The sequence below is a fragment of the Aristolochia californica genome, unplaced genomic scaffold, assembly GCF_029961685.1.
Source record: "Aristolochia californica isolate CCGP_79_NKW_82.1479 unplaced genomic scaffold, dmAriCali1.0.hap1 SCAF_13, whole genome shotgun sequence".
Classification (NCBI taxonomy): domain Eukaryota; kingdom Viridiplantae; phylum Streptophyta; class Magnoliopsida; order Piperales; family Aristolochiaceae; genus Aristolochia; species Aristolochia californica.
Genome location: NW_027181804.1, coordinates 8,788,610 through 8,860,698, shown reverse-complemented (window position 1 = coordinate 8,860,698; position 72,089 = coordinate 8,788,610). Strand labels below are relative to the sequence as shown.

The 72,089-nt window shown below is 36.7% G+C and overlaps 4 protein-coding genes and 3 pseudogenes across 5 annotated transcripts; 2 read left to right on the top strand and 5 right to left on the bottom strand.

The window, feature by feature from the left end:
• Positions 1-9,706: 9,706 nt before the first annotated feature.
• On the bottom strand, positions 9,707-14,773 carry LOC137948095 (hsp70-Hsp90 organizing protein 3-like). Its single transcript, XM_068794041.1, has 6 exons — positions 13,747-14,773; positions 12,261-12,549; positions 10,757-10,842; positions 10,411-10,634; positions 10,140-10,266; positions 9,707-10,045 (listed from the first exon to the last, which is right to left on the bottom strand). The coding sequence occupies exons 1-6, from the start codon at positions 14,635-14,637 to the stop codon at positions 9,932-9,934; spliced, it is 1,731 nt and encodes a 576-aa protein (XP_068650142.1). The 5' UTR covers positions 14,638-14,773; the 3' UTR covers positions 9,707-9,931.
• A 7,119-nt stretch (positions 14,774-21,892) lies between these two features.
• LOC137948253 (tubulin-folding cofactor D-like) lies at positions 21,893-29,922 on the top strand. Its single transcript, XM_068794265.1, has 17 exons — positions 21,893-22,241; positions 22,475-23,022; positions 23,963-24,065; positions 24,224-24,400; positions 24,599-24,763; positions 25,163-25,279; positions 25,375-25,479; positions 25,787-25,957; positions 26,060-26,275; positions 26,573-26,771; positions 26,996-27,201; positions 27,370-27,591; positions 27,698-28,204; positions 28,293-28,562; positions 28,834-28,878; positions 29,090-29,275; positions 29,422-29,922. Exons 1-17 carry the CDS (start codon positions 22,068-22,070, stop codon positions 29,701-29,703), a joined length of 3,693 nt encoding a protein of 1,230 aa, XP_068650366.1. The 5' UTR covers positions 21,893-22,067; the 3' UTR covers positions 29,704-29,922.
• Positions 29,923-30,203: 281 nt separating this feature from the next.
• LOC137948025 (methionine aminopeptidase 1A-like) lies at positions 30,204-38,511 on the bottom strand. 2 transcript variants are annotated; one of them, XM_068793929.1, is made up of 17 exons: positions 38,376-38,511; positions 38,090-38,193; positions 37,568-37,618; positions 36,890-37,075; positions 36,562-36,637; positions 36,322-36,369; positions 36,166-36,210; positions 35,351-35,450; positions 32,873-32,924; positions 32,321-32,381; positions 32,004-32,067; positions 31,815-31,913; positions 31,575-31,648; positions 31,382-31,451; positions 31,013-31,078; positions 30,811-30,899; positions 30,204-30,578 (listed from the first exon to the last, which is right to left on the bottom strand). In XM_068793929.1, exons 2-17 carry the CDS (start codon positions 38,161-38,163, stop codon positions 30,501-30,503), a joined length of 1,233 nt encoding a protein of 410 aa, XP_068650030.1. In that variant the 5' UTR covers positions 38,164-38,193; positions 38,376-38,511; the 3' UTR covers positions 30,204-30,500. The 2 variants fall into 2 exon arrangements, with proteins under 2 accessions (XP_068650030.1, XP_068650031.1); XM_068793930.1 differs by having other exon boundaries at positions 32,004-32,065; positions 32,340-32,381; positions 38,376-38,510.
• Positions 38,512-45,547: 7,036 nt separating this feature from the next.
• LOC137947614 (nucleosome assembly protein 1;2-like) lies at positions 45,548-46,666 on the bottom strand (annotated as a pseudogene).
• Positions 46,667-49,721: 3,055 nt separating this feature from the next.
• LOC137947613 (shaggy-related protein kinase gamma-like) lies at positions 49,722-50,468 on the bottom strand (annotated as a pseudogene).
• A 110-nt stretch (positions 50,469-50,578) lies between these two features.
• LOC137947612 (vacuolar-processing enzyme-like) lies at positions 50,579-63,573 on the top strand (annotated as a pseudogene).
• LOC137947588 (plasmodesmata-located protein 8-like) lies at positions 63,239-65,205 on the bottom strand. The gene is given in 4 exon segments (XM_068793397.1): positions 63,239-63,762; positions 63,879-63,986; positions 64,438-65,019; positions 65,022-65,205. Coding segments are annotated over 4 exon segments (879 nt in total). The 3' UTR covers positions 63,239-63,757.
• Between the last annotated feature and the right edge of the window lie 6,884 nt (positions 65,206-72,089).

Sequence of the window (72,089 nt, the reverse complement as noted above, 5' to 3'; positions counted from 1 at the left end):
CTGTAAGTGGATTCTACTTGTTTCCTCTATTACAAATAGAGGTTTATTGTACTCAAATTTTAACAAGTCAATGAATTATTTCTCTTTTCCACAAATTTAACAAAAAATAAGTGCAAGTATATGATATAATTCATGAGGATTAGGTGGATGAATTGAGAATATAGAATAAAAATTACATACATAAAATAAAAAAAGCATAAGTATAAGAAATTCACAAAGAAATAATGATTTGTTGTTCTCAATGTTTACCTAATGGTAGTCACCACCCAAATAACCCTTGCTCAGAAGAGTTTCACTAATATACATTATTAGATGAAATTTACATGTTAAAAAGATTTCAACTCTCTCTAAGCCAAATGTAATACCCAATTACACATGACTTTATCCCAAGAGATCCTCTACAACTAAATTCTAGCTCTAGCAAGCTCTTCCCTTCTCGATTAAGGTTCAAGAACACCTCAATAGTAAAAAAGTAAAAATACACATAGTAAAAGAGAAACTTACACCTTTCTTATAGGAGAGAACAATCTTCTTCTAGAGTGATCCAAGCTTCCAATCCTTTGGGTACAAGAGATAATGTAGTTGAGCTTGATTTAGCTAGGAATGCCAAGAGATTTGAGAGAAGGTGAAGGATTTTGGACTAAATTACCCTTTTTTCTCTCAAAAAGGGTATATTTAGAATCTCAAATGTAAAACCCTTTTGTATATATGTGGGATTGCTAATAAAGGCTCAATTATTGCTCCCCAATGAGTTTGGAGGTATTTTTATAAGAATCTCAACCAAACTAGGCCTTTTGTTTTACAATTTTTAAAAAGCTACAAAAAGGTATTAATTAATTAATGAAAATATATGATCGATCAACTATGTATAACGACTACATTTTAAGTTCCCTAAGCTTGTTGATTGATCAGAGCATCAATTAATGAGTTATCAACCTTTTAAAAACATCATTGATCGATCATGCCTCGTCGTTTAATCAAACATGCTTTATAGAACTAGCCAAACAATATTTTGTATGATTGATCATGTATATATCGATGATCGATCATTTTTTATAAGTTATGTCATTGTATCATGGATGACCTATCAAGCCTATACAGGTTGATCCATCATGCTTTATGTCAGTGTACCTATTTGAAATTTAAACATGATATAGGCTAAACTAAGGGAGATAAAAATTATAAATCTTTCGTATGCATCAATAAAACATGGTTTTTAAATATTTCATGCCCTCAAGCTTCAATGCTCTTAATTTTTTATTTTGAGTTCTGGTTTGGCCTTTTTCTAAAAAATATTCTTATTTCCATTTATTCTTTGTAAATATCTAGTGATGAAACTCACCTTATATGAGCTTTCTTCACTACCGTCATTCTCTGCTCTAGGTTGCTCTTTTTCTACTTCTAGAGGTTCCATCCCATAAGTAAGCAAAATTCCAAGAAGCTCTTCCAAGCTCATTGTCCTTAAGTTAGCATTCTCATGAATGGCGGCCTTCTTCATGTCCTATGACTTTGTAAGTACCTTGAAAAGCTTGTCATTTTGTCTATAGAGTGAAATCTCCTCTCCTAAGATATTCAATTTAATTATAATACGAGTGAACCTAGAATTCATTTGAGCTATTGATTTGCCCAATTTCATCTTTAATTCATCGTATTGGGCAATCAACAAACTAATCCAAGAGTCCTTAACTCTAGTAGTCCCTTCATGTGTGACCTCCAATTTGTCCCAAATTTCATGTGCGGTCTTACATGCGGAGACCAGATTGAACTCATTTGGTCATAAGGCACACAACAATAGGTTGATGGCCTTGGATTTTATTTTGAGTTGCTCCTTATCTTCCCTAGTCAACTCAATGAAGTCTTTTGGAACTAGAACATCATTTTCCAACTTTTGAGTTTCAAAAGGTCTATTCTTAGTCACATGCCATATATCCCAATCCATGGATCAGATGAAGAATTTTATTTTTACTTTCTAATATTGTTAGAAGATGGGTTCAAGCCCACGGACCAAGGAGAAAGCCTATAAGCCCACAAGAGATGAGAATAGAAGGAGAAGTATGAAGGATGAGCACAATGGAGATTGTTTGATTTATTGATTATCAAAGAGCACTTGGTTCAACTTATTATTGGCAGTCTATTACTCAGCTTGACTCATTCACTCACTATCAAAGCTACTATATGTTATCTACTATCTGCTACCGACTTGACTCTGGCTTGATTATTACTTTGGATTATTACCTTGAATTATCCTCAGATTATTACTTGATGCATAGCTTCCTTATTCAAGGATGGACTTGCTGCAAATTATCTTATGTGTCTTTATTGCTCTTAAGGACTTTTATTACCTACTGGTTATCTGTTGCTATATAACTACTGATTTGGTATGTGATATTTGGGCCCAGGCCCATTTCAGTTGTTGATATTGTGTCTCTCTGATTGAGACATTACTATTGATGGACTTCTTAGTTGTTGATTGTTGTTAGCATTGGTTATTCTGATGAAAAAGAAAGCATATGGAGGCCCAGAATATTATCTTCCAGTAATTACCCTTTACCCCTTATTTGGGATTTTTACTCCTACCATTTGAGAGTTGGTGGCCTGTGTTGGGACACCGTGATGGAGAAGTTTATTACTAAACTTCTGAGCAATGTCTATAGACCCACTACCTATAAAAGATAGGAGTGTGCCCACATCCAGCGTGAGTCAAGTCTATTATTCACCCAAGAGGTTTTTTTTAGTTACCCTAAGAAAGTGGGTAGACTTTGTGCCCCACAGTGGGGCTACTTTTTCTCCTATGAAATTGAGTGAAAAGTATTTTTTACTATGACCATTTGACTGGAATATGGACCAATGTCTTACGGCTAAGAGTGATTTTACTTTCTCTTATATTATGCCAAATGGGTCTGTTGGAAAAAAAAAGACCACCGGCTTGAGGGGGAGTGTTTGAAGATATGGTGGACTATCATTTTATATAGAAAGATCATTTACACCACTTGCAGCAAGTTGAGTGTTCATGATGTTCTCTCACCCCCAGCTTGAGGGAGAGTGTTGGAAGATGGGTTCAAGCCCACAAACCAAGGAGAATGCCCACATGCCCACAAGTGATGACATGATGGTAAATACAAAGTCATCTCATAAAGATAGCATTGATGTAGTTAGTTTAATTTCCAGGTGTATAATTATAATATTATAGTTTTATTAATCTATAAATAGAGCTTAAGGGAGGGTTAGGATACAAGTCCATTACCCTAATCTTCCTCTTCTTTTCTACAAATTCGTCACTTTTCCTCTTCTCCTCCTTAACCTTCTCTCCACAACTCTTCTTCTCCTTCTCACCCCTTAATCCTCTTCTATTGTGATTATACATCATGGAATACTAAGTTTCAACAAATATTTATAATTAACATCATTGTATAATAGGGGACAATTAGCAGATTGTCCTTTGAGAATGAGCAATTTGTCTTGAGATGCCATCTTAATCGAATTTCAAAATCAAGTAGATTTTGACTCAAATCAAGTTTTGGCCTACTCTAATACCAATTTTTGGCCCAAGTGGCTTCTCGAGAGGGGGCTGAACTGAGAATTATAATTATAAAGATATTAAGGCATGGAATATAAAATCATGCAAGCATGCAAATTAAAGTATAGAAAATTCACCCACCGCAATAGTTGACACCAAATATTTTGTTATTGATGTTCCCTTATTGGTATTCATCGGCCAAGAACCCATGCTTGAAAATTTCTACTAATCATGTTCTATTAGTTTGAATTTACATAAAAGAGATTTCAACTCTCTTTAAGTTACGTGTAGCTTAAATACATGATTTACAAATCAATTTTCCCAAGAGATTGGCTAGATTCTAACTCTACCTAGGCCCTTTCTATCTAGATTCAATCAAGTTCTAGATAAACCTATCTCAAAACTAAAAAAAAAAAAACGTAAAACTTACACCCTTATCAATTGGAGAGTAACCTTCTCCTTTAAGAGATCCAAGACTCCAGCCTTTGTAGTGCAATGAAAGAAGTTGGAGATATGCAATGGAGCTGGTATGAGAAGAGAGAAAGTATTTTCCAAAGTTCGACTCACGCTTTCTCCAAAATACACTTTAGGAAGATGTGCAAGGGATTGAGAATAAATGTTTGTGGATATACCAATAAAGGTTCACTTACTTTTCAATGGGAGGTTTGGTAGGGTATTTAGAAGTTCCCCTAGCCAAAGTAGTCATTTTTTCCCATTTCCAAAAAATGAGTTTAAATTATTCAATTAGTGTAAACTGGATGATCGATTAATCGTGTGTAATGGCTATTTTTTTGTCAAAATGTGACTTATTGATCGATAGTATGATCCATCAATATCTTCTAGTTGGGTCTGACATTTTAAGTCGATCGACTAACGCACATAGTATAACCGTCCAATTAGAATTCCCTCTGACAATACATTACAAGTATGATCGATCAATGACTTTGTTATGATTGATCATGCTTTATGTCCCTGATTGGCAAAGTTCTATATGATCGACCAGTCTCAAAAATTGATCCATCAATCAACAAGAATTTATTTTGCCTAGACAATATTGATCAATCAATCCAAATAAGATAATCGATCATGCTTTATAGGACAAATTGGCCATGCTTTGGATGATCGATCAATCGACCTTGGTTGATCAAACATGCTTTATATTTTTGGTTTGTGTACTTCTAGTTGATCAATTATTTGCAGATTATAATCGATCATTCCAGTGTCAATTCAAATTATAGAACTTTAAAGCATGAGAATGAATGATCTTAAGTGATTCTATCATGTATGAAATGTGCAAACGAGGACATGTTTGAATGCAAAATATGTCTTAAAGCACCAAGTTTGCATTGTACCTTAAGTTTTGGAATGAGTGGACAACTCTCTTTACATAGACTAAGTTTTTGATATTTTTCGGTGATTCCTAAAACTCTTGTTTTCATTTTTTCTTCATCTTTTGAGGGTACTTCTTCAAGAATTCTTTACTTTCCATGAGGTTTGAGCTTGAGGTCTTTGAAAAGCTTACACCGATTCAATGCTTTAAACATTGAAATTGATGTCACTCGAAGGAAAAGTATTTGTTTTACTAGATTTACTATTGTTAGCTCTATTAAGTTTTGTTATCATCAAAATCAAGAAGGCAGTCAACACTCAATCGACATATCTAACTCAAATGTTTAGGAAAAATATCAATAGCATGTGAGAATTGCTTGACATAGCTCACGAAGCAAAAGTTATACCCAGGCTTACAGGGTGAAGAACCCATTTGGACAACTTCATATGCTTTTGTGCTTTAGTTAACTTCCCTAATATTATAATAACAAACTATCATACAATCAAGTAAGGAACAGGATCCACACCTCCATTGGTGAAATCAAGAGCATAAAGCTCTTGAACCCTTTTGCGGTTGACCATCATCACAAGGGTGTGCAAATCATTATAGATGAACAAGTTTGGGATCTAAGCCATGGGAAGCGGCAAAGCTGATGGCGGAGACAAATCAGGAAGAGAATCGTGATTGACAACACTATGACTTTCATGTATAGTAGAGAGGTTGCGACGGGCAATCAAGCATCTTACAAGAGAAATTCAGCGCTCCTAGTGCTTGTTAGGAGGATTGGGAGGATTGAGAAGCATCAATGAGGAGAGGGCAAGTAGTAGCAATTTGGATTTTGAACCTTTTGAATAGATGTTTTTGAGATAAAGATATAATTTCACTTGCAATAATTTTTTTAAATGGATCTACTAGAAGCATAATGAGAAGTTCCAAACATTCAGAGTTCTATAGCGCTTCGGAGGAAGGATTCAGCAAATTAAATAAGTGTGTTGGAAAATATGAATATGTTGGAATGTCATTGATATAATTAGTTTATGATTTTTGTCACTTCACTCTTACTAGGGTGAAGGGTATACTTGTAATATTGGTACTTTTAGCATCTATAAATAAAGCTTGAATGGGAGGGTTAAAAAAATTCCATGATCCTAATTCTCCAGCCTCTTTCTCCTTCTCCAAATTCGTCACCATTCTTCTTATCCTCCTAAACCTCTTCTCCACAACTCTTCTTCTTCTCACCCCTTAATCCTCTTCTAATTTAATTATACATCATGGAATCATAAGTTTTAGCATGGTATCAGAGCGAGCAAATATTTGAGATGGAGAATGAGAAGGAGAAGAAAGGGAGGAAGAAGAAGAAAAAAAAGAAAAAGAAAAAAGGAGAGTTTCTTATGTTTTTTAAGTCTTCTTTCTCTATTCGTATATTTTGTTAAATGTTTCACTCTCTTACCATATGTTTTATATAGAAATTATATACCGCTGGAAAATTATTTGAGTCTATTTTCTAACTAAAAATAGTCGTTGAAATCAAATTTTTCTAGAAAGAGAAATTGACATCTGAAGTAACAAAGGTCAAGCAGCAAAAAAGTTTCGTGAAGCAACAAAAAGCATCAACTTTTGAGTCGTTTTATGCCATCAAGAACGAGACTTTATATGAGAATTATCTATCAAAACAAATATTTTTAAATCAATTTTTTTCCCTATACAACCAATTCTCAATCTGAATTTTTTAGATGGAGATATCATCACAAAAGAGTCAATGATCAAGCTGGCCAAAGAAGAAAGAGTACTCAGTTCTTGATTACAAAGTCCAAAATCTATCAAATTATTTATCTTAAAATAAGTATATTTTATGGAGAAACGTTATTAAAGGTATTTACGTCCAGTTTCATAAGAATAAAATTTCATATCAATCATATATATATTTAAGAAGATATTCGCATTGGAAGAATCAAATGTCATGTTGGTATCTTGTTGCATGCAAAGATCCAAATTTAAGTCAAATGTTTTGCTTAACTTTTTGAGTTGTTGTTATTGATCAACAATATCAAGAAAGTATCTCATGAACTACCCTTAGAAAGTTTTTGTTTATTAACTAACAATATCTAGAAAGAATCTTTAGAATATTATCTTATTTTCAAAAACGTTCCTTGATTTATTTGTCAAAGAGAAGAAGTGTTTTTATTCTGAATTATGGTAACTTCCCAAAAAAAGTAGTTACTTGATTCAATGCTGCAAATTACAAAAGCATCTATGTAAGGAAATTCAGGATCATATTCAAAACATGTGTTTCTTCTCTAGTTTTGAGATATCCTTGTAGCATATTAATAGCATGTTGGAGCAGGACTCAGTGCACTTATCCCCTTATAAAGTGAAAAGCCTCGCTCACCCTATCACTCAGTGAATCCTTTCAAGCTATATATGGTATAGCCTCAAGCTTTGCCTTCAATTTTTTATCTTGCCTTTCATAATTGGTTTCATTCTATAATTACATCTCCAACCGTGGACTAAATTCAGAAATAGGACACTTATGTCATTGGTTGCTAACTAATTGGTTTAATATGGCTAGCTCTTGGTTTGGTGTCTAAATTAATCACAAATGCAATAAGCATGGAAGCAACATACATTATTGTTTTATTCACTCTTCTCTATTTTTTAGAAGATATTGCAGCTGCTCTCGAAACCAGCATCACTCGGTTTAGTTATTCCTTTTTAGAAGATTAATAACACTTGGTCCAACTTATTGGCAGCTTATTACTTGGTTCCAACTTATTATTTGGTGCACATCTTCCTTATTCAAGGATGGACTTGTTGCAAATTATCTCATGTGCCCTTATTATTCTTAAGGACTTTTACTATTTACCGATTATCCATTGTTATATAACAACATATTTGGTATGTGTTATTTGGGCATTGGCTCAGATGTTATTATATCTCTTTGACTGAACATTATTATTGAAGAAGAACTCCTCAGTTACTTGTCTTGGGTTCATTATTTGTTGACAATTGTCAGCATTAGTTTATGTGATGAAGAATTTGAATTACTTCGACTTCTTCATCTTATCTTCCTATTGATTCCCCATTACCCTTTTATTATTTGGCAATCTTTCCCCTACCATCCTTTATTTGACTCTCATTTACCCCTTTTGGCCTTTTTTTGCTATGGTTGGTCCTTTTTATATATAAGTGTTTTTAAGTCCATTGAGACTTTTTATTGGTACCCTTTGGTTTTTTATCATCATCTTGTAAATGACATGCATTACCCACTATAGTGATTATTACCATTATATTTGTTTAAAATCATTTGAAGTTGGTTTCGACTTATGTTTTATCTCTCATTTTTACCCTTTGAGAGTCTATACTCAATTTCGTACTTATCCTTGGGACACGATGATGGAGGAGATTCTTACTACATCTATATTATTTGTTTCAAGCTGGGATTACTAGGGATGGCATGAATTGAGCCAGTTCGCAAGCGGCTCGAGTTCGGCTCAGTACGAGTTTTAGATCCAGATCAGGCTCATTAACTTAAACGAGCCAAGCTCGAGTAAACCATGGTTCAGTTTGAAAACTCGCGAGCCAACTCGTTAACTTAACGAGAGAGCCTGAGCACGGAGGAGGGAGCGGAAGATTGATTTCACATTCGTCAGCAGGGACAAAGAAGGTCGAAAGTGAGTGGAGAAAGCAGAGATGGACACTCAAAACCCCGATACCCTCCGTTACATCGAGAAGAAGATGCAAGACAAGGGTATCCAACGCATGGAGCGTCACCCTGCTGACGGCCTTAGCCTCATTCACAACCCCAAGTTTGGCCACAGCGGCAAGTATACTCGTTTCAAACATGTTTAAAAGAAAGAATGATGGAGGCCGCTAGCTAAGGTGAGAGAGAAGTATAAAATCGTTCATGACCCAATCGATACAACATGTTTGTCTCAACAGCCGTCACACCAAAGAAAACGGTAAAAATAACAACAAAAAATTTTGAAATGAAATCGTGCCTGACAAATTTAGTTTTGAGTGCACCTTTTTCAATATGAAGGATGAACTCAAATTTAAAATATTTTCTTTACAAAAAGCAAAAACCCATCACTGTTCAAGAAAGTGGAAGAGAGAACAAGCCCATGTTATTTATTTAGTAATTCTTTCCTATCCCATTAAGAAGCCAGCTCCTGTCATATGGAGGGACGTCCCTTTGCCCTTCCCTCTTTGAATCGGTTTAGTCTGTGTAGGAAGCCATTAGAGGAATGCTCCAAGATAAGAGAATTCCCATGAGGAAGAAGTGTTCTGCTTTAATGGATGGAAAATGTTGCAGGTTGCTTTGAGGTGGGTTCACCAGCAAGGTGACGCACCGTTGTGAAGAGCTTCAACAAGAAACGGATGGAAGAGAATCTGGAAATCTTCTACTGGGAGCTAACGGAGGACGCATTGACGAAGTTCGGTCAGAGCACACAGGCAAGAGGTTTCAGCGGAGACGTTTTCTTTTCTCCTCCGTAGCCTTTTAAAACACTGTGTCAACTAGATAATTATATTACTTTAGAGATTCAGAAAGTCTCGAATGTCAGGAGACCCAGAAGGCCAGTGGCAGAGTAGCACTCCAATGGTTTGTTCCTGATTTTGAATGCTCAAATGCATAGTAGTTGGCATACGAGTATCAGTCAAGTCTATTGCATATAGAAAACAGAGGAAGATGGGAATTCCTCTTGGCTACCAGAGCTCCTCCCATTTGTATGTATCCTTCGGACGCGATTTCTGTTGCCCGGCAACCAGTAAACTCAGGTTTCGATTATGAGGGAAGTTAACCGAACCACATAGATTTCAAATTATCTAAGTATTAGAATTTGATATCTTGGCAAATAGGATTTTCAGGTATTTTGGAAAATATCCCAAGAAATAAAACCTTCCGTTAATCTTTCCCACAAGGACGGCTTCAGGATACAATTGAAAAGGTCAATCATTAAATAAACTAAAATCCCACTGATAATAAGTGTCGTTCTGCATTGCATTCCAAAATTTCAAATCTGAGGAACGAGTACTGTCTAAATACACTCACTTGTATTTAATGGAGTTTGAACTGGTTGCTTCTCCTATCTAAGCTGGACTATCCCTGCACTCACCAACTTCTGAATCTTGTGCATCACCTGAGGATTCTTCAGATGTTCCTGAGCAGACGCGGGGCTCTCCTGGAAATCTACTAATACCTGCCGCATCAAAAAATTTCAACTCAGGATCAACTCTAGGAGCCAACATTAAGAAAAAAAAAATCTGTGTCACCCCACGCACACACTACAACACCTGTCTCATAATAGGATCTGAGAGAATATTCTGGATTTCTGGATCCTGCATGGCCTTCGCCTGCCTTTCTTTCAGCTCCTCCGGACTGAACTCTCCCCTGTTGCTTTTGTTTATCTGCTCAATACACCTGCAATAGAAATTTGAAAAAGAGACATCAGGCCAGAGCCAACCACTGCTAGACTGAAAATTATGAAGAAAAAGGATTTCATCTCTCTACCAACCACTATTCCAATAAACAAGATGAAGGAAAAGGATTAAACATCCACCATACCTTCTCACACCATCGGTGAGTTCTTGGTTGTGCGGATCATGCTTTAGACCCTCCTGGTATGTCTCCAGAGCCTTGTCATATTCCTTCATGAAAAACTGGACTGCACCTTTCCTTGTGTACCCCTTGGAGAATGTTGGATCCAATTCGATGCACTTCTCTGCATCTTTCAATCCTTCGGGTAAAGCACCTAACTTTGTGTAGCAAGCTGCCCGGTTACTATACACCTGTCATTAGCTCCTCCATTAGATAATCCAACAACGTACTTGCATTGTACATAAAGAGCACATGGATGTTGGTGGTCTTCTCTACACTGCATATTCACAGACACGTCAAATAGATATTTTACCTTTGGGTCTGTCGGATTCCTTCTCAAAGCTTCCGTATAATGCTTCACTGCTTCTGGATACTTCTGCTGCTTGAAATACTCGTTGCCTGCATGTCAATAAAAATTTTACATCAACCATAGTAAACCTAGTACAACTCCACCTTTAACAAACCGTTTCCCTACGGGCCCGATCAGGTGTAGTGACTAATTGCAGCAACAAAAAAAAAAAAAAAAAAAAAAAAACAGCCACACCACTGTAGCCTACATGAGAATAAACAAATAAATGAGTAATACAGCATAAATATTTTGATCCAAATTTGATCAGCAGACCAAAGGCCTAGCCATTGACTATGATCCCCCGTTAGCTCTTGTTCCTGTTCTTTTTAGTTTTTAATAAAATCATCAATCTTTCAAAAAACAAAGAAAAAAAAGACACATCCACAAATAACCAAGTAGATTCCAACGCCAGCTATAGAGAACCTTTACAAATAGAGCAAAGAATGCACTATTCCCATCAGTAGAATGTAGTCCATGTTCGTTAAATCTCCAAATCTGTAGACCTCTCTCAGGAGGGTTAACTCAGTAAACCAGAAATGGCACACATGTGATGTCTATAAATGCTCACAAGAAATTGTTGCAGTGCTACAAGTTGGATCAATAACCGCTCAGCAAGTTTGTTATGTATAGGACATCACTCATGTAGTCAGTTACGCTGCAAGTAACATCAGCAGTAGCTGATCAAGCTCATACATCGACATTACTGCAAAATCTGTCAGCTGATCAAGGTCATACATCGACATTACTGCAAAATCTGTCTTATCGTCACACAAGGAATGCCCATAATTTAGAACTCTGGAAGGGAGCAGACCACTGGACCTTGGACATACAAACAAAGTGCATTGAGTTCAAAGAAACCTGCACTTGTGTATGTGTAGGTATAAAAGAGAAGATATTTAATTTAATGAATTTTACATCAAATTTATGTGAGCAACCTAATTATCCAAATTTTTGGCATGGAAAAAGAGTTGCCTAGCTAGTTTGATATTATCGAATTGTTCCACTCAGTAATAGATCTACTAACTTCCGCTATTCATTCAAAAGCAATTATGATTCTGTACTTTTTTAACTTATTTGGATAGATAATTTGAGCCCAAATTCCCAAATTTTAGAAAGATCATTAACTTCACCAATAATCAAAGACTGTCCCAACTATGAGAATTAAATGTCAGACATGTACTTGCAAGAAAATTTCTTACTAGCACATCCATTTTATATAAGTATGTGTAAGTAATACGTGTGTGTGTGCGTGTGCCCACAAATATATAATGGGAACTGACAATGCAGAGCTCACACAATTACTACACAATCAGAGATAAAATAAAATAAAAAAGACCCAAGTTAAATATTACATGGTATAAAGGGAAAATTAGAGGGTTGAAACCACATAAAATTGCTGAAATGGGTAAAGTTATTGATCAAGATAACAGGCAATGTGCATAGAAAATGGACTATGAAAAATATTTACCTTTCTCCCGCTCCTCATCAGCTAATTTTGGGTCAAAGTACTCCTGCTGTTCTAACTCCTTCTTCATTCTCTCTGCTTCATTGAGCTTCTTCAGTGTGTCAGGGTTACGGTGCTCAGTAAGGGCTTTCTGGAAAGTTTCAATAGCAGGCTCAAAGTCCTTGGAGCATTTGGCAAGTTTGACCAAGGCCGTTCCTTTCCTTGTCAAAGCTCTAGCAACCATCTTATAGTCGGATCGAAGCTCTCTACCCCTTTCAACAGCTTTATCACAATCTTTGATGCATTCATCATACTGAAAGAGAAAAATAAATATCATTAGTCCCAGAAGAAACAGTGACAGAAGACACTAGAAGACATTATCCAAGGATAACTTTGAATAGAACTAAACAAGAAAAATCACATATTGCACAATCCTCTATCTCATAATTTCCTGACAAGAATACAGCCACTCACAAAAGAAGAGCCTCAACAACTTTACACAAGAAAATACATTTATGCTTAACTTCATTTTGTCAAAGCACTTAACTGGATCGTAACAAATATTCCTAATTGTTATAATTTTTTTATGCCTACATTTTAGTCATTGCGCTCCCTTGAGATAAAAATTCTTGTCCACAATCAGTGTTAAAGGTCATTTCTAACATATACAGTGTTATGGAATACTATGGTAGACTAGTAGAGTAAAAATATAAGTTGACATAAAAAACATCTTTTATTGTATCTGTTACTCAATTGTGTACTTTCTTCTCCATCATTCTTCTTTCCCCCTTCCCCTTCAGCCTTTTCTCAATCATCCTTTCTCGTTATTTCCTTCCTATTCAATTATCCATACCCATATTTGTTATTTATCCTCCTCCCACCTATTTGTTCAACTCCTCCACTCCTCCATTGGTTTATGGGTGTAATAGAATGACTGCTAGCTCATGGTCGGCCAGTAGCGAGGGATGAGTAATAATAGGGCAGTTATACAAGAGCCAAAAACCTGGAGAAGGGAAAGAAAGAAAGAAGGGAACTTGCAAGAAACAGAAAATAGGAGAATACTAGATTTTCTGTAGAACGTAGCAAAACAGGCAAGTGCTACGTCAAGAAGCCTTTTTTGCATAAAATTGTTTGGACTTATTCGCACATGAGGTTTTAGTAGTGCATTCAATATATTGTTGTTCCATATTCTACTCTCTTTGGCCTATCCCAGTTAGTAACTACTCTTAAGTAGTATGATTGACTGTGCATCACTCTTAGTTTCAGAGAATCATCCGCTTCGAATCAAACAGAAACTTTCCAAGCAAACTGCGAATAGTAGCAGACCAACACAAACAGCCTCAATCCAGAAAATCATGCAACGGCGTTTGTGGAGATTACTGACAAATATCTAAAAGCAAAGTGTGACTATGATCACCAGAAACATCAATAGGAATCTCCCAGGGAAAGAATAAGTTTTTCCTTTCACTAAAAGCTTCCAATTCCATGTTTAAGAAAAAAAAAAATTTACCTTTCCCATTTCCATGTAAACTGCCGCCCTGTTAGTGAGAAAAGAGATATCCTCATCGTCCAACTCCAACGCCTTCGTGTAATGCTTAATTGCTGTCTCAAAGTCCTTCTTTTTATATGCAGCGTTTCCGACTTCCTTCTCTTTCTGAGCAGCAGCCTTCCTCTCTCTGGCATCCTTCTCCTCGGATACCTCCATAGGCTCCGGCTCAGGTTCAGGCTCCTTCGGCTTCTCCGACTCCTTTTCCGGCTTCCGCGCCTCAGGCGGCAGCACTTCCGACATCGGCACATCTCTTTCCATTTCTTCAGGTGTCGCAGTCTTCATCTTAACATTCAGTAGAAGCCCCAATACCTGCATCATCCTCTGGTCCTGCAAGTACTTGTTCAAATTGTTAGGGTTCCGCTGCACATCCTGCATCATCATCAGAAAATCCGGTTGCTGCAAGTAAGCCCGAGTTGCGGGATCGGCTGTAAGCTTGGCCCACACATCCGGCCCTTGGAAAATACTACCAAACGAATTAGAACGAGGGGCGCTGGCCCGGGAGGCAGCAGACTGCGCATCGGCGAGGCCGGATTTAAGCGCCTCGTTGTTGGGGTCGATGTCGAGACCCTTCTTGTAAGAAGAGACAGCCTCTTCGTAGTTACCAAGGCCGAGGTGAGCAGCGCCGAGACGGCTGTACCCTTTGGACCAGTCAGGATTCAGTTGCACAGTCTTTTGAGCATCCGTTAGAGCTTCGGAGTACTTGAGCAATGACGCATACGCAGCAGAGCGATTGGAGTAGAGGACGTGATTGGTGGGCGCCAGATCGATGGCCTCAGAGAAGAATCGCACGGCGTCGTCGAACTTGCCGGCGGAAAATGCCGCGTTACCTTTGGCTTTCGCCTCATCAGCCATTGACGTTCCGGCAAATCAACGATCTATATTCCCAACTCACCCGAAAGAATCGAGATCGAGACGAAGGTAGGGGAGACGACGTGAAGCGTGAAGAATGCGCGAGGTTTTAGAAGCGTTGAGAGTAGGGAAGAAGGCGATGCCTACTAGAGACTTCCACCAGAGTCGGGTTCTGGAAACTTCCAAGATCCGTGGGGTTTGAATCAGCGGAGGGGCCCTGTAGGTCGGTACCGCCTGATGCCGCTACAGAAAATTGCTACCATAAGAAGATAAGAACACAATTAATTTTTTTGCAATATTCTGATTTAAGAAGTCCTACTTCATTAGAATAAAAAATGAAGCCAATCTTCTGAATTTTCAATTTAAGAATATCATGATAGAAGAAAATTAATTTAACTAATTTTCTTTGAATAAAAATTTTAAAACTAATATAATGAATTTTAGGGTTATTATTGTGCTATATTAATAGATTGAGTTAGATACAGATATCTATAAGCATAGGTTAAATTCACGGGTGGCATCGGGCTCGATTCCCGAGCAGCTCGAACTTGGCTTAGTCCCGGCTCGGTTCGATTCAATTTATCTCGATCTCGAATTGAATTTGAGATTGAGATCGGACTCATTTAAGTTAACTCGTTACTTAACGAGGGCCTAAGGGTTCAAAGTTAGAAAAAGTCGGGATTCGATAGCGGCAAGTTGGGGCACGAGTTCGGGACTTTGAGGAATCACGGAAATGAGGATTTGGGGCTCAGGAAGATTAGAAAGAAAAAAAATTGGACTGCAATCTGCAGGTATGTTTTGGTTTTTTATTCGATTTAAACTTTTTTTTCTTCGATATTTCTATCTGATCTTTTTCCTCTCCAATTTTTTTCTTCTCCAATCTTCGTCCATCGATCTTTGTAACTGAGTGTCACCGACGGAAGTGACAGAACAAAGGTAAGATCTTTATCTGCTAGTATTGTTTTGTTTTCGTCACTAACAAAAGTGACGGAATAGTCAAACAGAGATAAGCCCAATTTTATGTAGAAATATTGGTTTCTAAATACCTACTATTAAATTTATGATTTATTATTCAATTAATCACTTGAAAGATTAAGATTTCTTTGAGGTTTTATTCTCCAATTGGGCATTTTTAGAGCGGTTGCTTTGTCCAATATTTGGTGTAGTTGTCTTATCTGCGTTGTTGTTATTCAATTGGAATCACCCTCCATATTGTCACATGAGCAATTGGAAGTTACCATTTCATTGCACTGAAAAAAACCAAGAAAAAAAGTCATTAATTTGTCATAATTGTAGAAAACAATTGGGCTTGTAAAGTTTCCTTAAACTTATGATCATTTGGAAGACTTTTAATTTCGTTCTGCAGATTATTTTCTTAAAACTGGTTTATCTCTTGTCAATTCCGAATTTACCTTCCTTTTACTGCAGGTCTTTGGTTAATCTGTGGTAAATTTTGATTGAGATTCAAACCTTGAATGCATAGTAATTTGCACAATGAGACCCACTAAAAGCTAGTTTGATTTCACTGATATATTCCATGCAGTTATCTTTATTTGTTTTTGCCATGCCCTGGTTTGGAGAAGCCAAGCTTGTACACTCGAAAGTTCTCAACCAAAGCAATCACCGGTATAGAGTAATTTTTTGAACTATATCATCCTCTTTCCTTTTGGAACTCCAGTTTAGAATTAGATCATGTCTGCTTTAAGTATATAACTAATGTAATTATTTTTGTAGAGTAGACATTTACATCAATCTAAGGGTCCAATATTAGCAGAGCATTTTCCCTTTCCCTATTTGTGCTGATCGGCTTGTCCAAAATTTTATTTGAGTCATAATATTCTGGGAGAATGGGTGCTTACAAATCTTTATTTGTTGATTGAGATATGAGTGTATTATTTTTCATAAACTAGACATTGATCTCATACTTAAGCTTAAAGACTAAGATTATCACTTGGATATGCTCAATTTTATGTAGAAGTCATGCCCAAATTTATGTATAATATTATATATAATTTATTTGACATATATTTTATACAAAGTTTTAAATGTAGGTTGGAGCTCAAACTCAATTATAATTATTGGGCTCGAGCTCAATTACAATTTTAGGTTTGAGGTTGGGCTCGGCTCGAGCTCGAGTTCGAAATATTTAAATCAAACCCAACTCGAACATAGACAAGTTCAAGCTCGGTTGGATTTTCAATGACATCCCTACCCATAGGTATTAGCGGGATCATTCGGTTTAACCTAAGTTGAAATGGGAATGCAACTGAAGTTTTTCCCATATTTTAAGTAAGAGAGAGCTATTTTAAGTGAAAAAACATAAGAATTAGGTAGTGGAAATTTATTTGCCTTATTACCTAGTCCTAACTATTTTCTTAGACCTACCTTTCGAGTCTAAAAATAAAGAAATAAAGAAATATATGAAAAAGTATAAGACAACACCCCATTGTGGTAAGACCATTAGTTTCATTCATAAGAATAGATTGGTCGAACTAGTTCAACCTTAAACATGACATATATATTCATGGTTGATCCAATACGAAAAGTCATTTAGTGCTAAATATGCAAAATGAGACGGTTGCTATAGTTGTTGATCAAACGTCTGAGATAGTCGTTGATTGCATGGCTAAGATAGTCGTTGATCATGATCAGATGGTTGAGATAGCACCAAATGACTTTTTCTATTGGATCAGTCATATATATATGGTTGATCCAATACGAAAAACTATTTGGCGCGAAGGCTGAAATAACCGTTGATTGGACGACTGAGAAGTTTGTTCAACCACTAGTTGAATCTAATCTAACTAAGTTTGACCAAAATTAGTCATGTTTCCGGTTTATGATTGTTTTAGCTTTAACAACATTTGTTTAAAACCAACATATTTGTTTTTAGGTGAGTTAATATATAATTCTAAATCTAGTTGATCATATAATTATCCAAATACTCACAAAGCTCTTATCCATGCTCTACCACTTTATCTCCACTCACACTATTTTAACAATTTATTTTGTTTTCCTACCATAAAACTAAATAATGCATTATCAAAGTTGATACAAGAACATGTTACAAGTGGAAACAATTAAATGATTATTTTCTTATATTTTTAAAATAGCATAAATACCTATATGTGTTATTTTTAATATTCAAAATAGCATTTACATATTTCTATGATTATTCAAATAAAAATTAATGAGAATAAGGAGTATATCCTCGTTATGCAAGTAAAATGGAGGGAGTTATCTATTCCTCTTGCTTGGAGAGGTCCCCCCCTACGTGGGAAAGGAGTGACAGCTCTCTTTGTATTTACTAGATTTATAAAGATAAATCCAGATTTGGAGGGGTTTAATTGGTTTATTGAATTTTATAGCTAATTTTATCTTTTACCTCAAATGAAGCAACCCAATATACAAATAAGATAATAGATGATTGCAACAAACAAGCAATCACAATGACACTAGATTTATAGTAGTTCATAACCCTATTTTGGATTTCTAATATGCTCTGAAAGTGTTTGTAACTCAAAGTTAATTCACGATGTTCAACAATCAAATAACATTTATAACAATATACCTCGAAGGTTTGAATTATAACACCTACCTACATTTTAAGATTTACGATCAACAACTAGGTGCACTCACCTAGACCCATTCAAAGATTTTTCAACTTCCAATTCACTTAGAGATTTACAATGTAAAGATTATTTGCTAATAATATCTCTAATTAGGTTGATTTTACAATAATGCAAATATAAATGAATACACCAAGTCCTAGGTGATTTTACTAAAGTAATAGAAATTCGATCTTAATGAATTTAAAATTTTATTTGTCTAAGGAGATGTGGATGTAAGCATAAAAATTTGATCACTACAAATTAGAACCCAGATTTATGGTCTAGATTGTGCACATTAATCAACAATCAATATTGAAAAGTGGTCGGTCAAGAGGGGGATGAATTGAAGATTACAAATTAAAATTTAACTTAAGGTGTGAAAATATAAAACATGTAACCATGCAAATTCAAAAATAAAACATTCACACACTATGTTAATCCCGGCCGCCGTGGTCATCCTAATAGCTGTGTGTGTTAATCCCGACCGACGACTGTGTGTGTTAATCCCGGCCGCCGTGGTCGTCGGCTCATGGGGGTGGTGTACTGTTATGGTCTTGGGGTTAAGTACCTATGCCTTTCGCTCCTAATAGACCGGTCTTTTGGATAATATTGACTAGGTGTTTATCATTTGGTATCAGAGCAGGCGCCACGTCCCGAGTTCGACTCCCGCGCGGGGCATCCGTGCGTGTTAATCCCGGATGTCCGCATAGTTGTGTGTGTTAATCCCGGCCACCGTGGTCATCCCGATAGTTGTGTGTGTTAATCTCGACCTCTAGGGGTGGCATCAAGCCGAGCCGAGCCCGAACCTGCCTATGTTCGAGCCGAGCTTTGAGTCGAACCTCGTCTCGAGCCCAAAAATTTTAACCGAGTTCGAGCAGAGCTCGAGTTTCAACATACATTTAAAACTTTTCAAAAAATATATATAAAATAAATTGTATATAAAATTATGCATATATTTTACATAAAATTGGGCATAACCTCTACATAAAATTGGGCATAACCTATATATATAATACATATATAAGATCGGGCATGACCTCTACTTTAAATTGAGCATAATCTATGTATATAATACTTATATAAAATTCGGCATGACCTCTACTTAAAATTGGACATAATATATATACGTAATACCTGCATAAATACTCCATTAAATTGTCTATACATTCCATAAAAAACTCCATGAAATTGTTTATATACTCCATACACTCCATAAAACAGTTTAAAGACTCCATAAAATTGTCTATACATTCCATAAACACTCCATGAAATTGTTTATACACTTCATACACTCCATAAAATAGTCTAAACACTCCATACATTGCATAACATTATGAATAAACTCCATACAATAATCAAACACAACAAAATTAAATGAAATATCACTATCAATTTACAATCACCCAAATAAAAACTATAAATCCTTTAAGTAAAATCCTATTACTATTAGAGACTTACTAGAAAATTACAAGAAATATTTTAAATTTTTCTTAGGAAAGTTAAATGGACCTCTTATTGCCTTTTCTAATGAAATAAATAAAAAATAATAGTTAATCTAATATATTACTATACTTATTGATAAATTTTTAATAAAATACTTATTCAAAAATTTTCTATACGGTTTTCTAGCCAATTTTGGAAAGAAAATCTTACTTAGAAAATTATATGATTTTTAACAAGAATTTATAATTAGAAAAATATTTTCAAAAAACATGAGGCACTAATGGTCCCTATATTTCTACTAAAAATGTATTTTCAACATTTATTGAAAAAACCATTAATGGTCTCTAGAAACGTATTTCTACTAAAATATCTTTTCAATTTCTTCAAGAGCCACGAGGAAGGGACAAAGAGTTTTTTTTCCCCTTGTTTATGATCTCGCATGGAGGGGTGGTTTCGAATAAATTATATATAAAATTATGCATACATTTTAAAAAAAAATAATATGGGAGGTTCATGATTGAATTTCAATAATGGATTAAAATGCACTAATATTAATCTTTTTTACTCCAATTGTTGTCTAGCTCGTTTTGTAATTTTTGAATCTGGCCATAAATTTATTATGGCCTCCTTAGTGCCCCTAGATGAAAATTTATACTCTAGGAAAAACTAGAATTATTTTCCTATGATACATATTCCTAAAAAAAAACCTTTAAATAAAATCCTATTACTATTAGTGACTTATTAGGAAATTACAAGAAATATTTTAAAATTTTCTTAGGAAAGTTAAATGGACCTTTTATTGCCTCTTCTAGGGAAATAAATAAAAATTAATAATCAGTCTAATATATTATTATACTTATCGATAAAATTTTAATCAAATAAAATGTCAAACACAAAATTGCAATGAAAATTGCTTCATGCTAAAAGTATTACAACATTAACTGTTAAATACTAATTCAAAAAATTTCTATACAGTTTTCTACCCCATCTTGGTAGGAAAATCTTACTTAGAAAATTATATAATTTTTAATAAGAATTTTTAATTAGAAAATTATTTTAAAAAATGAGATACTAATAGTTCATAGAAACTTATTTCCATAAAATGTATTTTTAATTTTTTCAAAAGCTATGAGGAAGGAAAATTTAAAGAATTTTTTTTTTTTACTTTAGGATCTCACACGTGCGAAATTATCTTCGAGCGGGGGAGGGGGGATATTATTTCTGCCCTAATTTCTCCCTTGAACTTACTGGTTCTAGTTTTTCGCCGAGACGACACGAAGGGAAGGGGGTTACGGCGCCGGGGAGGACCTGTCGTCGGAGATGGCGGCGGCGACGGAAATAGAGGCAACGACAAGGAGAGGAAGAAATCAAACGGATGGCCACAGAGGCGGCCGACGAGCAGCTGTTGACGACGGTAGAGGCAGCGACAATAGCTGACGGGAGGGACTTGACGGTAACGAGGGGAGGAAAAAATTTCCCCTCCCTCGCTCTCGCTCCCGCTCCCGCTCTCGCTCCTGATCCCGACTCACCTTGAGTCGGCTTGCGAGCCGACGAACCGAACCTGGCTTTGGTCAAGTTCGGCTCGTTAATTTAAACGAGCTGATTTTGGAGCTCGGGCTCGAGAGATAACGAATCGAAGCCGACACTGAGCCGAACTCGAGCCAGCTCGGTTCGAAGCCACCTCTACCGGCTGTTGTGGTCATCAACTCGTGAGGGTGGGTGTACTGTTATGGTCCTGGGGTTAAGTACCTATGTCTTCCGCTTCTAATAGGTCGGTCTTTTGGGTAGTATTGGCTAGGTGCTTAACACAAATTTTTTTATTATCAATGTTCTCCTATTGGTATTCACTGTCCAATAACCCATGCTTAGGAAATTTTACTTTTTTAGCTCTAATAATTAAAATTTATATCAAAGAGATTTCGACTCTCTTTAAGCCACATGTAGCTCAAACATATAGATTGGCTAGATTATAACTCTAACTAAACCCTTATCTTAATTAGAATAAGTTCTGGATTAACCTTTATAAAAAGAAAAACATACAAGGAAAAAATAAAATCACCCTTTTTACACTTGGAGAGTACTTCTCCATGAGATATCCCAACTTCCAACTTTGTGGCACATTGTAAGGATAATAACAAGGGTTAGTAGCACATTATAAGACAATCTCAAGCCGAAGCCTTAATTACAAGAAGTCTAGAGTTTTCGGGGTGAACATGAAAGCAAATCAAACAAAAACCCTTTCGAATATCTCAGAGGCGAAGCAAACGCAGCACTGCAGCTCAGCCTCCAGTTCAAGCGGGAACAACTGCAGTTACCGGTCGGAAGTCGAGGCCTCAACCACCCACCATCTATTGTACTCAGGAAATCGCTGATTCTATAATGACGGAAGAAAACACAAAGGAAATTAAGGACGATGACGAACTTGAAACCAGAGAGCAAGTTCTCCAGAAATATTTCCTCCAGGAATGGAAGCTCGTCAAATCGATTCTCGATGACATCGTCGCCAATGGCGGCATCACAGATCTGTCATCCGTGGGCGAGATCCGCTCCATCGTAAGTGCATTCTTCTCACTTGGTTGTCTTTTTCATGTGTTTCGCAGTTGGTGTTCCATTATGTGGGACAATTTTTTCAGCTGGGGCGTGGGTAGTAGAGTCGATAACTGATGAAAAGAATTGCTTGTTCGAAGCTCATGGTATTTGTTTACTTTTTCGAGGTTCGAACCAAAGTTTCTCTGGTTCAAAATGATTAGCTTTAATTTCGAGAATGCTCTTTTGTGACTGTGCAGATGGATAAGTATCAGGAACAGGGCCAACTGATAGAGCCTTTCCTCGAGATAATGGTTTCTCCAATAATGCAGTTAGTCCGCACCAAATCAATTGAACTGGGCACTTCTGACGAAATTCTCGAAATAATCAAGCCCCTATGTATTATTATCTATTCACTGGTGACAGTCTGTGGCCACAAGATGGTTACGAAGTTCTTCCCGCATAAGGTTTCGGATTTGGAACTTGCAGTCTCTCTGTTGGAGAAATGCCATGATGCGACTGTTAAGACCTCGTTGCGGCAGGAAAGTACTGGAGAAATGGAGACGAAATGTGTTGTACTTTTGTGGCTTTCCGTACTCGTTTTGATTCCGTTCGACATCTCTTCTGTGGATACTAGTATTGCTACTCCTGGTTCTTATGATGGTGAGCTAGAGCCGTCTCCGCTGGTTGTGAGGTTACTAAGTTTCTGCAAGGATTACCTATCAAATGCAGGCCCAATGCGGAGAATATCTGGGCTGTTGCTTTCGAGGCTTCTAACACGTCCGGACATGTCAAAGGCCTTTAGCAGGTTTCACTATTTGAAATGCATAACTTTCATTCCTCTTCTTCGTCATTTTGCTTTGTCTGTTAGAAGGTGAAACAGTGCAGTAACTACACCAAAATTGAGTTATGTGTATTTGTTTCTTGTCTAGTAAGGGGCTTCCACACTCAATCATATTTCAGAAGAACTGCTAAATTTTTCCCTTAGCCTCCTTTCACTTGACACCTTTTTGTTCACTGGATAAATACTGAGTTGACAGATAGCCATACTTGCTCCTACCAATAGTAAAATATGATTAATTGAAGTAACCGGCTTCCTTATTTAGTTTCATCTGAAGGAAATAAGCTAATGGTTAAGCAAAAATGAAAAAGCTGATCCAGATACTATGAATGCAGTGAAAATGATCAGATCTCATATTTGTCCATCTTAAGAATAAGCAACTTTGTTAAAAGCTGGGAATGCATGTTGGCTCTAATTCAATAATAGATGCAAAACTTAATTTTTTTTTCTGTTTAGTTGTGTTTTTCTCTGTTCTATATTATTGTTCAAATGCTGGTTATGCTCTAGATGATTGTTTTATTTATTTAATCAAACACTGCATTCAGTACCTCTTAGAAGTACCTCAAGGATGTCATGTATATTTTTGGAGCTGTCTTTTATTTTATATCATTATCCTTGGTTATGGATCACCTCATATTTTCTGATCAGGAATATTTTGAATGTAGTGTTCTGTGACCTGATAGAGCAACAATGAATTGTCTTGATTCTTGTTTTGCACTTAATAGTCTCTATGATTTCTTGGTTGGCAGAACTCTTGCTGGTAGCTATTTGCAAATTTTTGCTTGTATTTATTCAAACATTTCTTCCTTCCCTGCATCTTTGTTTATATGTACAGTAGGTATTCTTTGAATTTAGGCATTCCTTTTGATGTCTGAGCTTACATCTGGTCCCTTTGGATTCTTCTCAGCTTTATTGAATGGACACATGAGGTTCTATCTTCTGTAACAGATGATGTAGTAAACCACTTTCGACTTCTTGGTGTTATGGAAGCATTAGCTGCAATTTATAAGGTTTATTGCTATTTTTGTTCTGTTTTTCTCCTGTTCAATTTGAATCATATTCATATGTTAGACTGTCTGCATAAATCTTTTTACTTCTCTTAGTTGGATTTGTTACATGTGCTCTTAGTACCAAGTGCTTACACAGCTGCTTTATCTTTTTAATGCAGGTCGGTAGTCGAAAAGTTCTACTTGACGTGGTGCCTACTACTTGGAGTGATACCTCCATTTTGATGAAGTCTACGATAGCAACCAGAAGTTCATTGCTTCTCAAATTTGCAGTGAAGTTAATCCAACGCGTTGGGCTTACTTGCTTGCCTCGCCGACCCCCCTCATGGCAATATGTGGTTAGAGTGATTCTTCTAATAATTTCGCCTAAGTTTTTTTTGTTCAATTTTTTGTTTATTTTTTTCCCCATTTGCCCCTTTTCTCTGGATGTTCTAATCCGATTTGCTTCATGATCTCCTTACCATGCATAGTGTATTTGAGATTCTTCATAATTCATTTGGTGTAACCAAGTCTAGCTGAATTGTTTTACAATGTAGGGGAAGAGCACCAGACTTGAAGAAAATATTTCATTCAACAGCAGTCGAGATGACAACACATGTTATGATCTACAAGATGCAAAATTTCTGAAAGAAGAAGATATGGATGTCCCTGAAGTCATTGAGGAAATAATTGAGCTTCTCTTGTCTGGTTTGAGGGATATGGTATGTGTTTGATGATACTGTTGTTCTGAATTGCTTTTGAACAAGTTGCTTATAGGCTTGTGTCTCTCTGTTTCTCTGTTTTTCTCTTTTGTATGTTTATATAGTAGCTGTAAACACCCTGAGTATTTTGGTCTATGCTGTTCACAGTTGTAGTTTGTGTAAGGCAGAATTATGCAGTTTTTTAACAAAAATACTTCTTGTACTCAATTGTTCCCATAATTACATGCAGTAAGATCCATATAACATCTTGATTTTGTCAGACAGCAAAGAGATAAATATATAAAAAGAGTAAAACAGTGATGTATATATAACTTGCTTTTGTGCATAAAAAATGTTTTAGACCTAATTTGGCCTTTTATTTTTAACTTTATGTTTAAATAACTTTATGTGACAGCACAGGACACAGTAGTTCGATGGTCAGCAGCAAAAGGTGTAGGACGCATCACTGCACGTCTAACATCATCCCTTGCTGATGAAGTCTTATCTTCCATTTTGGAGCTTTTCTCACCAGGCGAGGTTTGATGCAACTTCTCATAACCACTGTTTACTTCTTTATTTTTGGTATCAATACAGGGTTCAAATGCATATGGACGAACGTCATGCTTTTACAGGGTGATGGGTCATGGCATGGAGGTTGCCTAGCTTTAGCTGAGCTGGCTCGTCGAGGATTGCTTTTGCCTTCTAGTCTTCCAAAAGTTGTTCCTGTCATTATAAAGGTGAGGTTGCCTTTTTTTCTTAGACACTGGAATTTGACTTCTAAAAGTAATATAAGTATTGTGCTCCCTTCATTTCTATCAATACTATCAGCTATTTGACAATTTTTTTCCACCATCTTTGGTTTTTTGGTTTTCACTTGCTATACTTGATAGGCATAACCAACAGAACTGCTTTTGCTCAAGTTCTTGTTTTCTTTTATCCTTTAGGAGAGAAACTTAATGTCCAATTATCCTGGTTTAATATTTTATTTATGAAAATCACTCCATATATTAGTCCTGCTATTTACTGTAGACCCATTTTCCTTAGGCGCTTCATTATGATGTTCGAAGGGGCCCACATAGTGTTGGCTCCCATGTGCGTGATGCTGCAGCATATGTATGTTGGGCGTTTGGTCGGGCATATTCTCATTCAGATATGAAAAGTGTCTTGGAACAACTTGCGCCACATCTTCTAACAGTTGCATGTTATGACCGGGAGGTTCTAATATCCTCTAACACTACCAGCTTTTACTCTTTATTTAGCTTACAGATATTTGAAGTTTTCTTAATTAAGCTCACGGAAAAGAAACATATTTTGCAGGTTAACTGTAGGAGAGCTGCAGCAGCTGCTTTTCAGGAGAATGTAGGAAGACAGGGGAACTTTCCACATGGGATTGACATAGTGAATACTGCAGATTATTTTTCTCTCTCCTCCCGAGTGAACTCATATATTAATGTTGCTGTTGCCATTGCAAAGTACAATGTGTTTCTTCATCCTTTTGTGGAAGAACTGGTGTCCAACAAAATTTGCCACTGGGTATGATAATTCTATATATGGTGCACTTGTATCGTTATTTTTTCTGTCAGCTGATATTTATCTTGGGTATTGTCTGACAACTGGACCTATGGAACCTTGATAGTTTCTCATATTTGTGGACCCATACAATTAAATAGTTTTAAGGAAAATGTACTAAATGCGAGCTTAATGATACCGATTATCCACCTAGTTCCAGGACTTGAAATGACCATTAAACTAACATGTCTAGGTTTGGTTAGCTACTTCTTTTTCCTACTCTTTTGTGCTGGGCTTACTCATTAATCCTTAATGACCCAGGACAAAGGCATAAGAGAGCTGGCTGCCCAGGCTATTTCTGCTCTTGGAAAGTATGATGTTGAGTACTTTGCTGATGCTGTTCTTGAGAGACTTGTTCCATGCACCCTCTCTTCTGATTTATGCATGCGTCATGGGGCTACCCTTGCTGCAGGGGAACTTGTTTTGGCTCTCCATAAATGTGGCCATATCTTATCTACAGGTTGGTAATATCTGTTACTATTTTTTGACATATGCTTGGGTTGGCAATCAAAAGTAACAGTAGTTAGATACTGTACTCTGATCTTTTGACTAAATCCTCCATGATGTCTTGTAATTTCATCAAGAACTAGATTTGTTAATATATACTCAATTCTCCTCGTGCAAAAAGAAAAAAAGAGGCAAAATATTTACTAAATGTAATTTGTAAAATTGTTTTGTCCCCAGAAAAGCAGAAATCTGTTGCAGGAATAGTTCCAGCTATTGAGAAGGCTAGACTTTATCGTGGCAAGGGTGGAGAGATCATGCGTTCTTCTGTGTCACGGCTTATTGAATGCACAGCTATTGCTCATATCCCCTTGCCAATTAAGATAAAAAAAAGTTTATTTGATACCCTTACTGAAAACCTAAGGCATCCCAATGCACAGATACAGGTACACATTTTCTTCTGTTTTTTTTTTAAATGCCCTTGATATAGTTCTCGTCATTCTTTTAAGAAAAAATGATGAATCTCATAATGAAACCATACTAATGCAGTTCTAGTATTGGATGGATGTCTCGTAAAAATTTATCATAATTGAACCCATTCAGTTGACATACAGGTTTCTGCTGTTGAAGCATTAAAACACTTTGTCCCATCCTCCCTTTCTGCAACAAATAGAACAGGGCATGATATAATACATAAGTATCTAGAACTCTTGGGGGACCCTAATGTGGCTGCAAGGCGTGGAGCAGCACTGGCTCTTGGTGTTTTGCCTTCTGATTTTCTTGAAAATAAATGGGAGGAAGTGATGAAAAGGTTATGTAACTCTTGCTTAATTCCGGTATGTATTAGTTTCAAGGATTTGGTGTCAGTCTTTGCATTTCATGAACCATAGTACTGTAAACCTTTGTACTACAGACTTAGTGAAGTAACAATCTACACTGCAGGATGACCCCAATGATCAAGACGCTGAAGCTCGTGTTAATGCCATTCAAGGTCTTGTATCTGTTTGTGAAACATTAGCTGGGGCAAGTGTAAACTTCCATGATATAAATATTGATGCCAAATCTCTATACCAGCGTATTAAAAATGAAGTTATGCAGACTTTATTAAAAGCTCTTGATGATTACTCTGTGGACAACAGAGGGGATGTGGGCTCATGGGTGCGTGAGGCTGCTATGGATGGGCTTGAAAGATGTACATATATCCTGTGTAATGGAGAGACTCTCAGGCTGGAAACAGATGGGACTTTTGCTCTGTTTGATGAAACTCTAGTCACCAATGTGATTGAAGGTATTCTGAAACAAGCTGTCGAAAAGATTGATAAACTACGTGACATGGCTGGGAAGATTCTTCAAAGAATATTGTACAACCCTAAATATTTTGTTCCATTCATAAGTGAGAAGGAAAAGCTGGAAGGAGTGGTTCCAAATGATGCAAATTTAGAGTGGGGAGTAAGTATATAATAACCAGTTGTGGCTAAAATATGTTTACTGTAAACTATCTGATTTGGTTTTTAATTCCTTCAATTTTTCTTTGCAGGTTCCTAGTTTCTCTTATCCACGGCTTGTGAAAGTACTTGAGTTTGCTTGTTATAGCAAATCACTGCTTTCTGGTCTGGTTATCACAATCGGTGGACTGCAAGAATCCTTGAAAAAGACATCACTTGCAGCTCTTCTAGACTTCCTCCATGTTTCAGAAACTGATGATAAAGATAAAAGAATTGCAAGAGAATATATTCTGAGTGACAACCTCCTTTGGGTACTCCACAAGTATGAAAAATGTGACCGAGTTGTTGTACCCACTTTGAAGGTGTGGAAACTTGCCGTCCAACATAATTCATGCCAAATGCTTTTTGAAGTTTGCTTCTCTATTACCCTCAGTTTCATTCTTGATTTAGTTATTATCTTTTAAAGACGATTCTGAAACTATAATCATTTCATTAGCCTATTTGTATTCTATGGAGTGCTTGGAGTTCTGAATAATTCTTGTCATCAGCAGTACAGGTGGATGAATTTGTTCAACAGTCTGGCAAATCTCTTATTAATGTGTTGCTTTTTTCTATTCTTTTATTTTTTTCCAGACCATTGAGATTCTTCTCAGCAAAAAAGTGTTCCTGAACCTGGAGGTCAGTTTATGTTTTATAAACTTTTAAATATATTGTTGATTTCTCAGTAAAAATGAGCATTGCAGAAGGCCCATATTGCCTAATAAAGTGGATGGCTAGTTACAAACAGGAAAAACTGAAAGAGCAACTGAGAAGCATGCTCATAGAATCTCTATCTCACTGTTTTATTGACTAGTGATAAATAAGTTACTTCGATCCTATCATCAAACAGATTTATACTCAAGACTTTGCTGCTCGTATATTAGCTTCATTGGCAATTGAGTTGAAGGGATCAAGGGATTTCTCTAAGTTGCAAACAGGTATTTCTGTTCTTGGATACCTGACATCAGTTCAAGAGCCCATCAATTCACAGGCTTTTTCAGAGCTTCTGTATTTTCTAGGACACCGTTATCCCAAGGTATTTGGTGAATAGTGGTCTGGCCTTTTTATTTTGTGTTGGATCTTACCTTCTTTTTAATATTTTTATTTCAATTTTTTATCCTCTACCCAGTTATGCTGATGAACTCCATTTTTTTTTTACTTTTCTTGTATCTTGTTGCTAAGATACGGAAGGTAGCAGCAGACCAGGTTTACCTTGTCCTCCTCCAAAATGGCAAGCTTGTTGCTGATGATAAAATGGACAAATCACTTGAGATACTCTCAGAAACTTACTGGGATGGTGATATTGAAGAAGCAATAGTTCAAAGGCTACTGTTATATCAAATAGCTGGTTTGGAGACCAGTAAGGTGAACAGCTCCAAACTAGACAAGAGACTTGCTGGAAAGAGGGTTAGTGCTGATGAAAACGAGTCCTACGCTGCATTGGTTGGCTCCACTGGCTTCTGATATTTTAAAGGCCGAGTGCCCAATAGTCTTTTGTCTATAGTACATTTATTTATTTGGTTGAGAGTTTTGGTGGCAGAGTGACGCATATAGAGGTTCTTATTTGTTATTTCCCTCTTGTGAAATGCAATTTTGAAACATGCATGATGTTAAGAATTAGATACCTTAATTCAACATTATTGAGAACATTGTAGAAGAAATAATCAATATTAGAAGAACTTTGTGAAATTACGTTGTGTCCCCAAATGATGGGAGAAAATTAGAACAATCGATATATAAGAGTAAAATCCTTAAACTGTCTTTAATGAAACAATAATCAATAAGTTGATCTGTGTGCTAACACTACATTAATTAGATCCTACATTATATTTGATTAAAATGATGTTGAAACAAGTATTTTCAATAGTACTTATCTCAGTGTTCACAATTTTTTTATTTTGAAAGAACAAATTCTATTTCCAAAAAAGAGTCATTATGCCAACACAAACACAATAACCTCGAAATGGTCCCAAGCAGAAGCGATTTTTTAACCTACAATTGCACATGATTCTTTTAAAACAAGTGAAAAACGGTTTATACAATTGCACATGATCGTAGAGTAAATGCTGTTTGACATACAAATACATGAATACTGTGTCGTCAGTCTTTCACTAACCGCTGATATATATTGGTGGGAGAATAAGAGGCAGCCACTTCCTCACCACTGGATGAAATTGCATCCATGAATTTAAGCACACTCAGTTATTGAGCAGTCAGCCAAAGACACGGATGCAAATAAAAAAATTCTTGAACTTTGATGATCATGGGCTTAACCAAGCGAACATCTTAGGCGAAGTGGGTAGCCGGGCTGTCAGCACCTCAACTCCACTTTCTGTCACCTGCAACAGAGTGGTTGATGAGTAGTTAAGATTGAGAGAGAGAATAGTCTACCCACAAATAGGGATTACAGTCTATGCAAATGAACATGAGCCTCTCAGATGACAAAAGCATGGACTTAGGTGGTGACCAAAAGACAACCAAGAAGCAGCATAACCATTTTGTATCGTCCATTACTAACGCTGAGAATCTGGACCCAGTAATGAAAATTTTTTTAACTAGAAATAACTTTACCAACAGAGTATGCTCAAATTGAGCACTGCGCTTGCCATCTGCAGTTGCAGCAGTCCATCCATCAGGCCACATTCGATCACGCCAAACTCCTAGAAATAGTATCCTCTTCAGTGTCCACATAGTTATAGGGGAATAATTAATGCAAAAATCAGCTAGCAATAAAATAAAGAAACAGAATTCCATTATTGCAAACTAGAAGAACCTGCATTAATCATTGGTTCTATTGTAAAAGTCTGTCCTGCTTTCATCACACCCACTGCTTTATTTCCTGTAACTTGGTTAAGGGACACACTGTACACTAGCAATATAATTAGTTGAAAGAGAATGAAAAATGTCTTACTTCCATCAAATCTTCTTTAATTTTTTATATATACATACTAAAGCTTTACTTAAATTCCGGTCTTGAGTTGCATTTGTTTTTTCTGTCATTGATTTTCAAGCAGACAAGTTGTATGAGAAATGATCTGTAAATCCGCCATGTCACGACAAAGCTCCAGAGGCACTGTCCCAAGCCTAACTTGAGATCTGAAATCATGCACCAAAAGAGAGAAAGATCTTTCAGAAAGGATACTTGCATAGTGAGGAATATTTGGAGCACAGTGAAACAGTTCACCAATGCCATGCCCACAGTAGGATTTCACCTGCATTCATGAGATCCACAGCAAGGTTATGTTCAATGTTTAGACAACTATCTGATGAAAGGAGTGAGAATCTCTTATGTCAAAAGTAGTTTTAATGTGTACATAAAAAGATATTTCAGTTACCACAGATAATCCAGACATTGATGCATGCCGGTTAATAACTTCCCCAACTTCACGGAATCGGACACCAGGTTTAACTGCAAAAAGAGAAGAGCATATGTCATTGTGAACTGAAATTTATTCCTTTCTAGTTTAACAAAGAACCAGAACTTTTCGACACAAAAATTAATGCTTTCAGATTTCAACTAGTACCTATAGATATAGCCTTCTCTAAGATTAATGCTAACTGATTTCAACAATTACCTACTGATATAGCTTTCTCTAAGCACTCATATGTACATCGGACCAGCTGCTGAGATGCTTCATCAACGTTTCCCACAAAGTATGTCTCATTTAGATCACCTACAGATTTTATTAACTTATTTAGTGAAATATAAACATCTCCATACACGGAGAAATGTTAGGCAAGATAAAGTCAGGAGTATCCCTCACCATGAAATCCTTTATAGTAAACAGTCACATCAACATTAACAATGTCACCATCTTCTAACATCCTGCAACAACATAATGCCGGTTTGAAAAGTTGACATTGTCACACTGGTATATATACCATCATATACTACAAGATAATGGAGAGTAGTCTATAAAAGGGGGCCGCAACATTACAAGCTAAAATAAAAGAGGATCAACAATAACCACATCCACATTAATTATGAATGTTACTTTTTTACTTTTCACAATGGATCATCGTCATCATAGACATATTCCTATTATGTTGGGTCCACCTTGTAGAAGCTAAAAGCATAACTTAATTTGCTCAGTAGACACCTGGCATCTGGAATTCCATGGCAGATAACCTCATTAACTGACCTGCAGAGAACAGAAACATGACTAATAATGGTCCAGAAGAAAAAACAAAGGCAAATGATATAAGGTTTCTTTTAAACATGGTATTCATGATTAGCATGCTTTTCAAAAGCTCACAAGTTTGATGAATATTTAAAATTTAACTGGACTTTCACATATTTTAGCAAAATAAGGCTCCAAGTGACCTAGCTCTAACAGGATGAGATCGTTTTACCCTTTGATTTTATGGATCTATATTGAATAACAAGATTGCCATTGAGAGCCAAAATCTTGAGTACAAGAGAGACAAAGACAAGGAGGCAATGGCAAATTTGTCATTTTTTAATATATCTACACATAAACGTGAAGGGAAAATGTTCACTTTCAAGTCATTGAAACCTTAGGCTTAATAACCTGTTAGGGCAGAATCAACCCCTAGGCCATTTTAAAAATAAGTAAAATTTGTTTCATATTTAGAGGAGAAGGACAACATAATAAGATACACAAGTACATACGTGCAGCAAGACTTCGGGAAGAAATGATAGTTTAGAGGAGATGGATACCCTCCTGCAGAATGATTATGTGATTCAAAAACCAAATGATTAGCCCGAACACAAACTGGTCCATTGGATAACAACAATACCAGTTTTCACAAAGAGTATGTCACCAACAAATCATATAAAAACAGAAGCAGTGGACTGATAATAACTTAAAAAAAACTTCCCACAAGGCACACACAATTTGAAAATGATATTACCATGATTCTATTTTTTTTTTTTTTTAAATTACCATGGGCATTGGTCAGAGATGGAGGGGATGGTTCCAGTCATTTATATCTTCCCCTACTTTTTATTAATTCAGTGGATCAGGTTCTAAATGTAAAGATTCTGCCATCCACATTTGAATTGATGTCTGGTCAAATTGGAAAAAGTGAAGTTTTTGCTGTAAATCTGGTTGCAGACAGTGTATAATTTCTGCCTCAATGTTGAGCTGCAAAAGGCTGACTTTCCCATCATGTTATCTTGGGCTTCCCTTTTTCCATGTCCGCCTCAAGAAGCTTCTCTGGAACCCAGTTATCAAAAGAATTATAAGGAGGCCAGCATCATGGAAAGGTAAACTTCTCTCATTGGCTTGTAGAGCTACATTGATAAAATCTACTTTGGCTGGCATTCCCAACTATTTTCTCTCTCTAATTCCAGACCCCTCCAGTGTTATCGACAAGCTGGAAGCAATAAAAAAAAAAGTGCTCTGGTGGGGCCCATCTGTTCCTTCCATTATCCATAGGTGAGATGGGAAGATGTTTGTAAGAAAAAAAACTGATGGTGGACTAGGCATCAAGAGGTTAAAGCTAACGAATGAAGCCTTTCTTGCAAAGATTTGCAACACAGAATCCTTATGGAGGAAAGTTTTAAATGCAAAATATGGGCTCAACCCAAATTGCTGGTTCCCTGTGTTGACACTAGCATATAGAACTTCAAGTATCTGGAAAAGCATTATGAAGTGGAAGCATATCTTCCAGCCATTCACGAGATTCCATATTGGGGACGGTAACTTGACAGACTTTTGGTCAGACTTGTGGCTTGGGAACTTAATCAAGGAGAAATATCCAAGGCTCTTCAATCTTGTGATGAACAAAGAGGTCACTATCAAAAGAATTGAGGGGATGCATATGGTGAATGGAACCATCAATTCAGAAGGAACTTGAATGAAGAGGAAACCAATTACATTGCAGAACTGTTATCTGACTTAAGAGTCCATCTACTTCAAGAACGACGAACAGATTGAAATCATATGGACTTCGGAGTCTTCCAGGCAATTCGCTATAGCCTCTCCATACAAGCATCTATCGGGTTAGTCAGCTCATGTGGCAGCTATTTCTCTCTCATGCAAGCTGATAGCGCTGCCAAAAGTTAGCATTTCATTTGGTCAGCCACTCATAAAAAGATCCTTGGTGAAGAGCTGCAAAAAACGTGGACGCCCTGCGTTAAATTCGTTTTACAAATTTTGCAACTTGGAAGAGGAGACCATTGATCATTTGAAGATCCACTGCCCTTTTAGCACTCAGGCCTAGGGCTTAGTCCTAAACAAATTTGGATAAAACTGCTGCTTCACCAGGTCTTTCCCAGATCTCGCTCAGAGGTTCCCAAAACAATTGCCTCTCACTGGCCAAACTCTCTGGCAAGCATCTTTGACTCCTGTCCCTTGGTTATTGTGGAAAAGTTGTAATAACTGAACCTGCAACAGGGATGCAGTCTCTCTGGCTAGCAGAATAGTGAACTTATTCCAGACCATTCTTCTCTAGTCAAAAACATAAAAAGGCCTTCAATTCTGCTTTCTGTGATTTAAAAGCACTGATATTTGGTAGCAACCTTCATTAATCGTCAGCATCCGTCTCTCGTTCCATAAATTCCTCCGCCCTCAAGGTGCCTCAAATTAAATTTCAAATGAATCTCCTTTAGTAACCCAGGTAGGACTGGGATTGGAGGAGTCATAAGAGATTTGGGGGGGGGGGGGGGGGGGGGGGGGACCCAGCTGAAGCTGCAATCAGTGCTGTAAAGCAAGGTTGCAAGCTGCATTTTGACAAATTTTCAGCCCCATTCATTGTTGAAGCAGGCTCATCTAGTTTGATTAGTTGGATGAATGGCAGCTCCAAGCCCTCTTGCCGTTTAGATATATTTATGAAGAAATCATGGATTTATACAAGTCCTTCGTTGTTTCATGGCAGCATACATTAAGGACTGCAAATTCTGTGGCGGATGTCTGAGCTAAAAAGGGTGTTTCTCGCCCATTCCGTGTATTTGGGAACTCTTTTCCTTTGTAGCCTGTTGAGTTCTTTGTATTTTTTCTCAAGTTCAATAAAATTTTCCACCATTTAAAAAAAAAAAACGAATTGCATTAAAATCAGCACAGGGGAAAGAGAGTGTTCGTTATATCATGAACAGGGTACAAAGCCTATCAGAAAAGTAAATAATATTGTGTAGAGAATACCCTACCAGCGGCAACTGTGGCCTGATGGACAACTTCATCAATTTCATCAGTTGTCACTCCAGGACGGATCACACGAGCAGCGGCATCTAAAACCTGCCTTGCAATCTGAATTAAGAAAGCTTTTAGGAAGAGAACACCCTAGCCATTAAACAAAGAAACCAGCAAAATACAGCCACATCTCCAGATCTTATGGATCAACATGGTAAGAGCAGGATAACTGTCAGATCATCTCCTTTCCGTTAATATTGTTGGGGTACTTACAAGCTTCTCATTTATACTATCTCACTATTTCTTGGAATTAGTTCATAAAGCCAGTTATGAATCTTTATGTAGTAGGGATAAGGCTCTTGATGAACATGAGATTATAAACCCAGCTAATAGATGCTGCACATATGTCTAATTTGCAGTTATCATAGAGCATATGTGCTCAGAGAAGGAAACTAAAATATGCATAGCAAAAAATATGCAAAATGAGATGTTCCACATAAATAAAATAAGACAAAACTACCACAGAAGAAGGTAAAATTCTAAGGAAAAGAAATGGCAACATTACTACCAAATAAAGTTAAAAAGGAATTGTAAGAATCTCTCTATGCCTTTTGAAATTACATACTGCAAACAGTTCTTTGATGGTACAATTAATTACACATGGACTAACAAAGCAAAGTCAAATACCAATAGTATAACACTCAGCAATGTATAACTTTAGGGCCATGAAGATTAGGTAATAAAGATTCAGACATGAACAAGAAAACCAAATCAAATATAAAAAATGGCACAAAGAAGTGCCACTGCATGAAGTAATTGTGAAATAACTTACTCGACAAGTTTCTCTCATTCTCTCTATCTGATCTTTTGTTTTGATCTGCATAAATTGCCATAATAATCAGAATCAAAAGCAATCCCATACCAATAATAGGGTAATATAGAAAGAATATTGCAAAGGCAATCAGAAGCTGTTCGGCTGGAAGCTTACCTCCACAATATTTTGCAGGTCACTGCTGGGTTCAATCTTTGGAATTCCCTGCACCAGTTGATAAATTGTCTAGATTAAAAATAACATATTTTTAGAAAGAGTAAAAATAATAAATTGCACATGAAATGTCAATGAACATGCACATATCTAAGAGAGATCTTTGTGCTAGAAACAAAAGTATGAAGAGAAAGCATTAAAATCAGGTAAACAAGTAATGGAACTTAAGTAAAAGCAGCTCACATCTGTGGCCCAATCAGGTTTCTCAATGTCTGCAGGTACAGCACGTTGACTTGATATAGGATAGGGCCTTAGCAGTCTGCACACCAAAAAAAAGAGATCCAAATATGCACATGTCAAACAGCAAGAAACAAACAAGTTGGGAGGAAAAAAAGAGAGTACTAAATACGCATTGGAGTACAAGCTACAGAGAAAACAAAAGGTTGTCAATGTCTCCAACAGATTATGAAATCCACAAAAGATAACTTCTAGCTTCAGGTTGGATGGTAAGAAGTTCAATCAAACATGTTTACAAGCACATACAGACAATAAATAACTGAAGGAAGTGTACCCGGTCCAATCAAAATGAGGGAGTCTGGATGTTCGAGCCTTGCCCTTCTTTAGGCAATAAAGCCAACCATTATTTAATGCTACTGCAATTTGTTCATCCGGGGTACTTGCAACAAGTGAAGATAACTTAGACTTCACATGAACAGACTTATGAGAGCTCCATGATGCCTTGAAACAGTCCTGAGTGCTGTAATACCAAAATACATAATATACATAAAAACGTGCAATTATCAAAGCCTAACATTTCAAATGAATAGAAACAAGACGTTAAAAGTGATAAAACATGCTAAATGAAATGTTTCCAGTTATATATTGTTGATGAACACATCATCCCTACTGCCTGTTCCATGCCAAATTAGTTGCATTATACTCTGAATCAACATTTCTCAAAGTTACTTACTCTTGATCTCACTGATATCGTAGGTACTGCTACCAATCAAAGGATGGTTTTTTATGACTACAAAAATAAACTATTTTTGAGGAACTGAACAAAGTCCTACCTAAATAAATTTTTTTGTAAGTTACCTCCTTTTACACGCAACAAAATAGAAGCAAAGAAAAGACATTCATTTTTTAAGTCTTTGTAGCAATCCCTCAATACATACCAGTAAAAAGCTTAAATATGATTAATCATCCCATGCCAGAACAGAGGAATCAAATGCAGCAAAGGATTACAAACCAGAAAGCAGAATTTTCCTTTGGCAGCTTCAACTCTATACACTTGGGACATCTGCATACAGGAGTAACAATAGATTTACAGGGTTAAGCAAATTTTTTTAGAGAAACAAAAACAAAAGCTACTGCCAGAGATAATAGAGCCAAATAAAATAAAAAAAGAACTATATGTGATAAATTTTACAGACTCATACCCTAGTATATAGTCGACCAAACCACTGAATTCTAGGCTCCAAAGATAATTGTTACATGAGATCACAAAAAGTGCCCACAGCATAATTAACAAAATGGGAATATCTAATACATAGAGCATCATTTGAAAAGACGAATCAACGCAATGGATGCTCATTCTTCCTAATCACCAAAAGACGAATCATTTGAAAAAAGTTCCAAACTGCATTTGAGCATCCCAGCATCGACTTTACCACTTAATGTTATTTTTCCATTGCTGGGTAAACTAACAAACGCAACTACCGATGTAACAAGACCAAATAAAGGAAACAGTCAAAGGCATATAAGCACGTACTGAAGATGAGCTGGCTTGCCACAGCGTGCACACAATAGAGTGGGCTCCGCCGAAACATTTGAACTCCCATCCATTGCAACAATCGCCCCCAGTTTAAACAACCTCTACATAAGATACAACGATAAGCGAAAAAGAGCAACCATTAGCTCGCAGGCATGCAGTTGACATTTCCAATCGACAAGGAACAATTTAACAGCTTGACGAAAAATCGAAACTTTATGCATGAAGAAGAGTTAAAGATTCCGGAAAAGGGAATATAAAACGCAGGTGACAATTCCATACTTACCTTGAGTGGTGGAAGATAAAAGTGTTGAATCACGACAGAAGCTTCGAGGTAAAGAGCAACAAACGGAGAACGGCGATGCGAGGAGGGAAACCTTTCATGAGGGTTTTACTTTTGCCGATCTGCTGAGCGCCGATTACTTCGAAAATGCGCGCACAGACGATTAATCGAGTGCGCTGATACATCATATCGGGCCCACCACCGAAGGAGCCCATGTAAAACACACTTCAAGTTTTGAAGACGGCGTCTAGGGATGGCACGGAATCGAGAACTTGCCTATGTTCGCGCTTGACTTAATTTACATATTTCGAACTCGAGCTCGAGTTTGAACCTAATAATTTTCACCGACTTTGAGCTCGAGTTCGAACCGAGTTCGAATATATATTTAAAACTTTTTAAAAAATATATGTGAAATAAATTATATATAAAATTATGCATACATTTTATATAAAATTGGACACGACTTCTACCTAAAATTGGGCATAACCTATATACATAATATATCATAAAATTGTCTATACACTCTACATAAAATTATTCATAAACACTAGATAGTATTATGCATAAACTTTATACAATAATCAAACACAAAAAATTAAATAAAATATCAATATCAATTTACAATCACTCAAATAAAAACTATAAATTCAGTGGAAATTTATAAACTATAGTTCTTTCTCTTCATGCTAGAAAACAATATACTAAGTCCTCGTATGATCAAAATCTCCACCTATGACAAAAACAAAAGAATAAAAGTTATTATTGTTTGATAAAAAAAATACTCTTCCAATACTAGTTACTTAATGTAGTGAAAAATATTAAAATTATCATGATGAGAAAAAGATAAAAAATCAAGTAACCAGTAGCAATATCTCCACAATCTTCTTCTCAGACTCTAATCATCAAACAAAAAGTTAATAAATAAAACTAAAAACTTACTCAAAAATATAATAATAAATAATTATTCAAAAATAGTTCACCTTTTGATTTCTCTTTATACAGTGAAGAGTCTGAACCCAATCACCACCACAAATCAAAGTTTGAACTGTACTTGGTGCCAAGGAAGAACGATATGGGTCTATTACTCTACCACCAACACTAAAGGTATACTCTGAACCTATTGTTGATATGGGAATTACAAGGATGTTTGCAGTCATCTTAGATAATACCTGAAATTTTAAATTATTCATTTTTCACCATTCCAAAATATCAAAATCATATTGTGATATTTTCTCACAAATATACACACCTTCTTCAAGATAATTTTCCAATTCTGACTTTGGTGAATTCACTACCACTTGTTTCACATAAGTCATTAACTTTGACCAACCTAAACTTGATGAAGAATGTGACTTACGACATGTGGAAACACCCGTAGAACTAATACTTGAAGCAATCCCTTCATTGTTAATCTCGACATTATATATGGATCCATCTTCATTATAAATCTCACATAATGTCCGTCGAACTAAGTTTATATTTATTGTAAGTTACTCCTCAGAATATATCTCTAAAAAACACATTGCAATCAATCTTAATTTGACCCTTGAATCCAAAACTGAAGCAATAACTATCAAAAAATTGCATTCACCCCGGTACTTCTCAAATTTCCCTTTCATTCTACCAACCATTATCCTACTAAAAATATTTTTATTTGTAGAATAAAAATTCAAAATTTTTTTTACCCTATATACCTCACTAAGGTACAAATTAGAAGTAGGGTAGTCACTCCCAGAAATTATATTAGTGGCTATATTAAAAACTTCTAGAATCCCACACACCTTTTTAACCTTTTCCCATTCATCAAAACTTGGCAAACGATCATAAGTTGATTCTCTATCTTGAAATCTAAGGAATGCATATTTGAATTTTAATGCAGAAATCAATATATCATAACTGGAGTTCCAATGAGTTGGACAATAAATAACCAACCTTTTTGCATTTTGTAGTTGCTGAACAATTTTTTTTAAAAAAGTGTGAAGTCTAGCCTTAGACAAATTTATGAATTTGACACTCTCACACATATTCTTAATAATATCCTTAATTTGTGCAAGACCATCTTGGACTAATAAGTTCAGAATATGAGCACAACAACGCACAAGAAATAACTTCCCACCACAAACTAATTTCCTATTTCTTGAAATATCATCTTTCAAAACTCTCAGTCAAACATCATTATATGTAGTATTATCAACTGAGATACTATATACTTTATTTTTTATATCTCAATCTTGCAAACACTTGTAAATAACATCTGCTATGTCAACACCATGACGAGGAGGAATATGCACAAAACTCAAGACTCATTTTTGTAGCTTCCAATTATTATCCATAAAATACTTAATAATAACCATGTATTCAATCTTTTGATTCTGGGACTTCCAAAGATTTGTGATAAGACTAATCTTGTTAATTTCTTTTAACAAAGTTTCTATTTTTTTTCAACCTCATACACTTCCATACACTCATTCTTAATGGTCTTACGTGATATTTTGTCATAATTCACATTTGCCATCTTCATTATAAAATTAAATCTCTCCCCTTCTACTATCATGAATGGATGCTCATGCATAAGAATCCAATGAGCAATGAGTACTCTCATTCTAGCTTGATCATATTTGCCTCCAAAATCCATAAAAGGAAGGCTAAATGAACTTTTATTAACATTAGACCCCACTGGTAGAAAGTCTATGGTTTTTTGTTTTCTCATTGCCACTTTTCTACTAAGACAATGTTTCAAATGTCGACTTATATGTGTGGTCACTCCACTACTAATAATACTCAAATTGGTTTTACAATGAACACATTGAGCCTTTTTTGTACCATCAATAAGTGGGACTTCTTTGAATTCTAACCACACATGAGACATTTTTTGTCTTTTTGAACTCTAGATAGAGTCACCTCTTCCTCATTTCGGGTACCTTCATCCAGGTTCACTTCTGTTACATTAGCAGTTCTAAGGGGGTACGATTCTGGTGGAGTCGAGTCATTATCTAAGGCCACACTAGAACTAGTGTTAACTAGTGATGTCAATTGAGAAGAATTCTTACTCTAAAAAAAATTTTAAACAAAAAAAATCCAAATAATAAAGATAAATCCAAAAAAAAGAAAGATTAACAAATAAATGTAGAGACATAGATGAGAGAGGAGAAGATTAACAAATAAATGTAGACACATAGATGAGAGAGGAGATAGAAACAATTTCTATTATGCAAGGGTTCATTAAGGGGTTGGCTCGAGCTCGAGCCACGTAAAATCACATATGGTTGGTTGAAATATCAAGTAACTTTCTGTATTTTGGAGTTTCTAGCTCTATTTTATCTATCTAAAAAATAAATAATTGTAGCAGAACACCCAAAATATTTGTTTTAGTAGATAAGTTTTGTTATCTTTTAATTCTTTTGTTGATATGAAACTTATTTCTCAGATTCGATCAGAAGCTAAAGAACACACATGATCATCTACTTTTCAGCAAGTTTTGCTTATACCTACTCTTTGATCTAATATGTAATTTGTTATAACTACACTTTCGTTATAAACATGGACATGATAGAAAAAAATATTGATATAAGCAGAACCTTTTGATGAACATGAACCTGCTACTAATTCTATATTGATATTGTTGTTGATAATTTAAGCAAATTTCATATTGATATTGTTGCAGCTAATTTAGACTAAATTTTGTACCTTTTAGCTTAATTTTATACTCCTTTAGTGGAAGTTTCTACTGTTTGGCACTCGTGGAATCATCTAAGTCTCCTTTAGAGGAAGTTTCTATTGTTTTTTACTCTTGAGAAATCTTTGATATCAAAACTATTTTTTTTTGTTTTTCCTGAAGCAATAGATTTCTAGCATTATGCTTCAAGTGTTTCATGAACACTTATTCTTTTAAAACTACTATCTCATTTTTTTCTCCTGCAGAAGTCCTCTCTATGAATCTAACATGTCTATATGAATCATGCAAGGTATAAGACCTACAATAATTCACAGAAATAGAACTCTAAAACCACCATTAAAACTAAAATAAATGGCAATAGTTCACAGAAAAATAAGGGGCTGATCTGATTTGCGAGGTGCACGTTTGCCCTCCTTTCCTCACTAGCTTGGTTTTCAAAGGCTCTGCTCACCTCTAGCTCTGGTTTGCAAGCACCTCTGGTGTCTGCTCTAATGGCCACAATCACCTTTGGCCGCAAGCACCTTTGGTCTCCGCTATAATGGATGCAAGCACCCCTTGCCGAGAGAGAGAAGGGGGGGGGGGGGGGGGGGGGGGGGGGGGGTGCTTCCTTCTGTCCCGTAACTTTTTAACAGACTACTTACCTCTGTAATTTGTTCCTCGGTTACAAAAAATCATTTGACGACGAAGAACAAAGAGATTGAGGAAGAAATCATAGAAATAGAGGATGGAATCGAATAAAAACGAAAACTTACCTAAAGGGCCAGATTGCAAACCTCTTATTTCTCTGTTTAGGCTTGGAAATGATTTGGCTAAGGGAACTTCGCATCACCATCAGGGATTTCCTTTCAATTTTCATCTGATTTTGCTAAGCCTCTCGAATCCTTGATTCGCTACTCCCCAAAATCGAAGTCCGAAAACAGAACATAAATTCAAAGAGAGGAAAGGAAGGTTTGCCAAAAATTAGGGCTCGAGTCCAAAATCACTTGATTTTGGACTCGAGCCCTAATTTTTGGCAAACCTTCCTTTCCTCTCTTCGAGTTTCTGTTCTGTCTCTAGGCTTCTTTGGGCTTGTTGTTGTTGTAGGTGGCTTTTCAAGAGGGGTGTGAATTGAGAATTATAAATTAAAATTTAACTAAGACGTGAAAATGTAAAACATGCAATCATGCAATTTCAAAATGAAACATTCACACATCATAAAGATAACACAAGATTTGCGAGACAGTTTGGCATGGTGCCACCCCCTAAAGAGGGCAAGAGGAGAAGTGTAGAACTATAAAATCAAAACCTTTAGTGGGGCCCACAATTTTTAAAAAATCCTCCCCAACCCTATCCACAACTTAATATCTTGAGTTGAGTCGATACAAAACTTATTGCTTAATAGTAATTTGGATGTGACAAAAGTTTGTGTAATCTATTTGTTAAACTATAAATATAGGCAAAAAATATTTTTAAGAAGCAAGAAAGTTACGAAATTAGCAAAAAAACAAAAATTGTTTTAAAAAATTCGACCCGCAGGATTCTTAAACCAACAACGGAGGTTTCAAAGTTTAAAAGTTAACAAACACAATGATATTACAAGTCATGGTTGATTTAATACGAAAAACCATATGGTGCGAAACATACGAAACGACTATCTAGTCGTCCGATCATGATCAGACGACTAAGATAGCCATTGATCGGACAGTTGAGATAGTCGTTTCTTGGATAGTTGAGATAGCCTTTGATCATGATCGGATGGTTGAGATAGCGTTTTGCATCAAATGGCTTTTCGTATTTGGATCAGCCCTCATTACAAATAATCTCAAACTTTAGGCCAACTGAGGTAAAGTGGGTCTCGTGTTAAACAGGTAAAATTTTGTTTTTAGCGGGAGTAACTATATACATGATTTTTAGACTGCCAAAGGCGACATCTATGTTCCAGGAGTAAAGCATTAGCCGCTAGAAGCTCTCTTCCAAGGTTCTCACCCTGCGAAAGCCACTGATTCTCCTGATGATCACTGTCATCGCATGGATGTCGTAAGTCAAAGAGTTGCATACCTCTTCTTATGTAAATAAGCGATCTGAATTAACAATGTGCTTGATCTTTGTTTTGCTTTACTTACCCTCGGAAGGGAATCATGTATGTGATTTACAAGCAGTTTCATGATTTTTTGGTTGAATTTTCAGTACCGAGTACCGGATGGATCCGAAGAGTACTAAGCTTCTAGAGAAACTGAAGGAGATGATAACAGATCGTGTGAATGTCGACAGTAGCATTGAGCTTATCGGGTAGCTTCTATTTGGTTTAGAAAGATGTCCTTCCATTCCTGAAACTGTGAGAGCTTCCGGTCAGCCTCTGATTGATGATTGAAATCGCCTCAAAGCAACGGTAAGTATTTCTTCTTCCTGCTCCTTGAAGCTTGCATTTCCTGAGCTTCATGGATCGATCGGCCTTACTCTTGTCTCTCAAAAAGCTATCAAAAAAGCCATTGTAGACATGAAAAATCAATCATCACAATTTTAAAGGCCTGGTTGTGACAAAGTACTGTCTTATATCAGTAATTGGACCTTATCGCAATAGAGATATAATGAATGGCCATAGCCATTGGATAGATTCTCAAATCATGGGCTTTTTACATTAGAAATGGTGTTGTTCACCCCAAGCTCGCTGCTCTCCGCCTTCTCTCTCACCATGGAGAAATCTAGGGCGATAAGTCTTTTCTTTCTACTCCTCTCTTTGTCGACGATCGAAAGCCGCGACCAGATTTATCCATGGGACTTGAAGATACGAATGCCCGCGGAAGTTGAAGAAGAAAGTGATGAATTTGGCACCCGGTGGGTGGTGCTCGTTGGCGACTCTTCTGGTTTCTTGAAAAGTAATTAAGATGCCCATTTCTTTTCTTTCTTACTTAAAAAGATGAATTATGATTTGGATAATGTGCCATTTTTGAAAATTCTTGGGGTTTTCAATTGTAGGCAGATGTTTATCATGCATGTGAAGTTGGGTCCAAGGCCCATTCCAAAATGACTAGCCATCTTAGGAAACGTTTTTTCCCACTAATAAATTCAACATGTTTCTACTCACTAATCACTAATCCATGTGGGACTATTCTTTAATACTCCCTCTCACGTGTAGGCCCTCTTTTGTGGCTCTATATGTGAATATGTTACGGTCCCGGATCTGACACAAGGATTCGTAGGGAGGAAGAAGAAAAAACGAAAATCAAGCCAAAGGGAAGTTTGAAAACCCTAGGTTTGTTGAGGAAAACTCAAAACCCTGTTTAACCTAAAATCAATGCTTGTCTTTCTCATTACTCTTACCTTAAATAGGGTTCACCCTTACAAGGTTTAAGATAAATTATTACAAAAATACCCCTATAAATAAAATATTCCAAAAATACCCTTGTGGCTTAAAACTGAAATAAAATAAAGTAAATTAAAAGAAAAATAATTAAAATAATAATGTTATTGATTGCATAACATTACACACCCCCTTCCCCCTTGGAGAAAGAGCTTGTCCTCAAGCTCGAAGGTAGGTTTTGTATGCCAACGTCTCCACCTGGTAGCATCCGCGGTAGTTGTGTCCGCTCTCTAGACTCCCAAAACTGGAGCATTCCGCCCTAGTAGCAGTTTTTTTTTTTTTTTTTGGCCGAAAGCCTTCGTACCATCCTCTCTCGTCAACCCACATGGACCATTGTCTCTGCTGCTGCTGCTTGCACTCTGGAGGCTTCTCTTGGCCTACCCCGTGGGGTACTCGGCACTTCACCTTTCGTCTAGCAGATGCCTTCTTTGGCCTGTTTTTGGCAGCAATGTCCTCTTCATCATCATCATCTTCATCAACATCTTCATCATCTTCATTCTTATCCCCTTCTAAATCATCAAACTCGTCACTCTGAACAGCCTCTCCCGTAAACCATGAGACAACATGTGGGATAATTTTGTCTCTAATGGTGGATCCAATATCATAATCTTGTTCCATTTGATTCTGAAGCTGTTCAGCAATTTCTGCATCAATATCATCATCATCATCAGGGAATTGTGGAGGACTAAAGAAATTAAAGAAACTTTCACACTTTTCAGGTTTTGTGATGGGTTTGGTGTTTGTTGATCCCTTTTTAGGCTTCTCCAAAACCTTCTGTGTCAAATTCTTCCATGGAAGCCACTGAATCTCTGTCCCTGTTGCTTTCTCCAAAATGGGTTCATCCTCATCGATCATGTGATAAGTTTTGACCAAGATAGTATTTTTAAAATATGGATTGAGATAAAAAAGAACTCCAGCTTGCGGCCCTTGGGATTATCAATCCTAGACCACTTGATATCTTTCAAGCACTTCATTAGTTTGCATCGCTATAAGCCAGAATTTGGGAACACCTTTCTCCTCAACTGCATTTTCTTCTCCAGAAACCTCTTCAACAGGTGTTGTAGATTCTTCAATTTCAATTACTCCATTTACTATCTCATATCTCTTGGTATATATTGGGTCATAAAGTTTCTGGGACTTGGCTGCATTATATTTTTCAGTTTGTAGGTTCTGCTATGTTGCCCTTATCTGCATTGCAATAGCAGCAACCATATGAGATAGCAACATCATCTTGGACTCAAGAGTTTCACTAATGGTACATGCGGTTAGAACAGACATTACCGTCACTGCTACTATTACTTTTTGAATAATCAGCACTGGTTGCAATAGTGGCACAGTTGGCAACACTGGATTCTGCTGTGCCACAACAGCAACCTTCTTTTGCCCAGCAAAATCAGGAGCACCCAGTCGTCCTCCTAGAAGGATTCTCCTTGTAAATCAGAGAAGATCTCTGTCATCTCCTCGACAATCTCTGGATCCTCGCTGTAACTCTTGTAGCAACGGCCCCATCTGAGGTCTCTGCAAACAACAATACATGGAGCAAAAACGTACTGAATCCCAGTGGCCGTGACTTCCAAAACAACTTCTTCTCCAATCATCTTTACAAGCTGAGGATCCAAGTTCTTCAAGGACAGGTTCACCCCTTGGAACTTGTCTACAGTCTCCTTATTATTCTGCTCAACCCGTCCCTTCAATTCCATCTCCCTTTCTGATTTCTTCTGGGCCTTCCCAACATACCACTCCTTGTCATCAATTTTTTTTCCATTAAGGTCCTCAACAGCTAGAGCAACATCTTCTGCATTCTCAAAGTTAACAAATCCAAAAAATTTGGATTTCCCATCTCCTTCTCTCATTACTACAACACTTGTAATGTTTCCATAAGCGCCAAATATTGTCATAAAATCTTCACCCCTGTCCTGAATACCCAACAAAATTGCATCAACATTCTTTTTAGAAACCAGAAATGACCAATTGGACTTACTATCCCGTGAATCTCCTATCACAGCAGGGCCCTTAGAACTACTTGTTATGATAGCATATATACCATTCAACACATTTCTCAAGTTCACTTCAAGAGGTCTCTGAAATTGTTGACTAGAAATCTGAGAATCCTCGCTTGACTCATTTCCTTCATCAAGAAGATCTAACTTCAAAGGCAATTGATAAGTGATCGTTTGCTTGAAACGCATTGGCCTTGAGGCACAAGAACCCTTTCCTCCAGAGGCAGTCCACACAGAAGGAGGGAAATCTTCTTCATAATGAATGTCATCAGTCGGTTTATCAAGGTTAGACAACGAAGAATATGAAACCAGTCCTTCATCCATGCGTGCAGCAAAAATTTGAAGATGCTACCTGCTGTTGTTCTCAACAGTAGACAAAGAAAACAACATCCAATTTTTTTTTTCTACCTCCCGGCATCCCCAAAAAATTCCATCTCGGAATGCATACACACAAGCCAAAATTTCGCCAAAATGGTTCTGTTTCTCTGCTTCCCGGAACAGAAACCCACCAGGCCAAAAATTCATATTTGAAGTTCATGGTTGAGCAACATTCATGGGATCCAGAAAATTAAACCCAACATCTTCAATTTGACAACTCACATCCGCACAGGTACTGTGCTCATCCACAAAAAAACAAAGCCACAAGAAAAAAAATTCCAGACGTCCCCAAAAAATTATTTTTAGGGATCCCGGCATCCTCCGAAAAATTTCATCTCGAAATGCATACACCCAAGCCGAAATTCCATCACTTGGGCACTGTTTCTCTGCTTCATGAAACAGAGAACCTTCGTCCCCAATTTTCGAGCAGCATTGCTGCTGCTCCGCCCCTTTTAGCCACATCAACGCCATTAAAGACTCGTTTTGACCTAAAATTCGAGGGTGTTTCGGAAGTTTACCCCCAATTTTGTTGAAGATGGTTCCCCACAGGGTTGCCACGAGCGAGATTGTGAGTGAGAGTGAGAAACCGAAAGCCAAAGACCTGTGGATTTGTTGCCACCGGCGCCTCCTCTTTTTCGGGTGGTGAATAGCAGCAAATCGTGGTTGAAGTTTAGAACCTTTCTGTTCAACGACGAACAAGTCTTTTGGTTCTGTTACCGCAGAGTCGGGCTTTGGATTTGAGGTTACCAAATCGTCCAGTTCCATTTTTTGCGTTGCCTGTGGAAGACGTGTGGCCTCCAGTGAGAAAGGGGTTGTGGAATACCCCTCCGATTTCCAAACATCGGTGTCCCCGCCGTCGGATTTCAGAAGTTTGGGGAGCTTTTACGAGACAGAGAGCTCTCGGATTTCATACGTTTTCTATTCGGGGAGGTGTATGGTGTCAAGTGCGAAAGGATTTGATGTCGAACCTTATCCCGAATTTTTCGACGAAGGAATTTCTGTGTTCCTAATTTCGGATTTCGTTGCCGCAGGAGAGACAGAGGGCTCTTTGAGTTCTTGTGTCTCCTGCCTGTCCAAGACAGTGTCTCGAGCAACGATTTTATCTATCACAGCAATGAGTTGAGGATTTCCGTCCAAGAGAGTGTCTATTGCCTCTTGTTCTGTAAATTTTTCGTGCTCGAAGAATTTAGGTAGTATGACCTTCTTTTCTGCTGCAGCAAATTTCTCCCTTGCGACAGCGAGTTCCTCCCTTACAGAAAGTTCAATGGAAGATGCACACCATCTTTCGTCAGATGCTCTATACCATGCAAGTAGGGCTTCCAATTCATTGTGCATGGCAATACATAATTCTTGGGATGAAGAATCATTCATTGTGTTTTTTCCTGCGGAATCGAGTTTCTCCATTGCTGAACGTTCAATGGAAGATGCACACCATTTGTCATCAGATGCTCTATACAATGCAAGTAGGGCTTCCAATTCGTTGTGCCATAATTCTTGGAACGAAGAATCATTCATTGTGTTCCCACTCTAATACTAGTTGTTAGTACCTAGCCAATACTACCCAAAAGACTGGCCTGGTAGGTAGCGGAAAGCCAAGTACTTAACCCAGAACCATAACATTTGGTATCAGAGCCGGTGCTTACGTTGCAAGTTCGAATCCCAGAGGGGGTGACCTAAGCGGAGGGGGCGACCTAGTAGAAACTAGAGTGGGCCGTTACAAGAGTGAGGCGCCGGACCTCAGCTTGCAACAGGGAGCTTGGGATTGGGCTCGTAAGAGCTTGAGGATAAGCTCTCTCCCCAAGGGGCGTGTGATGTTATGGTCCTGGGTTACGTACTTGGCTTTAGGCTAGTCTTTTGCGTAGTATTGGCTAGGTACTTAACAAGATAATTTGGGTGGAGACCCACATAAGAATACCTGCTTTGATACCATGTGGGACTATTCTTAACACTCTTCCTCATGCGTAGGACCTCTGAGCTCTTACTTGTGGATAATTTGGGTCTCTCAGCTCATAAAAAGGGGATGTATACAAGCTTCTAAAGTAGCACATCACATATTAGGAGAGTATTGTAGAAACCTACTCATTAGGTCCACTGCTTCAGGAGGTAACCGCTTTTGGAAAACCTTATGCCATGGATGAGCCTTTATCTATGGGAATTTAAACTTTGTATAGTTTGGATTCATAAACTTTATCTCTTCCCTAGTCGGTGTTCCCAATACGGAAATAGAGGCTAACCAAGAAGTAGTTCAGCCATTGTACTACCAATAGACCACAAATCAATTGTAGTCGTGTACTCAGTTGCACCAAAGATGAGCTCCAAGGTACCATAATATCTCTAACAAATGTAAGAGATATTTGGTTCTCCTTTGACCAACACTTTTGTACTCCCAAAATCAAAGAGTTTCAATTGATGAGTGTGAGGGTTCACCAACAAGTTCTGTGGTTTAATAACACGGTGACAAATGCCAACACATTCGTGTATGTAAGCAAGTGACCTGCAAACATGGTATATCGTCACATATCCTAAGAGGAATTCTTTGGTTCATCTTATTGTAGTGCCTCACAATCCGGCTAACTGTCTCAAGTAAAAATTCAAGTACAAGATTTAGGTATAGCTCCTCCTTGTCCGTAGTTGAGAAAAAAATAATGCTTAAGAGCAACAATATTTGGGTGATCCAACATTTGCATGATCTACAACTCTCTATTCTTATAATGCCTATCCTGGAGAACCTTCTTGATGGCCACGATTTCCCTAGTTTCTTTACATTTGGCCTGAAAAACAACTCCAAAGGAACTAGTACCCACGACATGCTATGATACCATATAAAGTTGGGTCCAAAGCCTATCCCAAAATAACTAGCCATCTTAGAAAACCTCTTCCACAACTAATAAACTCAACATATTTGTTCTCACTAATCTATGTGAGACTATTCCTTAACAATGCATACCACTTGCTAAAGAAAGGTGGTCTCAAGAATGAAAACATCATCGTGTTTATGTATGATGATATAGCCAAGACCGAATATAATCCAAGGCTTGGAGTAATTATAAGCCATCCTCAAGGCGAAGACGTCTATGATGGCGTGCCCAAGATAAGACGACATCCTTGTTCTTCTTTCTTCAGTCCTCTTTCTTGGTCAAGTTTCTTGAAGGGGAAACTTGAAAGAGAAGTTGTTGTATATGTGTTTAGGATTATAAAGAGGAGCAAGTGGCTGCAAAGAACCCGTACGTAGTGCTGCTCGGGAATAAGAGGGGTGTTAGGAATTAGACACCCTAATTCAATACTACTGAGAGGAATAATAATCACATAAGAAGAAATAATCAAAAATGAACACACAATATTTATATAGGTTTACCTCAAGGTGATACTACGTCCTGTTCTTCCACCACTGTAATAATTCACTATGATGAAGAAGAAATTTACAAGAGAAATCGTACACACTCAAACTCTCTATGTTTTTTTTGGCCTCTCTCTCACACAACTCATGATCATCAATCACCCTAATAATGATCTTACCGCGAAGGTCGATCTGCGTGCTGACTCTGCATAAGGTGTTAATTAGACTCCACAACTTAACAGGGGATTCAAACCGGAAGTGGGAAGGTGGTAGATAGTAAACCGAGAGATCAAATCTTCATATGCATGCCCGATATGTCTTTTATCTTTGCTGGGGATTTCATCGATGTGCTGAAGAAGAAACATGCAGTTGGGTTCTATAGAGAGATGGTGAGGAAGGGTATATTATATTTAATTAAAACCCGGACGGATCAATTCGATGAAAAACGTCTGCAACTCACTAATGGAGGTTGCTGATGAATAAATGTAATTAAAAACTGTGCAGGTTATATAAGTGGAGGCGTGTGAGAGTGGCAGCATTTTCGAAGGTTTGATTCTGGAGGATCTGAACATTTATGTGACGACTGCATCGAATGCCGAAAGAAGCCGCTGGGGCACTTACTGTCCTGGAATGGATCCACCGCCTCCGCCTGGTTATCTAACTTGCTTGGGGGATTTGTACAGTGCAGCCTGGATGGAAGACAGGTATGTGAACTCTTTCGTCCTTTCTTGCTCTCTTTCTTTACGATTTTTATTCAAGAAATCGATAGCCAGTAACAGTCGAACAAACCCTTTCGATCAAACGGTCAACATTGGCAATAAAAGGAACATCTTAAATAGAATTCGAAGCAACAACTTGAGTTTATTCAAAGCAAGAAAAGAAACAGAATCATAAAAAGAAAAAAGGGAAAAGGAACTCGAAAGAATTATGCTTCTGGTACTGAAAATCTTCTGGGGTCCCTCATAAATCTAATTTGAGATGTCAATTTTGGAAGATATTTTTCTTTACTGATGTCTGTGTGAATTAATAGACATTTCTCCGCTTTCCTATTATTGGTTTTTTTTTTTTTCATTTGAAGCGAGACTCACAATTTGAAGAAGGAAACGATAGAGCAACAGTATATAACAGTAAGAGTCCCAAAACTGAAACGATTTGAGAATACAGCATTATCTGTTCACCCTTTCGAGGCATTTTTCTTAAACAGATAGATGTTGATTTATAATTTGTGTTTGGTTGTTTTTCAGTGTTAAACATAATTTTTTTCAGGTGAAAGATAGGAGTTCCAGCTACAACACATACAATGCTGGGTCTCACGTAAATGGAGTATGGGAACAAAAGCATTAAAGCGGAGAAGCTTTATCTCGACCAAGGTTTCGACCCTGCAAACGCGACTGTTGATCAAAATGGTCGTCATCACTTCAGTCGTATGGAAGTTGTAAATCAAAAGAGATGCAGACCTTCCTTCCTTCGGCAGACGGTTAAAAATTGAGGCTCTCGGCTTCCTACAAGTTCTTATAGAATTTACAATGTATCTTCATTTCACCTTCTTTAGGTTATTGACATTCCAGAATCGGTGCTTAAAGCGATGTTCATTGGAAATTTAACTGTTGAAATCCTGACATTGCTTGTCTTCGGTTTTTCTTCAAAATTGGATTTGTAGTTCATTATTCTTCAAATTCAATAATTATTCATAAAAGTGTTTAACGTCTTTGTTCAGTGTGTAGACCCAGTAACCAATTTTTCTTCAGTGCTTTTCCTATAGTAGTTATTATTTTCTTGTCTTCATTACTAGAAAAGCCGCAGATATGCTGTTTGATCTTTTCAGTTATCAAATGGACTGGTTTAAAATTTGGTATCAAGAAGCAATTTTTCTTTTCTATCTCAGGTTAAAATGTTTGTGGAATCAAACAGACAAACTTGGGACATGACTGAAATTCTGAGACATCTTTACAAAGAAATTTCAGATATCGTGTTCACTGTTGTGCGGGGTTGACATATCTAATTCTTTTCTTACGTTAATCATAAGAGTTAGGTTTCTTATGGGATCCCTTTCCGACTTCATTGTGATGAGAAGGAAGATTCATTAGTCTGTAGAGAGATAAAAATAGAAGAATTATTAGGAGGATAATGAGGCAGGTAAGAAAAATAAGTCTGTTGGTATGCTCTAGATGGTGTAAGTTAATACCACAGCCTTCAGAGCTTAATTAGTGGGTAGACATTAATGAAAGGGAACCAGACTCTGAGAAAAAAAATCTAGGAATAATCATAGGCCAATGATATTTATTTGATACATAATTAACAAATTAATCTCCAAATCTCCAACTTGGGAGAACGAAATAGGATAGAATGTTAAAGGCCTCACTGGCGAGGCAAGAAGCACTTTTGAGTGAAGTGATCTCTCATGAAAAGAAAGAAGGAAGAAAACATAAAGCAGTCACAAATCCTTTTCCAATTATAAAATAAGAGATATGTAGTCTGAGGAATCTTTGCCTTTCTTTTCTGCCTAACTTTCATTTGAAAAATGTGGGAAGAACCCTCTGTAAACAAGTGAAGGAAATTGGGAGCTACTCGATTCACTTCTTCCGTTGAGTTCTTTTGCGGAAAATCTTTACTAAAGATTTTGGCTGCAACCACGGGATCAAGATGTAGTTCTTATGATAAAAGCAACTAATTTTCAATTACTGCATTTTCTGTGGTATGTTGCAGACGGAAAAACTATTCATAAAAATGAAACTATTCTTAGCAAATAATTTTTTTTTATCTATCGATATGTAAAACTCAGATGTTGCATGATTAAAAAATTATACACACAGAAAAGATGAGAAGCAGCACACGAAGCACCCTCCATATGCAAATTTTACTTAGAATAGATACTTCAAATCTTTATTGTTGCTTCATGGGAGCTCAGTATTTCATTCTGCCATAAGAACGAATTTCTAACAATGGACAAAAGGCACTTGTGATGTTGATCCATAATCATTTGATAGTGTGCTTTAATCCACCGTAATTATTGTTGTGTATTATCCTCCTGTTTAACACGTTAAGTTTTATGATTGCTTGTTTGAGTTTCTAGTACCAGCGACTAAAAGATGGATCTGCAAAAAAGAATGAACTTCTATGCAAAGAAGAATGAACTTTTGGAGGAAATCACTCACGTAATGGCACATAGGGCACATCTTGATCCCATTGGATTTATCCCATGCTGTATTTATTTTCTCATGTAAAACTTATTGTTTATGTTCTAAATTGTATAAATACCACCCTTAATCAATAGTAAAGGTGTGGTTCAGTTTAATAGCTAACATGGTATTAGAGCAAATCGATCTTTTGCATATGACATCCTCCAAAAATTACTTTTCTCGTCCTCCCTCTCTACCCGTCACTCCCTCTCTGCAACGTGCCCTCCAACAATTCAAGATGAACATCCGACATTGACCACCAACTACCCTTTGCTTCTTCTACGCAAACCAAAAATTCTCTTTCCTTCTCCCAACCACTTTCTTCTTCTACATCTACACTTTCTGTTCCCTTCTCCCCAATCTGCCATCCTAAATAAAAAAAAAAAAAAATCCCGTCATACAGATCGTCATCGGAGTAGGAACAATTTTCAACTTCTTAATGCTTCAATCACATGGCCTCCATTCTCCATGTCTTCATCATCCTCTTCATTATCATTGTCGTCCTCACCCATTTCCACGCCTCTACCCTCTTCAACTTCGCACCCTCCACCCCCCATGGCATCTTTCAAAGCCTATGTCGTCCTCTTCTTCGCCTACATTGGCTTCAACAGTGTTGCCACCATGGTGGAAGAGACCAAGAACCCTAGCCGAGACATTCCCATCGGTCTCATCGGCTCCATGTCCATCATCACCATCGTCCTTGATCCGACTCCGCCTCTGCCGCCACTTTATCTTTTCTCTCCATCTATTATCGTCGCCGTCTCCGTTTCCTATAGCGGGCGAAGACCCTACACCCCTTCCACACCTTTCTCTCCCTCTTCTGTCTCTGTCTCTACAAATCCCATCTTGTTGAAGGCAAAACCCTATACGATAACTTACTCCTCGGCTTCTCCCTGACTTTTTTTGAGATCGCCAGCCTTGCCGACTAGGACATTGCCGTCATCATCGCCATCGACATTCATCTCCATCGTCAAAGCCATCACCATCGCCAAAGACCATCACTTCCTTCGTTCGGTTCTCTCATCGCTGATTTCCTGCCGAAATCCCTCCACCCTGATGCCACCACCATCAGGAACCTCCGTCGATGCCCATGCCGACCGTAGGTACAGATTTGCTTGTTGTTTTCCTAGTCGGCGCTGTGTGGAACTGCCATCAAATGAGAGACCTAAGTCCAAGGGAGAAAATTAATCCCCCCTTGCTCGCATGTGCGAAAAAAAACTCTCACTACTCCCGGCCGAATGATGCAATCTCTCTAATTCCGTCCACCCCAACCTCTACCAGTGCCGCTGCTCTTCCACATCTCTTCACCAGACGATGAGGTCTCTCCGATTCAGTCCTCCCCAACCACTACCAGTGTCACTGCTCTTCCACATCTCTTCATTAGACAATGCGCTCCCTCTAATTCTGTCAGCCCTAGTCACTACCAGTGCTGTTGCTCTTCCAGTCCTTTTGCTTCCAAGAACCATTGAAACAAATCTCCTTACATAGCCAGTGCCAGCTTCACAGTTTCAGTTGCTACGAGACAAGATTGGCCTCTCTAACAATGGCCTATCTTGAGGAGGCATGATAAGGGATAAACATAATTCATTCAGTTATCGAATAAGATCCCATTGGATTTATCCCTTCTTATATTTATCTTCTCATGCAAAACTTATCTTTTCTATTCTAAAATGTATAAATACCACCCTTAATCAATTGTAAAGGTGTGGTTCAATTCATCCTCTAATGTGGTTCAGTTAAATATCTAACACCAAGCAGTCCAACATTGTTGTCGAACTCGAGCAAGGATCTACTGGAACATGAAAATTGATGATCAAAGGAAGCCCAGTCGTGATATTGGTCCCACGATCGCAACCCTCTCATGTGAGAGAGAAAAAGGTCATATATATCCATTAGGTCAGTCCTCTCATTGAGTTTCCATGGCACACGATTTCATGTTTCAGTTGAATCCAATTGGCTAAATTATGAAATATGAGTCATAGCTGCTTGAACTGCTTGGATAGACCAACTCATCCGAGGGCTTCTCTTCGTAGAAGTTTTATTGACAATGAAGCATCAAAACTTGGAAAATAGGTTCAGGTATTCAAGTCTGAGTGTGGGTCACTAACCCAATACAAGATGACACATATGCGTTCATTTGCTAATTGTTGAAAATATCCCTTTTAGTTGACCCATTATTAGGTAGTTTCACATAGATGTAGGAATATTGGGATAGTTGTAACTGCCAATCAGTTCCAACTTCTCCTTTTTTGATGGGAAAGAGGGTTTGAATTGTATGTGAAAAAAATATTTGGTCTAGCAAAAATACCTGTGTTCTCCATCAAAGGGATTTTGGATATACTAGATAATTTTTTTTGGAAATTCCTGGAATTTGTCTGCCTTGACTGGAGGTATATATCTGGGCTTCCGTTTTCAATTTTTTTATGAATTTCATACATGTCTAAATTTTTTGCTTTCTTTTGGTATCAAAGCAAATCTCTGGTCTGGCTGACATTCCATTAAACTTTCTGGAAAAAGGCCGTCTCTAGTCTTTTCATTTAGCTGCATAATTTGTTTCTTCTTTTGAGAATGGAGGTTGAAGACCGGAGGCACTTTGTGCGAAAGAGTTGATTGTGTACTTGGCGCACTAATGGGGCCTCTGTGTTGGCCAAATTTGCGGACTAGTAGGACACAATGACTGATAGAGGTGTTGTGTGATCAGGTTGTCAAAGGTACTATGAGAAACAATTGTAGCATCGACAAAGAAGCAAGTGCGTAACCACAAGTTGGCATCGAATTCCACCTCGTTGATGGGATCCCATTCAGGAAATTCTTGGTCGGCTTCCATTTTTTGCCGATATGCTGATTCTGCATAGGTGGTTTTGTTATGGAGAGTCGAGACTTCTTTAGTTACAAAGGCAGGATGAAGTGGTCCTCATCGCTGCTTGATTTGAAATGGAAGATGGGCAAAATGGTCTACACTTGATTTGGGCTCACTACGATGTCAGCGATACACTAGGTGATGCATTGGAGAGACGTTGTGTGCGCCAATGTTGGGCACACAACTGATGATGCGGTCTGGACTCCCTTCGTCCAATGCATCCTTGGCTCTGCAGCACATTGGAATAGAGTTGAGACCGGCGCTATGTGCATCGGCATTGAGCTTGCGTCAGAACAAATCTGAGACTGACACTGTGTGTGACGGCATTGAGCTTGCATTGGAACAAAGCTGAGACTATTGCGGCTCATTGGAACATAGCTGAGACTGGTGCTGTGTGAGCTGGCGTTGAGCTCATGTCAGAGTGTAGCAAGGCTGGGAACACTAACATCATGCTCTCCTGTTGTCCTGTAGTGCTGTATGTGCCAGAGCACCGAGAGGTGCTGTCTGCACATTCTTGGTTGAAGACAACCTCTAGCATGCAGAAATAATTTTTTTTTTTTGTTGAGGATGGGATTCTAATCCATGCACATTCAAAGCAAAACCTCGCCTTAGACCACTAGGTCGTCTCATTGCGAGTGTTAAAATTGAAATCATATAATATATACGTGAATAATGGGAAACAATATATTTTGGTTTTCTTACTTTTTCACTTTATGTATATGAATTAAATTGTGCATATATGAATGTTTAATATGCATATATTAGTTAATTTTCTATCTATGAAAATTTTATTTAGGTTTAATGAATACTTAATTTTCTATGCATATTTATGTTGACCTAAATATTAGGAATTAATAATTGGCATAAATTTTAGTCAATGATTTTGATGTCATATTTTGGTTTACATTTGAATAATTAGTAATTGCAATAACATTCGTAATTATGAAAATGTCTAGTGACATTAAACTTAGTCACATAAAGTTATTGACATACAAAATTGTGATTAATCATAAAAATAAAATAATTTAATCCCACAGGGTAATTATTATATTTAAGTGATTAATTAAGATGAGATAAAAACATTTTGACATTTTTTTTCTCGTTGCCCACATGCCTAGAAACTTCCTTTAGAGATAAATTTCTGATCCCATCATAAAGTGATATAAGTCGCTTATGTGTTATAATCTAAGCCACAAGAAAGATTATAATGACATGTTGATTTATTTGTTTGAATTTATTTATATGGGCAAATATTCAATATTTGGCTTCATTGCACATTTTAGTAAACATTGTTGTTTTTTTTGTAGTTGTTCAAACTTTATTTGTTCTGAATTTTGATTCCTCCAATATTATTCCTCTGAAGGGTGATAATTATGCTAATTGGAAGGAGAAAATCCTCCTTGCATTGGGGTGTATGGACATTGATTTGGCACTTCGAGTAGATGAACCTCCCAAGGCTCACAAAATATAGTACCCAAGTTGAGAAAGCATCATTTGATCTTTGGGAGCGATCTAATTGCTTGGGTTTTATGTTTATCAAGTCTCACATTGGGAAGATTATTTGTGGATCCATCTCTGATTGTTTGTTTATCATGAACAGTTTGAGACTTTTGACACGACATTAGTGAACACCTTAATGACAAAAATGTGTTCCATGAAATTTAATGGCACCAAAGGTGTGTGTGAGCACATCATACAGATGTGGGACATAGGCGCTAGACTAAAATTGTTGGAGATTGAGATGTCGGAGTAATTTCTGGTTCACTTCATCCTTTATTCGTTGCTATCTGAATACAGACCCTTCAAGATCTCCTACAACACACATTAGAAGGAATGGTCAATTAATGAACTTTTGACCATGTGTCAAGAGGAAGGGAGGCCAAATCAGGAGAGGATTCAAAGTGCACATTTGACGACTCGTGAAAAGAAACCATTTAAACAATGGAAGGAAAAAACTTCTCTGAATCAAGTTAATAAGGGCAATGTCAAATACTTCTTTAGCAAGAAGAAAAGACATATAAATAAGACATGTCCCAAATTCAAACATTGTCTTGAAAAAAAAGGTAATCTCATCTCTTTAGTATGTTTTGAATCTAATATAGTTAATCTTTCATATAACACTTAGTAGATTGATTTTGGTACTACAATCCATGTTGCCAACACCATGTAGAACTTCTTAGACCAACTAAAATCGACAAAAAGTGAATGTTCCATCTATTCAGAAATAAAATGGGTTCACATGTGGAGGAAGTTGGGACCTATAGACTTGTCCTTAAATCTAGTTATGTTTTAGACCTAGAAAGGACGTTGTTCCATCATTTTCAAGAAGCCTTATTTTAATTTCTAGAGTTTTAGCTTATGGTTTCAGTTTCAATTTCATTGGTAATTCCCTTCTTTTGTATAATGACAACACTCTTATTGAAAATGGTATTTTGGATGATGAGTTATTTAAACTTCTTTTAAATATTACACTTGATTGTAGTCTTACAATTGTGCATAGTACTAATGTTGGCATTAAACATAGTGTTATAAATGAGAAATCCTCCATGTTGTGTCAGAGGAGATTAGGTCATATCTCCATTAATAGGATTAAGAGATTGGTAAATGATGGAGTCCTTGAGGCTCTTGACTTTACTGATTTTGGTATTTGTGTGGATTGCATTGAAGGAAAGCAAACTAACAAATATAAGAAAGGAACTAGGAAAACTTTTGATGTTTTAGAAATTATACACACTGAAATTTCAGGTCCTTATGATACATGTTTTAGTGGTTAGAAATATTTCATTACCTTTATTGATGACTATACATGATACATATATATATATATCTCTATTTGTTTTATGATAGAAATGAAACACTAGATGCTTTTAAGGTCTATAAAGCAGAAGTTGTGAAACAATTGGGTAAATATATTAAGATCATGAAGTCAGATAGAGGTGGTGAATATTGACATGTATATCGAAAAAGGACAATTCCCAGGTCCATTTCCAAGGTTTCTTGAGGAAAAGGTATTGTGGCACAATACACAGTGCCTGGTTCACCATCTCAAAATGGTGTGGCTAAAAGGAGAAACCAAACATTAATGGACTTTGTGAGGAGTATGATTAGTAACTCCGATCTCCCATTGTCTTTGTGGAGCTCAACTCCAAAAATTACAACATATGTACTAAATAGAGTTCCAACCAAGGCAGTTTACAAAACACCATTTGAGTTATGGAAAGGTTGGAAACCTAATTTAAGGCATGTACATGTTTGGTTGCCTAGATGAAGTTAGAATATAAAATTCACATGAGACAAAGTTAACTCTAGAACAGTTAGTGGATCTTTCATTAGCTATGTAGACAAGTCTAAGGGATATAAATTTTACTGTCCATTTCGTGCGACGAGAATTGTGGAATCTAAGAATGCAAGGTTCCCTGAGAATGATGAGATTAGTAGGAGTAACCAACCTCAAAACTTAGTTTTTGAGGAGCATAATAGTTCTCAACCTGCTCCTACATCTTCACATATATTGGTTGTGTTTCATTATAATCATCCGAATTCGATTACTCAAGAAAAACCAATAGTTGAAGAACCACATCATCATGAGGATATTCCTGTAGATCAAGTTACTCCGCATTCTCACCTTGAAAATGTTGAAGTAACATTAAGAAGGTCTTTAAGAGTAAGGAATCCTACAATTTCTTTAGATTATGTTGTGTACCTTCAAGAATTTGACACAGACATTGGTGCTGAAGTTGATCCTATTATATTTTCACAGGTTGTGAGTGGAAATAAATCCACGTTATGGAATGATGCCATGAAGGAAGAGTTGGATTCAATGGCTAATAACCAAGTCTGTGACCTTGTTGAATTGCTTAAAGGAGGGGGAGGCCTTTGGTTGTAGGTGAGTTTTTAAAACCAAAAAAGACCCTTTTTGCAATATTGAAAGATATAAGGCAAGACTTGTAGCCAAAGAATTCACTCAACAAGAAAGAATTGAATATCACGATACCTTTTCTCCTGTTTCAAAGAAGGGTTCATTTAAGATTATCATGACATTGGTAGCTCATTTTGATATGGAGTTACATCAAATGGATGTGAAAAAAACTTTTCTCAATGGAGACCTAGAGGAAGAGGTTTACATGAAACAACCTTAGGGTTTTATTTCAGAGGGGAATGATCACTTGATTTGTAGGTTTAAGAAATCTCTATATAGGGTAAAACAAGTCTTACGTCAATGGTATTTAAAATTCCATTGTGTTATTTCTTTATTTGGTTTTATGGAGAAGACCATGGATCAATGTATATACCATATGATCGGTGGGAGAAAAATAATTTTCTTAGTCCTATATGTAGATGATATTCTACTTGATTCAAGTGATTTAGGTTTACTTCACGAGGTCAAACGGTTTCTCTTGATGCAATTTGATATGAAACATATGTGTGAAACTTCTTATGTTATAGGCATAAAAATTGAGAGAGATAGATCCTGACAAACATTAGGATTATTTAAAGAAACCTATATCAATGAAGTTTTAGAGAGATTTCTTATGAATAATTGTTTATCTTGTGTTTCACCTATTGTTGAAGGTGACACGTTCTATTTGGAACAAGGTCCTAGAAGTGATTTGGAGAGGGAACAAATGAAAAATATTTTATGCTTTCGTGGTTGAGAGTTTAATGTATGCTTAGGTTTTTACAAGACCTGACATTGCATATGCAGTTGGAATGTTGGGCAAATATCAAAGTAACCTCGGTTTGGACCATTGGAGAACTGCAAAAGTAAGTCATGCGATATCTTCAAGGGACTAAAGACTACAAGATTACATATAGGTGATCTGATCATCTGGAGGTAATTGGATATTCATACTCTAATTTTGTTAGGTACCTTGACTCGAGAAAGTCAACATCAATATATATTTTCTTATTAGCTGATGGGGTCATTTCTAGGACAAGTGCAAAATAATATTTTATTACTACTTTATCACATAAACAGAGTTTGTAGCATGTTTTGAAGCGACATCACATGCTATATGGTGGAGGAGTTTTATTTCTGCGTTTGAAATTATTGACACAATTTCCAAGCCATTGAGGATTTACTGCGATAATTCCGATGTAGTATTTTTGGCAAAAAACAATAAGAGCGGAAGTTGTAGTAAATACATTGACATTAAGTATTTTGCTATTTGAGAACATGTCAAAGAAAACAAAGTGGTTGTGGATCACATTAGCACTGGATTGATGATTGCTAATCCATTGACAAAAGGTCTACCACCTATTGCTTATGAGGGATATGTTCAACATATATGACTCAGTTCTACTATGTAGTTTTTATGTAATTGAAATACCTTTATGTTTGTATCATATTTTGTCAATTGAAGAATTCCATGAATTTCATATTGTCTTCTCTTATTAAGTTGTATACATCAAGTTTAGAGAATGATAATGTATGTTAAAATTTTGGTAATACTGAATGAACATTTGGAAGTTCATTCATAAATATATACCACATATGGTTCTCATTCAATGGAGAAAGTTGTATTGTGATACGTGAAATGTAATACTTGCTCTAAAGGACTTACCGTCACAATTCATGTCATTTAAATTCTTTTGTTAGGGTATAAGAATATTATATCTATGAAATTTTTTTTTGAAGATGTATCAATATTGAATGATACATATTAAGTATTAAATGAGTTAAGTGGAAGAATGTTGAAAACATTCCCTTTTAGTTGACCTTTTATTAGGTAGTTTTCTTTAGATGTAAGAATAGTAGGACAATCGTAACTGCCCATTAGTTCTAACTTCTCATCTTTTGATGGGAAAAAGGGTTTGACAAGTTGTACGTGATAAAGGGATCCGATCTAGCAAAAAAACCAGTGTTCTCCATCAACAAGACTTTGGATAGACTAGACAAGTTTTTTTGGAAATTCTTGGAATCTGTCTACCATGGCTTGAGGTATGTATTTGGGCTTCGGCTTTTCAGTTTTTATGAATATCATACATGTCTAGAAATTTTGCTTTCACTAATATCTGCAATAGAGGAATATCCAAGGAGCTCATCAAAGAAGCTTGTAATGAAGCCTGTAACAGCTTTCTCTCAAGGTCCAGGATTTTCACTATCAGTGGTTACAGCTCGTAATAATACAAGGTTTCTATGACTCGGATGTGTCTTTTGGTTTTATGTAGTTTTTGTAAAACAAAACTATGTATATGATGTGGAAGCTCGTATGCCACTGTTTCATGAATCCTCGAGAATTTCGATTGCAAATGCAATGAGTAGCAGCTTAAACTTGGAAGAATCCCCTCTCTGCTTCTGTTACATTATGGTGGATAATCCAGATGAAGAGTTGCAGTTTCACGCCTTGCGCTTGAAAAATTTCTTAAGCAGTAAGAAATTGCAATCCAGAACTTTCTGGCACAGGGAAAGCAGGAATGTTCTCTCTTAAAGGACCGGTTAAGCGGCGATGCTAAGTTGCAAACCAGCCTTTGATAATGGACAACTTTATCATGGGATAAGCATTCCTTTTTTGAAGAACATGACAGTATAAATAAAAGAAAATCTTTTGCAGAATATTCAATAACCCACCGATTACATTGCTTTCCAGAGGTGAAAACCAACATCTTTTGCTCTTAGCCTGCACGGACGGAATCAATTCATATTCAGGACGAATTGTTAAAAAAAAAAAACATCAAAGTGGACAAAGAAAGCAGAAAGAAGAAACAAAATTAAAAAGGAGAGGCGGGAAGTTACCGATTGCTCTTCTGAGGAAAGAAAGAAGAACAATGAAAACCGCCAGTCCGGCGAGTGCGCCGACAATAATTGCCACTGTCTTTCCCACTTGGTCCTCGTCGGAAGAATCTATTCAACCAGAAAGAAAATGAGGTTACAGTCTAGCTGCAGGCATTAACGCATAATAATAAGCTAGGAACGATCACAGTTGAAACGGAGTTCCACGTTAATAATAAGCCATTTTCCAGATTTCCATCTTATGCTCTTTGACCTTTTGATGGACAGTTTTCTCCTGTCGACACGCTCAGAGTTTACAGACGAGAAATGCCAAGAACCAACCGAGGAATAAACTCAACGTATCCTAGATTTCTCGTTGATAATCTGTAAACCCAGATTTGCAAGGTAAAAATTTACAGAGCAAACGAAGCGATTTTCAGTCAAACATTGGCCAACATTACAACAAAGAACAGAGTGAAGAAATTACCATCTTTAGTTCTGCTTCTGATAAGTTAGCTTTTAACATATTAAAAACGACGGTAAAATAAAAGAGAAAATTTGCAGAGAGGAGAGTGTTTGCAACCTGCTTGAGAGTAGTATCCAGATGCCCAGTATCGCGCATAGCACTGCGACAAGTAGACATCAGCTGCCACTGCGGAGCCACAGACGTTTTTAAGCTTTGCCACGGCTTCCGCCAGGCATTTGGAGCAATCTTCTGAGATCAAATCCCCAAGACACTGCGCAACTCCTTCCACCATCCCGAGACTGCTGACTCTGAAACCGATTCCTGCTTGCAAGTCAGCAAGAACATCATCTCTTCTTCTGAAGAACTCTTCTTCGTCACTCGTCTTGGGACTGCATTTCTTGTGCACAAGCGTCGTGTCAAGCTTTCCCAAGAAGTACATGTTCTCGTACCTGACGTAGCAGCCGTCCAGCTGCAACCGAGCTCCATTGGAGTAAGCGCAGACCAACCCCAGTTGCCCTACCGCGTTCTGTACACAATTGCTGCAGCTGTCCAACTTTAAGTCTCCTCGGCACTGGTAGAGACCGTATGCAGCAGCATCAAGAGGCTCCGAGGTGCCATTACCCATGGCATAACTGTTGTACGAGGACTGAGAGGAAGAACTCACTATAGAAGAGAGTAAGGAGTTGAGGTTGGCTTCAAAGGCGAGTCTTGCTGGGCTTTAGTCTGGGAGCAGCCAACATAAACAAAAGGTTGAGCAGAAGCCAGATGGGTGCAACCATGGGGCAAAAGAAGAAGAAGAAGAAGAAGGAAAAACTGAAGGAAGGGAAAAATTTTCAGAGCTTGGTTGAACCATGCTGAGGAATGGCAGTGAAAGACCTTGAGCATTTTTCTTCTTTATTGGTGATGTCTTCTGTGTCTTTTATGGCTTAGCTTTGCTTTTGGAGAGGGAGGAAGCTACGGTTCTGGGTGGTTCTTCACTAGAAAAAAAACTGAAAAAGTGCCGTGAGATAATCGGAAAAGACTAAAGAGAGCAGAGGAAGAAAACACAACTGCTGTTCAATTGTTGAAAAAACTAGTCGATAGTCAAAAAGTCGACTATAGATGTCAAAGGGAAAAGGGAAAGTTTTTTCTTTTTCTTTTATTACAGGGGAAAGAGAAAAATGTGATGGAGGAGAATGGGTTAGAAACTTCTTTCACTGGATTCAGATTTTGTGGTGGTGCTAAAGATGGATTTTTGAGTGATGGAGAGACAGAATAAGAGAATTCTATCAGATGGGCATCTTAATAAGTGATTGGGGGATTCCCATTCCAATTTGCCTCTAAGACATAATTGGAATGTCACAAAAGTGCAAAGCAGAATTTGGAACCCTATTCTGTGCAAGTTTCTTCTGTTCGTATTCGCCAATTTTTAATTTTTTTTTTATTTAATTTCTAGCCCTCTTCTATCACCTTCGACGAGAGAGGGAGGGCATCTTGCCTCCTGGAAGCGGTGACAGGGTCGTCCTAGGGAAGAGGAGGGTCTTCTCCCCCTTGCAAGACGTTCTATGAAAGAGTGCAAAACAAATAAACAAAGCATGGGATGGAGAATGAGACCTTCATAATGAAGAACCTGGAAGAAAATTTAACTACCTACAGTGAGACAAAAACCAAAAAGAATAATTAGAGGCTTTGATCGATGATGAAGTTCATTCAAAAATGATCACAGTACACAGTGGAGAGAAAATAAAAGAAATAAAAATAGTTTTTTTTTTCTTGTTAGGAGAGAAAATGGAAGAGATACATGATTTCTCTTGTTACGATGCACGGAAAATGGGAAAAAGAAGACAAAATTATTAATATTTTTAAAATATATAAGATAAAAACTAGGACCATGAGTAAGTTCTTTTCTAAATTCATTATAAATACCCATGTAATTTTTTATTAATTTTAATAATACACAAGCACAAGAACTAAAATACCTATGAAATATTAAAATAACACTAACAAGATAGAATATAGGTCAATTTGAACCATCTTCTAAGATAAACTTTACACCTTCCCATTTGAACTTATCTATTAAGAAAATTACAAAAAAAATTAAAAAAATTAAATCCAAACTGAGTCATTGAAAGGAGGAAAGAGAGAGGGGAAGAGAGAGAGAGAGATGGATGGTTAAAAAGATCTTTCTTGAATTTCATGTCTACACTTGATTGAGTCAAACCACTCATGTTCTCCACTACACCTTAAATATGTATCACAACTATGCAAAATTGCGAAAGATAAATCACATTGTTGAGTTAGAGTAAGATACCTTAAAATATTTTAAATAGTTCACTAGTAGAAATACATTCAATAAAAGTTTTTGTGAGCTGTAATAAAAAAATACAAAGGAAAGATTAACACCCAGATGTTGAGATTTTAGGCTATTATGTTTTAGTGAAAGAGAAACATTAAGTAATCCTCCACAGTGGGAAGAGTACATCATAACAAAAATGTTCTGATGTTGTCAAGGACATGTAAAATTTGTTTTGTCTAGATGTCCACATATCTGTACTTAAACTTAACCTAGAAGAGTGGGGAGGGTTTCCTATGTTTTGTACAATTTTTTTTTTACAATAATATATTTTTAAACATTCACCTTTGATAGTATTTCTATAAACCATCTTAAATTGAGGGTTAAGTTGTTGGAATAATCTCTAAAACTAATATAATCATCCAAAAACAATGGGAACTCATGAAGAATAATCATCCCGGCAAGCCAATGACAAGTAATTTCATGGTCAAACTTAGAATTATCCAATAGGACATGTCTGTCTTTGTTCTTGTCACTGATAATAAGAAACATTTGACCAACTCTTGGTATTAGTTTATGACTTTTTTTGTTGTTGTTGTAGTTGGCACACTTTTAGGGTTTAAGGTTTAGGGTTTAGGGTTTATGACTTAAATGACTATTACCAAAGAAGAGATACTTGAAAACCTTTTCTTGCAATATCTATATTTTGTAGTAACATTTTTAACTATATATTCAATTCTATAAAAAAACTTCCCATATCTTAGATGTCAACTTTCTTTTCTTAATTTGCGGGGCTTCAATATCATGAACATTATGAGTGATTATATCATCCCCATCCCCTTGCCAATCAACATTTATAGAGCAAATGTAGATATTTTACAACGTCTGCCTTAAAAATATATAAAGAAGAACATCTATATCTAGTGCATGCATAATAAAAATATAAAAAAATAAAATAAAATAAAATAAACGTCAAGATACCTCAAAACAAAATGTTATACACTTCAAAATAAAACAATAGCACTAATGTTAGCCAATAATGAAAACACAAATCCCTTATATTTAAAATCAAAATCAATAAACTAAAAATCACACCTAGTCAACATACTAATCATGTAATAACAAATCAAATAATACTCAACCATGAAGAAATTTTACTCTAAGGATCACTACTAATAGACCAAACCTCAATGATGTCTAGAATTTTAATAGAAAAACTATTTGGATCATCCTAATTCTAGTAAACAAGTGTTCAAGAAGGAAATAATGTATGTTGTTCAGACTACATACAAAGATTCCTATTGAATATGAGCCAATATCTTAGAGCTAGAATTATAGAAGTTGTCCCATACATGCTAACGAGATTCCTATTGTTTGAGCCTATTGAATTTATGAAAAAGAGAAATACTTCATTGACTTCTTATAATCAGAGTACATGAGCCTTTATTTATAATAGAGAAAGGTAGTAGAATCCAATTACAATAAAACTACCTTTGTCCCAATTACGCCCAAACTCTAACACTTAAAGATAAGTTCTAGCATAACCAAATAACCCAAAATAAATAGAAGATTAACATGACTAAAGTACATTCAAACTGAACTCTTATGTGAGACCTGCTTCTATAATAATTGTGGCTCTGTTAAGCTTTTTATTGTGTAAGACTTCTTATGCCACCTGACATGATCATGGTAGGTCCTACTTCTTATGTGCTTGGGCCCATCTTGTGGGCCTTCCTTGGTCGTGTGGGCTAGAGCCCATCTTCCAACACTCCCTCTCAAGATGGGGGTGAGAGAATATCATGAACTCCCAGCTTGCTGCAAATGATGTATAACTTTTTTTTGTATAAAATGGCAGCCCTCCAATCTTCCAACACTCCCCCTCACGCTGGTGTTCTCTTCCATGAGACCCAACTGGCTAATTCAGGGGGGTATAACATAGATGTAATAATAAGTTCCTCCGTCATGGTGTCCCAAACGTTGACATTTGATATTTTTGATGGGGTATTAAGTTCCTCCGTCATGGAATCCCAAACGTTGTCATTTGATATTTTTTTATGGGGTATTAAGTTCCTCCATCATGGAATCCCAACTGTTGATATTTTTGATATTTTTGACGGGGACAAATAAATAATGGTATGAGGTCACATCTTCTTCAATAATAATGTCCACAAAGAGACATAATAGCTGCAGTTGAATATAACAAGACCATCTTCCAACACATATAACACGAACCGAATAATAAACTTTTTAAAAGAACCCATGAAATAATCCAATATAAAAATTTCTTCTTAGATGCACAAACTTCATTGTGCTCCCCCTCTCTTGAATATTTTGGTCACATAAACTTTATCCACAACATCTGGAATAAAATACCTCTTTCTTGTACTTCTTCTACTTCTCCCCCTAGAGATGGGAGGTAATGGTAGTGATCCCAGCTTGAACCAAATATCATAGATGCAACAATAAGCCCAAACAACATAAATTTAGTAATAACCCCTTAAACCATGGAGAAATGAGATATTTTTCTGATATAGCAACTCAAACAGTAACACAAAACAATTGGCTTAATTCGGATTTTTCAATGCAATAGGATACTAGCATGACCTTTGATTCTTCCAATGCGAATATATTAAAATATAGATCATATTGACATGAAATTTTCTCCTTCTGAAACTAGACTTAAATAACTTTCATCCAAGTATAGCTTCTCTTCACAAAATATAATTATCAGAAGATAAATAATCTGATAGATTTTGGTCTCTGTCATCTGGCCGAACTAAGTACTTTTTCTCATTTTTTCCAGCAAGACCATTGACTCTTCCAAGATCAATATCTCCTTATAAAAAACTCAGATCGAGAATTTGTTGAATAGGTAAAAAAATAGAATTACAGATATTTATTTTGATATATAATTATCCATATAAAGTCTCTTTCTTGATAGCATAAAATACCTCAGAAGTTGAAGCTTTCTGCTGCTGTTCGAACCTCTTTTGCAATCTAACCTTCGTTGCTTCAAATATCGATTTCTCTTTGTAGATATATTCGATTGGAAAAAATTGATTTTCCTTGGAAAGTAGACTCAAATATATTTTTTTAAATATATAATTTTTAATATAAAAAACTTAGTATAGAAGTGAAAAATGCAAAGCAAACAACAGGTGTAGGGATTGAAAAAAAAAACTACGAACCTAGACTTAGGGTTTAGGGTTTAGAGAAAATGATTTCATTATCTCTGTGGGTGGACCTAGTCAACTTACAATACCTGCTATGATACCATGTTGAATTTATGAAAAAGATAAATACTTCATTGACTTCTTATAATAAGAGTATATGAACCTCTATTTATAATTGAGGAAGGTAGTAGAGTCCAATTACAATAAAACTACCTTTATCCCAATTACACCCAAACTCTAACACTTAAAGATAAGTCTTAGCATAATTAAATAACCTAAAATAAATAGAAGATTAACATGACTAAAACACATTTAAACTGAAACTCTTTTGTGAGACCTATTTCCATAATAATTGTGGCTCTGTTAGACTTGTTATTGTGTAAGACTTCTTATGCCACCTCACGTGATCATGGTGGGTCCTACTTCTTATGTGTTTGGGCCCATTTTATGGGTCTTCCTTGGTCGTGTGACCCATCTTATAATACTCTTAGATATGTGGGTCTTCCTTGGTCGATTGGGCTAGAGCCCATCTTCCAACAATGCCATTATTGGTTCCTCTTTTTTTTTTTTTTTTAAATCATTGGCATTTAAGACCATGTATAATTTCACCTATGCTTGAATTGCTATATTATTTATGTCTAATTTTTTCATGCATACAAAAATTGTGATTAGTTGTAGTAGAACAAATGAATATGTATTGGATCTGAAGACAACCCATATGGAGGTGTCATTGATTGGACAAACCAAACTTTCATAACTAGGCTAAACCTTGCAACTACAAACATATAGACAAAGTAGAGAAAAGCTACACATAGAGGAGAATCTAGGAAAGCTATGACACATTTATAGGAGAATTAGTTCATTTGGAAAATTGATAAATTCTTGCTACATTACTGGGACAACTTTTCTATCATACTAATGTTTCGACTTTTAAAGCTGAGATTTAATAGTCCTAGTCTTATGGAAAGCCACCTCTAAGCTAAATCTAGTGGAGCTTGATATTGATTCCTACAAATGACTGTTAACTTTGTGGTAATAGACACTTTATGTTATTGTGTGTTGCTTAAGCAAATATTTTTTTTCAATTACTATTCAAGTTGGAAGTCATTTTTTTTGTTTCCCTTCTCTCAGTTGAGTTTTTCAGTTGCTTTTAAGCCAATAAATTGATTGTGTTGGTACTAGAGCGAGCCAAATGCTTAATTGAGTTTAAAATCCCTTTGATTTAAAAAAATATTAAATGGCATCTCAAGACAAATTGCTCCTTCTCAAAGGACAATCTGCCAACCGTCCACCTTTGTCCAATTAAACAAACTATGTATATTGGAAGGTAAGAATAAAGTTCTTCCTTCAATCCATGGATTGGGATATATGACATGTAGCCAAAAATGACCATTTTGAGCCTCAAAAGCTCGAAAATGACCTTCCAATTGTAAAGGAATTCAATGCTAACTAAAGAAGATAAAGAGCAACTCAAGACAATCTCCAATGCCATAAATATCTTGTTTTGTGCCTTACGACCAAACAAGTTTAATAGGGTCTCCATATGTAAGACCACTAAAGAAATTTGGGAAAAACTAGAGGTCACACATGAGGAACCACTAGAGTTAAAGACTCTAGAATTAGCCTATTGATAGCCTAATATGATGAATTCAAAATAAAACCGAGTGAGTCAATAGCTGAAATGAACTCAAGGTTCACTCATATAATCAATGAGTTGAATATTTTAGGACAAGATATTTTCTTGTATAGGCAAAATGATAAGTTTCTCAAAGCATGTCTAAAGTCATGGGACATGAGGAAGACAACCATTCATGAGAATGCTAACTTTAGAACCATAAGCTCGTGTTACAAGGTGGGACCAAACCCACCACGACCACACGAGTTGGCATGATGAGTCACCACATGAGATGGCATGATGAGTCATCACATGAGCTGGAATCCTCATCACATGAGTTGGAAGATTTTGCAATCTTCCTTGATTAACGTAATTGATTTATCTTCCCTTGATTGATATAATTTGGTTAATCATGATTGATGTAATTAGGGATACTAGGGATCCTAATTGATTGAGAACTTTCCCTAAATATATAATGGAAATATTATAAATAGGGGTCTTGGTTAAAGGATTCAATCAATCTCTCCTCTTCTCAACTCGTGGAAGAATCTCTCTCGAGCCCAAAGTTTCTCTTATTTTTGTTCTCTTATCTCCTCTCTACCTGAGCTCTCTCTCTCTCTTTGCTCTTTTTCTCTTCTCTTCTTCCTCTCTCATCTTGCTCGAGTTTTCAAGCATGGGATCCTAAATTCAACATGGTATCAGAGCATCA

What these genes read in the sequence shown, in the direction of transcription:
- LOC137948095 (XM_068794041.1), bottom strand. Translation starts at nt 14,637, where the DNA reads ATGGCTGATGAGGCGAAAGCCAAAGGTAACGCGGCATTTTCCGCCGGC. An exon ending in TGATGAGGAGCGGGAGAAAG is followed by an intron (nt 10,843 to 12,260) that starts GTAAATATTTTT and finishes ATTGACATGCAG; the next exon opens with GCAACGAGTATTTCAAGCAG. An exon ending in GGAATCCGACAGACCCAAAG is followed by an intron (nt 10,635 to 10,756) that starts GTAAAATATCTA and finishes AGCTAATGACAG; the next exon opens with GTGTATAGTAACCGGGCAGC.
- LOC137948253 (XM_068794265.1), top strand. Translation starts at nt 22,068, where the DNA reads ATGACGGAAGAAAACACAAAGGAAATTAAGGACGATGACGAACTTGAA. An exon ending in TGTCTGGTTTGAGGGATATG is followed by an intron (nt 24,764 to 25,162) that starts GTATGTGTTTGA and finishes GTGACAGCACAG; the next exon opens with GACACAGTAGTTCGATGGTC. An exon ending in TAGGACACCGTTATCCCAAG is followed by an intron (nt 29,276 to 29,421) that starts GTATTTGGTGAA and finishes CTTGTTGCTAAG; the next exon opens with ATACGGAAGGTAGCAGCAGA.
- LOC137948025 (XM_068793929.1), bottom strand. Translation starts at nt 38,163, where the DNA reads ATGGATGGGAGTTCAAATGTTTCGGCGGAGCCCACTCTATTGTGTGCA. An exon ending in ACCTGCAAAATATTGTGGAG is followed by an intron (nt 36,211 to 36,321) that starts GTAAGCTTCCAG and finishes CAATTTATGCAG; the next exon opens with ATCAAAACAAAAGATCAGAT. An exon ending in CAATGTCTGGATTATCTGTG is followed by an intron (nt 31,452 to 31,574) that starts GTAACTGAAATA and finishes TCATGAATGCAG; the next exon opens with GTGAAATCCTACTGTGGGCA.